Source organism: Nicotiana tomentosiformis, chromosome 2 (assembly GCF_000390325.3).
Source record: "Nicotiana tomentosiformis chromosome 2, ASM39032v3, whole genome shotgun sequence".
NCBI lineage: Eukaryota > Viridiplantae > Streptophyta > Magnoliopsida > Solanales > Solanaceae > Nicotiana > Nicotiana tomentosiformis.
In genome coordinates, this window is record NC_090813.1 from 25,148,383 (window position 1) to 25,220,471 (window position 72,089).

The window sequence follows — 72,089 nt, forward strand, 5'->3', positions numbered from 1 at the left end:
AGAATTTCAAGTTCTTCAATTTACTTTCAATGCGCCGAAATATACTTAAACTATTCGGAATGACACAAAAATTTGCGTGCAAGTCTTAAATCACTATACGGAACTATTCCCAAACTCGGAATTCCAAACGGACTTCAATTACTCAAAATTCTACTCCAAACCAAATTTAAAAAATTTTAAACCTTCAAATAGTTGATTTTTACTATTAAGCGTCAAAACGCTCCCGGGTTATCCAAAACCTGATTCGGACATATGCCCAAGTCCAAAATCATCATACAAACCTATTGGAATCGTCAAATCCCGTTTTCGGGGTCATTTTCTCAAAATGTTGACCGAAGTCAAACTTGTCCATTTAAAGCTAACTTAAGGAACCAAGTGTTCTGATTTCAACTTACACACTTCCAAATCCCGAACCAACCATCCCCGCAAGTCATAAATCATTAAAAACACATACGGGAAGTTTTATTTAGGGGAACGAGGTTCTAACAGTCAAAACGACTGGTTGGGTCGTTACATTCTCTCCCACTTAAATATACGTTCGTCCTCGAACGTGCTAAGGACTGTTCCGAGTTGTCCAAAATCACAGTTTAACACTTTGAGCACCTACCCGTGCTACCACACCCAATTGAGCACATTAGCTCAAGTCAGTCTGAAGATTCTCCCCTTTATTTAGGTGATTAAGCCTTAGAGCCCAATTCTAACATCCAGAATTCTCCACCATGCATGTTTCCAACCTACGAACACCGTATCAATCACTACACGATGCACCAATACATGGTTGCATACCTTGGTTGAATTTAGACCATACACCGCACCATTCACATGATCATAATATCATCCTCCGATAACAATAGCCGAAATTCCGTGAATCTGATGTTCACAACACACCTCATGATACATATAATTCCTGTTCCAACTCTTGAACTGCTTCCACAATGGAAGAAATGTGTAGAAATTCATAACCAACTGCTGAGCCAACAAATTGTTGAGTTTCTCCTTCAGACAAGAACCATTGCCTAATTATGGACCAAATAATGGTATTTGCTCTTTATTATACTTTATACAATCTGATCGTACTGATCCCGGATCCAATAACCTCGTCTCACTTAGTATAAGCTGCTCAGGCAATAAGCCACCTCAAACATGACAAAAAGTCTCATATGACGCCACAATGATCTAATAAGCTACGGACTCGATTGCGAAACATAAGGAAAACAGACTATGGAAAGGATTACTCAACCCACGTGACTAATTAAACAATTGAAAAGGTGTCATGAACCTTCCTCAGAAAATGGGACACAAAACACACAAAATAGAATATAGGGAACTGTACTCAACATCACACTGTTGCGGCGTACAACTCGATTCGCACAAAAAAGAATCTATAAAAAAATACTTACCGAGCTAGAATGCTCATTACTTACAAAATATCCGAACATCGGACACAAGCACGCTAAGTGCATAATACCATCCTTGGAAGGACCGACAGTGCCATACGCTACAAAACTCAAGCACAACTAAGGTGCGATATATGATCTGAATCTCGAGAGTCATCCTGCTCACATAACACCATCGCTATGCGGAACCTCAACACATAAGAAATTTATCAAGCCGTTTCGCAACTCACAAGGCACTATATAGTATTACATGAAATAACCGACGACGAAACAATATCCAACGTCTGAATACTCCTCCAAAGGGAGCAGTTATGCTGAAATGAACACATCCGGCCTGATATAGAGCCCATATTCATATTCAAATCCATCCACAGACCTCAAGCCGATTCTGATCGCATCGTACTAGGCTAATAACCTTTCAAGTTTCCATAATAAACTTTTTCCCATAATATACAAGAATAGCCATCATAACCAGAACAATACTTCCACAGTCGACAACCAAATGAACCAACCGCCCCCCAGGCATAAATTCTAGAATCAACGATATTACCACAATTTTTATACTTGGTTTCAATCTTCACTCAATCAAGTGACTACATGTCACTCTTACACAATCTTTCCGTGAGACACGCTTCCACGACCTTCCGCACCAGGTAACAAGTCTGCACATCCATGCTACCGGTTACACTAATGTTGTAAAGCATATCAAGAATCCACAAATCAATACACAAGGTCTCTTACACCTGACATCGGCCTTAGATGATGCCAAAAATAATACTATATTACTTTAAACATCTAAATCCTTTTCCTGCTCATCCGAGCTCATGACATCCTTGTCAGCACCGAACCGAAATCTTGAATCCTCAACTTTCGCATTACATGCTACTTAGTGCACTTAATCACGCAAATACGCCGGAGTACAAGAATTCCATCATAACTCCCGAACCACTAATGGGGTAAACACTTTATCATATAGAAACCTTCTACTTAACTTATTTTAAGAGAACCATTGCAACACCTAACTGAATTCCCATATCCGCAGAGAATACTGGCCTCAAGTAGTGGTCTATACCACCATAACTCTTCCGAGATTCCTCTACACATAACATGTCATAATACTTGAATTCCTCCAAATAAAATCAATTACGGCGGCCTTCAAGCCTCGCACGTACCGCCACAAATCACACATATAATTCAATGCGCTGAAGGAACTGATCATTGCCACCATCATGCCGATTCAACCATTGTTAGCAGACCCGTCCTTTTCTCAATTTATTCTCAACTTGCCTTAGAAATAATAATAGCTCCATTCATTACATCATGAACTCAAATCCGTACTCATCTCGAGTGACCTTATTTCACGAGACCACGTTATTTCAAAACCCACTAATCATCTCATATCCCTCCTTGTGTGCACTTTCACATCTTCAATTGGTACACCCATTCTGATGCTTCTTTTATGAATCCGAAGTTATTTTCTTCCGTTTCTCTATTGCTACACCACAACCTGAAGATAACGCAGAGTACTCCAAGCAACGTTTCATAATATGCTACAAAAGCTCGATACTCAACCATACTACATACTCAAGATCCTTAGACACCACACTTTAAATTTTTAAATCCACTAGGACCGTTATTGAGAGTCACTTGCTCTGACTTATTCCCAAACATGATCAATTCCAAGGCCCTGCTAGCACATGGACACTTTATCTAGGAAACATCCGACTATTTCACTTTCCTGTGCATTACATCTACACGAAGCATAAACTATGAGTCTTCCAAAAACCTGAATATGAATTAATAAGGCCAAATATGGCACACATTCCCCAAATACTTTGCTCAAATTACCACTAATGTTTTCTTTCCTTAGTTGAAATGACCCACCAATACACTGATAACCAGAAATCGCACAAATTGACACTACGCAATCCAATCATAGACGGTGGGACTCTCCCACTTAGCTTGAAGCTACAATTACAAAATTTTTGGAATCCACCGAGATTCTTTCTTCATTGTTGACATGATCCTGCACACGCAACTCGCCAAATGTTCTCGAAATCCTTCTATTAACCTTTAATAGATACTTCGAACCACTAGCCACATTTATATATTAAATCTCTTACCGGGTAGCCAGTAGAATTCTTCGCAAAAGCTTCGTCAATACCACGCAACCGCTAACCTGCTCACAGGAGATAACCCACCCGTGGAAATTACATGCCGACATATTCCAACGCCACTGCACTGGGTGCAAATACTATGAAATCAGTAGATTATCCTGATTCACCAGCTGCATCAGTCCGTTCACTCCTCGTGGACATCAGCTAAAGGTGCGACAATACATTACAATCCAAAGTCATGTTATATCCTTCTTCATATCAAGAAACTCTCTCCTGTCACACCAAATCTTCCTCAATATAGCGGCCAATATTCCACATTAAGCCCGTAGACCTAGTCACTGTCCACCATGAATCCCAAATCACTTCAAACTTTCCTCAAGCCGTATAGTTATCCTACCACCTAACCCATATGCTACTTTGCCACTCTCCCACTTTGGTCAAACCCTTCTCCTTTAAGCAACTACTCGACTTTTGTTTTCTTACACTTGGACTTCTAGGAACTTAACCACCACAAGACACCTTCCACATGTCCTTTCTCATCCTTCGCTGCCCAGTTGTTGCCTTACTAAAAATCCGTCTCTGTAGCACTTGAACCAGTAGCTCGTTACCAGCTTTAAACCCTTCTGACAATCATCCTTCTCGAGACATCAATACTAGGAATGTTGCTTCGATCGTAAATCACTGCACACCGCGATCTCTGACGATTGCTTCCCCTATACAAATTCCTAACACCCCGTCATGAAGGCGAGTTGAAGAAAACCATAACACCGGCGAACCTTAACGCATTTTACAAGGCGATGACACCACATCAAAATTGAGAATTCTACCACACTCGAAAATATCAAGCTTCGTTACTCCGTCAACCCTAAACCTGAACATTCATAGTCCGATTGCCTTTTCTCCGCTGGAATTAAAATATGGAACCTCTGAATCATGTACTGAGAAAAACCTTCTTTCAAGTCATTTACTGCCCTGACACATAGATAGGCATTCTACCATTACATAACACTATGCGATAACAACGCATGAATCGTCATAACAATCAATGCCAAATCTCAAAACCTTAGGTAGTATTGATACTGAACGGAAATGATAGAACGGACTTCCGCAAGGCGACGACAATAAAATAAATTAATTAAACAGGGAGAAGCATCCTGCACTATATCTGTAGTACCATTAAAAATTTCCTCGATCCCCAATTTATAACAAGCGCTTCACGTCGCATAAGATTGAATAGGAAGAAAATGTAGGCATAAGCCTAAAAGGAATCGAATCGCACGATGAGGAATCAAAAAGGGAAGTATTCCTATCAGCCCTGTAGCCTCTCGAAGATAAGCACAGACGTCTCCGTACCGATCCGCAAGACTCTACTAGACTTGCTCATGTCTCGTGAGACCTAAGTGAACCTAGTGCTCTGATACCATGTTGGCACGACCCAAAATCCAAAAAGGCCGTGATGGCGTCGGACACCACTGTCAGGCAAGCCAACCATAATCAATTAACTTAATTACCCATTTTAGTATTTTTGAAATAAAAATTTCTTTAATGAAATTGTAAAGATAAAGCTCATAGAGTAAATGATAAATATTTTTAGCAACTACATTTCTAAACAATTCACAACTATTCCCAAAACCCGGTGTCACAAGTGCATGAGTATTTACTAGGGAATTAAAAATAAAATACAGCATCTGTCTAGAATACAAATTAGACAGAAAAAATATAATAACCCTGAAGGAAACTCTATTGGCTGCGGATCGTAATACAAAATGCAGCTCACATACGTCCCCACAATTATTAACCACACCTCTGCGCCCACAAGGCCACTAGACATATATATACCTGTACAATAAAATGTGCAGGAAGTGCAGTATGAGTACGAAAACAACGTGTACTTAGTAAGTATCAAGCCTAATCTCGAAGAAGTAGAGACGAGATGGCCGACTTTGATACTCACTATGGATCAATAATATTAAATAATCATGAAATAGAAATATTTATGTCAACGTGATTCATAGAGTTAACAGTACTTTTATTGACCAGTAGAAATAATTAAATTCCTGCAAATGCAGTAATTCTCAATATATTAATTAAATTCCAATAAATTTCCAATTATCAATTAGTCTCATTTACAGGAATAACTATAATTCCTTAACAAGCAGGAATAATAATTCAATAAATTCTAAAGATTTTCAATTTATCAATTAGCTTCACAAGCTGCAATAAACTATTAAAGTATCGTATGATTATTATTATTAAACACGATTTCTGCCGAGGACGTACGACCCGATCCAGAGTGTCGGGTACACTGCCGAGGGACAAGCGGCACGATCCATAGATGCATCTATCCTACCGAGGCGTTAGGCCCGTTCTACAAGAAAGGAGGACATTTTCTTTTGTACCTCCGGAAAGAGAGTATATTTATTATAAGATAAATTCGTGAGGAAGAAAAAAAAAATTAACAATTAATTAATTTAAATAGAAAATCAAGCATATGAGATTTCCATCCTTTAATATCTTTATCTAACAATTCACAATATATTCATATATATCAATATATATTAATTAAATAAAGAATACAATTTATACAAGTAATTCATGCTTTGAGTCCTAAACTACCCGGACCTTAGCATTAATAGTAGCTACGCATGGACTCTCGTCACCTCGTGCGTACATAGCCCCCGCAATTAGCAACAATTATTCAATTTAATCCATATGGGGTAATTTTCCCCTCACAAGATTAGACAAGAGACTTACCTCGTCTCAAAGTCCACTTTCCAATTACCACGTCGCGTTGAATTCTCGATTCGACGCCGAAAATCCAAAACTATCCAAATATTATACAAAATAATTAATATATGCTAAATGATTCGAAATTTATCTATTAAATAAATTACCTTATCAAAAATGGTAAAATTTCTAAAATTCATCCCGGGCCCACGTGCTCGGATTCTGGAAATTTTCGGATGAAAACGTTACCCATAATCTCAAGAACTTAAATATATAATTTCTACCCAATTTCATAACTATTTTCATGGTTAAAATCTCACTTTTATAAAAATCTAGGTTTTTTTATCTAAATCTTTGATTTCTAAGATTTACTAGTTATAATCTATGTATTTAACTCAAGGGGTATGGAATTAACTTACCTTTAAATTGCTAGTTGAAACCCCCTTCTCAAAAACTCTGAAATTGCCCGGAAATGGAGAGAAAATGGAAATAAATGGACTGAGTTTTCGTCCGTTTTAAGGTTCTGCCTAGACGGATTTTTCGCACCTGCGGAAGGAGTACAACACATGTGGCTTTTGCACCTGCGGAAATTCCTCGCAGGTGCGCATTTTCCCTCTTTTCCTGGTTCCGCACCTGCGGAAGAAGAGCTCGCTTCTGCGCAAGCGCAAGTGCGCCCATTCTTTCGCACATGCGCATCCCTCCGCTTATGCGCACAAGACCTTCGCACCTGCGCGTTCGCAGGTGCGCCAAATTACTCTGCATCTGCGATGGCTGGGCAGGCTCCTCTCTTTTGCACCTGCGAGCTTGCACATGCGGTTTTCCAAGCGCATGTGTGATTATGACAGTAGCTGGGAACTTTAGTCCTTGCTCAATTTCTCAAAATTGGTCCGAGCCTCGTCCAGTTAACACTCTGGAACCCCGGGGCCCCGCCCGAACATACCAACAGGTTTGAAATCATAAAACGGACTCGCTCGAACTCTCGGAATGCGTAAAACAACATCAAATCTAAGAATCATACCCTAAACCAAATTGATTCAAACTTAAGAATTTCAAGTTCTTCAATTTACTTCAAATGCGCCGAAATATACTTAAACTACTCGGAATGATACGAAAATTTGCGTGCAAGTCTTAAATAACTATACGGAATAATTCCCAAACTCGAAATTCCAAATGGACTTCAATTACTCAAAATCCTACTCCAAACCAAATTTAAAGAATTTTAAACCTTCAAATAGTTGATTTTTACTATTAAGCGTCAAAACACTCCCGGGTTATCCAAAACCCGATTCGGACTTACGTCCAAGTCCAAAATCATCATACGAACCTATTGGAATCGTCAAATCCCGATTCCGAGGTCGTTTTCTCAAAATGTTGGCCGAAGTCAAACTTGTCCATTTAAAGCTAACTTAAGGAACCAAGTGTTCCGATTTCAACTTACACACTTCCAAATCCCGAACCAACCATCCCCGCAAGTCATAAATCATTAAATATATATACAGGAAGTTTTATTTAGGAGAACGGGGTTCTAACAGTTAAAACGACCGTTTGGGTCGTTACATTCCCATCTGGGTTTTTTAAATTCTTAATAAATTATTTTTCTTGCCGGTGAACCCGAAGTAAAATCTATTTGGTTTCTATCCATTAAAACCATTTGAAAAATCTATTTCGGATGTGGTTGGGTCAGGGTCTGAGTTAATCTTAACTATATTATCCTGACTGATTTTAATATGATTAATTCTATTATTATCTCTAATTTGTGAAGTAGATGCTTTGGATGAAAAATCTACCATCCTGTGGGATTGGTCTAGGATAGTAGAACATCCTTTGAACTGGTTTTCGAGCATATTTTTCAAAGATCTTATTAATCTCGTCCGCGATTCGTAGTCTCTTATCTTCATAACAAAATTAGTTCCTTCGTTTGCAACACTTCTTAGATAGCATGAAATGAAAATCATACATTAAATAAATAGGTTTTAAATGAAAAGTAATGGTATAACCTAAAAATTTTCATTTTTACCTACCCAATTTTCATTATGTAAAGTTCTTAATATTATTGTGTGGTTGCATGAATATGTCATTGGTCGCATACATGTGATACGCCAAAAAATATTTTGTTTTGCCGTATAAAAGGTTATTAAAGGAAAAAATTAAAGCAAAAAAATAATTTTGCTTATGATGATTTTGACCATGACAATTTATTGTGATATAATTTTCTCCGTGAAGGAGACATTTACTATATGAATGGTATGACAAAAGATCTTGTAGCATAGAAGTTGTTAAGAGCTCCGAAAAAATTAATTTGTTACTACCCGGATGAATAAAATTATTTACGATATTGATATTGTAAAGTCTCAAAAGAAACTTTTTGAGTTTCAAATGTATAAATCAAAGTGGTTGGCATATTGAGACTAAAAATGAAATGAATATTGAATATCTTTATATTTCTATAATCATAACGGGTAAATATGAAAGATTACCCGATTTTCTTTCTATTTGTACTACACAAATATAAGCATGATGATGGAATCATATGTCACAAGTAAACTAGAGGTTTACTGAAATAAATATTAGTTGGCATGACCGGTTGACCATCTCGGTTCAATTATGATGCGAAAAATTAATTGAGAATTACATTGACATATATTGAAGAAATATAAGATTCTTCAAGAATTCTCTTGTGCTGCTTATTCTAGTGATATACCAGTTAAGATTGGGGTTGAATCTCTTGATTTCTAGAATGAATAAAAGGTGATAAATATATGGGCCCAATCACCTGACGTATGGACCGTTTACTATTATATGATTTTAATAGATGCATTTATTCTATGGTCACATGTGCATTTGTTATCAACTTGCAGTTTGGCTTTTGCAAGATTGATTGCTCGAATTATTAGAGCACAGTTCCAGAATATAAATTATGACAATTTATCTTGATAATACTGGTTTAAATCTAAATTGGTTTAGCAAAAATTGTATGCCTCCAATTATAGCTAAACCATTGGTTATGAGAACAAAACTACCAAAATAAAATTTAGTATGTGATGTATTATTTAATATACAATAACACTTGTACGCATCTAGCCAAGTTATGATAAGTTCTCCCTATCACAATCAGTTCAGGGTCAGGAACCAAATAATTTTCATCTAGAAATATGAATGTGCTATGTGATTTAATTGTTCCACCACAATGCACAAAGATAAATCCCCAAATAAGGCTAGAGATATGTGTTGGTGATCCCAACAATATGGGAGAAAATGGGAAGCTGAAAAAGTAATGCATGTAATGAATTATTATGAGTACATCTAGATCCTCGTACAAGAAAATGTGAACTTGAAGTTCAAGTGATAATTTATTTGCAAAATATTGCCAGGCGTATTTGCTGACCCAAAGCTAAATGTCATATTCAACTGCTAATGCTCCAAATAAAATAAAGCTCATAATGAATAGGGTCTATGGCATGCATGAAGCATAATAGACTAATCGGTTCCAAAGATAAAACTCCTTGAAGAAAGAGAGAAACAAATGTTCAAGATGGTCATAATAAGGAGGCAAGTGCTCTGGAAGAGCACCACGACATAACACTTCATAAGACCTCATGGGAGATGCTCAGGTACCTGAAAATAATGAGACAAATAGATCTCAATAAGTTATGTCTTTATTGGGTAATAATAGAACCGATATAAAATGATCGTTGACGATTTTTTAATATAATGTAGCGCTCAATATTATTAATATTGTCGAGGATCTTGAGCTCAAATCTGTCATGAAATTTGGACAGATAAATGATTGGCCAAATGAAAAATACGCAATGAAAATTGATTTCACTTGAAAAATGTGAAGTTGGACGGATAATCCCAACACCTGAAAGTATAAAGTCAGTGGAGGTATAAATATGTTCTTGTTCCAAAAACAAAATCAAGTTGATAGACATAAACACGACTTGTGTCACAAGAAGATTTTAAATATCCTGGCATTGATTATATAGAGACATGTTCTCCTGTGGTGGATGTAGTCATTTCAGGTTTTAATCTGGCAATACATGAAAAACTTGATATGCATGTAATGGAAATCATTGAAGGATTTAAATTGTTCTAAATCATATTAAGGTTTCCAAGAAATTTATTAAATAAAGCTTCAAAAATACTTTTACGGATTGAAACAATTATGGCGCATGTGGTATAATCGTCTGAGTGAGTACCTGTTAAAAGAAAAGTACAAGAATGATTCAATTTGCCCTTGTGTCTTTATAAAAAGATCTGGATCTTGTTATAATCGCCGTGTATGTTGATGATTTAAATATCATTGGAACTCGTGGGGAGCTTCCTAAAGCAGTAGACTGTTTAAGAAAGAATTTGAAATGAAAGATCTTGGAAAAATAAAATTTTGTCTTGGTCTACAAATTGATTATATGAAAGATGGAATTTTTGTCTATCAATCAGCATACGCTGAAAAGATTTTAGAGCGATTATATATGGATAAAGCACATCCATTGAGTACCCAGATGGTTGTGAGATCACTTGATATAAATAAAGATCCATTCCGACCTCATGAAAATAATGAAGAGCTTCTTGGTCCCGAAGTATCATATCTTAGTGCAATTGGTGCACTAATGTATCTTGCTAACACTACAAGATTGGGATGTGAAAGCTCATGGATGTGAATTGATGCTCTCATCAGGCGGAGTTAATACGTGTTGTACTCTTTTTCCCTTACAAGATTTTTAACGAGGCAACCAAAAGACGTATTTCTAAACATGTGTACTCTTTTTCCTTCATTGGAATTTTTTTTCCCATAGGGTTTTTTCCTAATACGGTTTTAACGAGACACATTATCTATGGACATCCAAGGGAGAGTGTTATAAGAAAATTAAATTATTGTGTATGTCTACTTTTCTCCATTATTTCCATAACTCCCAATACTCTAATAGTTATAAAGTTATAATTGTAACTTCATAACCCCCTCCATGATCTTCCTCTCAAATGCGTAATGATATGTTCAATGACATATTTTGCAATAATAATTATTTACTTTTCATGCTTATATAAAGATCTTGTAATAGATAGAAAAATACACACAATTGAAGAAGAAATAAGAATCTCTTCCTTTTCTCTATATCTATTTCTTGTTAATATTTTACTAAATTGCTTTAATTTCATAACAAGAAACTAAAACTATTTGACAAACATATTTGACAAAAACGTTTTACGTTATTAAAAGGAAAAGGCTGAATAGGACCCACAACCGGCAACCACCCACCCCACTCCACGCAACTCCTATGAGATCATCATTGGTTTTAGTTAAAGTTAATCCCCTCCGTAATTACTGTCATAAAAATATTCGGAATTGATCCTTATGCTTTTCCTAGTAGGGTTTGGAACTGGGTTTTCACAGCTCAATCTCTGTCAAAAACATTAAACCCAATTGAGAATTGGGAATGAAAGGGTCAAACGAAGCGGATTGGGAAATGAGGCCAAGCGGTATGCTTGTTCAAAGGAGAGAAGATGATTCTGCTTCTCCTAATCCCACCACTATCACAATCAAGGTCTCTTATGCTTCTCAAGACTTCGATCTCCCTGTCCCCTATGAATTCACTTTTGGTATGAATTTTAGATCCCTTTGCTTTGTTATAGTGTATATGTCACAAACTTCTGTGCTTCTCTATGATTTAGTATGAGTTTGTGTTATTTTGGTATTGACTTATAAAGGGTTACTAGGCCAAATCCGAGCAGAGTCAAAAAAAAATAAAAATAGGTGATTCCTTTTTATTGGTCTAAGCCTTAGAGAATGGAGTTATCTGATACCTGTGATGGTGGTTGAGGTGCGCGCAAGCTGGTCGGAACACCGGTCATTTAAAAAAAAGAAAAAAAAGAAAAAAGGATTACTAGGCATGGCTAATCTGGTTGCACTAACTATGCTCCACTTGGTTTGTTTTCTCGTTGATAGGTTTCATTGATGACCTAAACTCTTATACATGTTTTTGCATCTAAGTGTACATATTCCCCACTAGTGGGATTCTACTGGGTTGTTGTTGTTGCATCTAAGTGTACATATTCTTACTTATATGCTAGTCATTGTCTGCCTAGTCGCATTGCTGCTTCCCTTATATGCAGAAGAGGGTGAGATTGACTGATTTTCGGGTTTTGATGATGCCAGATGGTTAAAAATTAAGGTAATCATCTAGTTATGGATGCTATAAGTTCAAAGTTCTCTGGCTCTGAGGAGCCTTGTAATTTTAGAGCTTGGAAAGAGGTTATCTTTTCGGTAAAGCCTCTTCATATCTATCCTTAGAGGGTTTTTCAATACAGTTGATAACTGCTTGCTACCTCCTCGTCCTTTTTCTTTCATTTTGTTTTTCAAAAATGATGGTGTTTAGGAAAGCTTGTGCCCATGTCAACTATTTCATTGGGACCTGCATTCTCCACCACGGCTTTGGCAGATTGAAAGAAGTCAACATAGACTAATTTGTAATTAGAATAGGAGCAAATGGAATGGTAGCTATCTATATTTAAAGATGAGGAGAATAGTTTATTGTGATAACCAACTGCACCATGATGCCTGCTTAAGCTCTTACCCTTTTCTTTTTTATCACCATAAATGAGAGCTTATACTACTCCAAAGTAATGTGTGTGACATTGTTATTTGTGATCTGTTTCAGCATGTGTATACCTTTCTCAACTCAAACCAATCTAGCAAAGGTAGTTTTTATTGTCAACGTAGTGAAAGTAATATTTCATTGTTGGATTTACTAAATTAACTGATTATAAATCACCATTGCATCTACTATATGTATACATGCAGTGTTATATATTGGTAACGATACTCTGTCGTTATGCTTCTAATGCCAATCAAATATGGATACAGGTGAAGTAAAAAGTGTCATTTCCCAAATAATTGGTTTGGAGCCGAAGGTGCAAAAACTTCTGTTCCGAGGAAAAGAAAAAGAAGATCATGAATACCTCCACTTGGCTGGTGTGAAAGACAATTCCAAAGTGTTAGTTATGGAGGAAAAAACAGTTGAGGACAAAAATCCCGAAGAGGTTAAGTTAACCACTGAAATATCAAGAGGAGCTGAAGCAGTTTATGAAGTGAGAAAAGAAGTGGATAAGCTCTCAGAGCAGGTTGATTCCTTTCATTCTAAGGTGACTATGACACCATGATCTCGTAATTTGAAGTTTTACTTTGGTCTTCATTACCCTAGGTCTCTGCTGTACAAACAGTTGTTTTTGGTGGTTCCAATGTTGAGGACAAGGATATTATCTGTCTGACAGAGATGCTGATGAGGCAGCTGCTGAAATTGGATGGCATTGATGCTGAAGGAGAAGGGAAAGTACAAAGAAAGATGGAGGTTTGTTTCCTAGGCAATTAAGATATTCTGGACCTGTCAAATTATTAAGTCTATCCTAGCTTGACTTTCTACTGTTGCCAATGATTTTATATGCCATTAGCTGGACTTTGAAGTGTATTTGATATCCTTCACCCGGGTAGCACTTGGTTTTGCTTCTGGTGACTTAACACTTGCGTAAAACTGAGCTGAAGAGCTTTGCTAGTCATGTGTAGAGAACCACACTGGACAGATAAAATGTCAAACCCTCAAAGTTTGGAGATCTGAGGCTGTAGGCATAATTCCCTTGGTGTTACTGCTTGCAGTATCATGCGTTTTGTCGTATATTATACTTTTACTAATCCTGTATGTTGTTTTATAGTTTATTGCATGCGATTTGATTTTTTGTATTCAAACATAACTATGTGACATAGCTTGGAAGTCTACGAAAACATACCCTGTCCCTCTAAATCTTGAAAATAATTACTCCCTCCATCCCAATTTATGTGACACCGTTTGACTAGGCACATAGTTTAAGAAAGAGATACAGACTTTAGAAACTTGTCTAAAACAAGCCTTAGATATTGTGTGGTTGTAAATCATCTTATTAAGGGTAGGTAAAATGGGAATTTTGAAGTTAAATTGTTTCAAAATATAGAAAGGTGACATTCATTTTGGGACAGACTAAAAAGGAAAGAATGCCATATAAATTGGGATGGAGGGAGTATGTTATATTTTTTGATAAGGTAATTCTTTTGAGTAAAAAAACACATCAAGAAAGAGCTGGTAATTACATTGCAAATGGCCAAATGCAAAGTATCAACATAGCAGGAAGATAGGTTGTGTAGTGAGTTGATAAAGCCTAACATGGCTTCATAATAATTACCTTCACTTTGACACCAAGATATCCATATACACTACAAGAATGCCTTTATCCCTAACAAGTTGGGGTCGACTATATGAATCCCCACTTTCTATGTCGCTCCATTAAGCTCATCGCACCTCACGTTCACTATTCTTATGTTTGCTAAACTTTCAGTGCTTATGTTCTGTCTTACTTTCACTTATCCTAAAACCCATACTCAAGAGTGCTTCTCCATAGTTCAAGCTTTTGGTTGACACTTTCGCTAGTTTTGTGAATCGACTAAACAAATTATTGACCTAGATTTGTGTTGGGCCCCAGTGGACTAGTTTATTTACCATGATATTGCTCCTAATAGATGTGGGCCCAACCTTTAAAGCAGAATCCCTATGAAAAGATGGTTGTGCCATAGGGTGCGGCAAGGAAAATGCATTCGAAGATCTGGTTTTTTTCTTCAATTGAAAAAGAAGAATGCCAAGAATGGTCCATGTTGTGTTTTATATGAAGGAAATATACTTTTTGACCGTCGTGGTATGATTCTGCGAGCCATATCTCCGCTCCCCCTTTCCTGTTGTGATAGCTGTTTTTTTGACTGCCCATCTTTATGATTTGTTAGTTAGTTATTATGTAGATAAGCATAGTCCTACATGGAATATGAGTAGTATAAGTATTGTGTATTGTTATAAATAGGGGTACATGTATTATAGTTAACATTATCAATAATATAATTTTCTCGTGTATTATTTCTCACATGGTATCTGTGCGGCAGTGAGAAAACATCTGGGAAAGAAAACCCAACCAAAAAAGCCGTCGTGCTTCAATTCCGACGACCTTTTTAGGGTTGTTTTTCGTCAAACCAATTTCCATCGGTGTTGTGCAAAAAACCAACACCACCACAAGGTTCCCCAAGCCCCGGCGACCAAACCCCAACAAACACTCCGGCAACCAACATCTCACGCACCACCACGCGCCGATCAGAGGTTTTTCTTGTTCGGCAAGATCTACTCCACGCGCAGGCGCGTGGAGCACTTTCCGGCCACTTTTTGACGAAATTTCTTTAGAACAGTTAGATCGCCTTCTAATTCCGAGCCTACCCATAATTTTATTTTTTAATTTCGAGCACTTTGAAAGTTTTTCCGGCAGCAGTGCAATGTTTTTCAGGCAAACTACAGTTGATTCTTTGTTTTAGTTGGTGCTAATTTGCTAGACCTTTTTTCTATCTAACAATGTCTTTGGGAGTTGATGCTTTTGGGTCTAAAAACACGGGTTCTGGAAGTTCCGATATTATTATTACCTCAGAACCTTTAATGGGAAGTTCAAACTATTTAGCTTGGGCTTCGTTTGTCCAATTGTGGTGTAAAGGTCAAGGTGTTCAAGATCATTTAACAAAAAAGGGTAGCGAAGGAGATGAAAAGGCCAAAGCACTTTGGGAGAAGGTCGATGCTCAGTTATGTAGTATCTTGTGGCGATCTATTGATTCCAAGTTGATGCCCTTGTTCCGTCCATTCCAGATATGTTATATAGTTTGGGAAAAGGCTCGTACTTTATACTCTAATGACATATCTCGTTTCTATAATGTGATATTGCGAATGACAAGCTTGATGAAACAAGAATTGGATATGTCTACTTACTTGGAACAAGTATAGGTAGTCATGGAAGAATTTGAGAAGTTGATGCCAGTTTCTGCTGGTATTGAAAAGTAACAAGAGCAACGATAGAAGATGTTTCTAGTTCTTACACTCGCTGGACTTCCTAATGAACTTTGATTCAGTACGTGACCAGATTTTGGCTAGTTCGACTGCCCCTACAGTTGATGAATTATTCTCTCGATTACTTCGCCTTGCTGCAGTACCAAGTCACCTAGTGATCTCATCACAAACACTTGACTCCTCGCATCCCAGACAGTGGAAAATCGGGCATCTCAAACTCAAACTATGGAGAATAGACGAGGAGGAGGTCGTTTTGAAAGATCTAGACCCAAGTATTCTTATTGTCATAAACTTGGACACACTCGTGAAGTGTGCTATTCTTTACATGGTCGACCACCCAAAAATGCTTATGTTGCTCATACCGAGACTATAGGTAGCCAGAGATTTTCTTTATCTGAAGGAGAATATAATGAGTTCCTTCAGTATCGAGCAAGTAAGCAGACATCTCCACAAGTAGCCTCGATTGCTCAGAAGTATCAGGTTGCTAGTAATTCTTTTGCTTGTGTTTCCTAGTCTAGTACTCTTGGACCATGGGTCATGGACTCAGGCGCTTCTGATCATATCTCTTGTAATAAATCTCTTTTGTCGAATATTGTGTATTCACAATCTCTTCCCATGGTTACTTTAGCCAATGGGTTTCAAACTAAAGCACAAGGAGTTGGACAAGCTAATCCCCTTTCTTTTGTCACTCTAGATTCCGTTCTTTATGTCTCCGACTGCCCTTTTAGTCTTGCATCTGTTGCTCGTTTGACTCGTGCTTTCCATTGTGGTATATATTTTATTGATGATTCTTTATTATGCAGGACCGCAGTACGGGACCGACGATTGGCACAGGGCGTGAAACAGAAGGTCTTTACTACCTTAACTCACTCAATCCCTCCAAAGCATGTCTAGTTACAGATCCTCCGGAGCTAATTCACAGACGTTTAGGACATTCAGGTTTATCCAAGCTTCAGAAGATGGTGTCTAGTTTGTCTAGTTTGTCTACATTAGATTGTGACTCGTGTCAGCTTGGGAAACATACCCGAGCCTCCTTTCTGCGTAGTGTTGAGAGTCATGCAGAGTCTGTTTTCTCTTTAGTTCATTATGATATATGGGGTCCTACTAGAGTCAGTTCAACCTTGGGATTTTGTTATTTTATTAGTTTCATTGATGATTATTCAAGATGTACTTGGCTTTTCTTAATGAAAGATCGTTTTGAGTTGTTTTCTATATTCCAGAATTTTTTTGTTGAAATTAAAAATCAATTTGGTGTTTTTATTCGCACTTTTCGCAGTGATAATACCTTAGAATATTTGTCCTATCCATTTCAGCAGTTTATACTTCTCTAAGGAATTATTCATCAGACAAGATGTCTGTATACCCCTCAGCAAAATGGGTTGCAGAGAGAAAGAATAGGCACCTCATTGAGATTGCTCGCACACTTCTCATCGAATCTCGTGCTCCGTTGCGTTTTTGGGGCGATGCAGTTCTCACAACTTGTTATTTGATTAATCGGATGCCTTCATCTCCCATAGATTTCGTATTCAGTATTGTTTCCCCAGTCACCCTTATACTCTCTTCCCCCTCTTTTTTTTGGGAGCACATATTTTGTTCATAATTCAGTCCCCGAGAAAGATAATTTAGCTCCTCGTGCTCTCAAGTGTGTCTTCCTTGATTATTCTCGTGTTTAGAAGGGATATTGTTGTTACTCACCTGATCTTCGTAGGTACCTTATGTCAGCTTACGTCATTTTTTTGAGTCTATACCTTTCTTTACCTCTTCTGACCACCTTGATATATTTGAGGTCTTACGTATACCGACCTTTGAGGAGTTTACATAGCTCCTCCTCCACCTTCAACCACAGAAGTCTTACCTATACCAACCGTTGAGGAGTCTAGTGTTGCTCCTCCTAGATCCCCAACTGTTGAGGAGTGTGTTGCCCCTCTTAGATCCCCAACCACAGGAACATCACTCTTGACTTTTCATCGCCGTCCGCGCCCAGCCGATTCACGTCTCCTACTGCGGACTTGTCTCCTAGTATGCCAATTGCATTTCGGAAACGTATACGGACCATACTTAATCCTAATCCCCATTATGTCGGTTTAAGTTATTGTCTGTCATCACCCCATTATGCTTCCATATCTTTTTTGTCCTCTGTTTCCATCCCTAAGTCTACAGGTGAAGCATTGTTTCATCTAGGATTTTTGACAGGCTATGATTGACGAGATGTCTGCTTTACATACGAATGGTACTTAGGAGCTTGCTCCTTTTCCTACAGGTAAATCTACTGTTGGTTGTCGTTGGGTTTATGCAGTCAAGGTCGGTCCGGATGGCAAGGTTGATCGACTTAAGGCCCATCTTGTTGCCAAGGGATATACTCAGATATTTGGGCTCGATTACAGTGATACATTCTCTCCCGTGGCTAAGATACTATTAGTCCACCTTTTTCTATCCATGGCTGATGTTCGCCATTGGTCTCTCTATCAGCTGGACATTAAGAATGCTTTTCTACGCGGTGACCTTGAGGATGGAGTTTATATGGAGCAACCACCTGGGTTTGTTGCTCATGGGGTCTCGTGGCATTGTATGTCGCTTGCGCCGGTCACTTTATGGTCTAAAGCAGTCTCCTTGAGCCTGGTTTGGTAAGTTCAACACAATTATTCAGGAGTTTGGCATAACTCGTAGTGAAGCTAATCACTTAGTGTTTTATCGACATTCTCCTTCAAGTCTCTGTATTTATCTAGTGGTCTATGTTGAAGATATTGTTAATTACCGGCAATGATCAGGATGGTATTACTAAATTGAAGCAACATCTCTTTCAAACTAAGGATCTGGGCTGACTAAAGTATTTTTTGGGTATTGAGGTCGCTCAGTCTAGCTCAGGTATTGTGATCTCACATCGGAAGTATGCTTTAGACATTCTTGAGGACATGGGGAGCCGCTTAGCGATCCTCTAAGATATAGGCGGTTGGTTGGTAATTTAAATTATCTCACAGTGACTAGACCTGACATTTCCTTTCCTGTGAGTGTTGTAAGTCATTTAATGGATTCTCCCTGTGATAGTCATTGAGATGCAGTTGTCTGTATTCTTCGGTATATAAAATCGGCTCCAGGTAAAGGGTTATTGTTTGAGGATTAAGGCCATGAGCAGATTGTTGGATACTCAGATGCTGATTGGGCAGGATCACTTTCTGATAGACGTTCTGCGTCTGGATATTGTGTTTTAGTTGGTGGTGTCTTGGAAGAGCAAGAAACAAAATGTAGTTGCTAGGTCTAGTACAGAAGTAGAATATCGAGCAATGGCTATGGCAACATGTGAGCTAGTTTGGATCAAATAATTGCTCAAGAAGTTGAAATTTGGTAAAATCAGCTAGATGGAACTTGTGTGCGATAATCAAGCTGCCCTTCATATTGCATCAAATCTGGTGTTCCATGAAAGAACTAAACACATTGAAATTGACTGTCACTTCGTTAGAGAAAAGATACTCAGGAGATATTAGTACAAAGTTTGTGAAGTCGAATGATCAGTTTGCAGATATTTTCACCAAGTCGCTCACTAGTCCTCGTATTAGTTATATATATAACAAGCTCGGTACATATGATTTGTATGCACCAGCTTGAGGGGGAGTGTTAGTTAGTAATAAGCATAGTCCTACATGAAATAGGAGTAGTGTATGTATTGTATATTGTTATAAATAGGGTTACTTGTATTATAGTTAACATTATCAATAATACTATTTTCCCGTGTATTATTTCTCACATGATTAAACATTCCGATGTGGTCTGGGAAGCGCTTGAAACAGAAAGGAAGGGTCCATATAGCTTCTGTGTCCACCCTTAATGTGGTGTATAAATATATGGAATCTTAGTCGTGTCCTGATAAATGAATACAAAAGTGTGGCCTGCTATTTTATGTGAAAAACTGACTGGCTATGCATGATGCAAATAAATATATGAGCCAAATCCAAATAGAGTTGAGGCGGACTGCTAATAATTAAGCCCCTTGCTACTCCTAGTTGACAGTAGTGTTAAATCTGCTAGGCCTGCTTAAGTTTTGAGAAACCGGCGTATATAATAGATGCTAGCTTTGGTATCAAATTATTCATATTTGCTTTTCTTTGAATTTTGGCAGTATAGTCCATTGACATTGTCACTTTTTCTTTGCAAACTCTGACGTGTTCATAATGACTACCTCTATGCTTGGTTATCCACGAATAAAGGAAATATTTGGTCAAGAAACAACCCTTTTCCATCTCTGATGGGCTTAGCCTCTCTACTTTAGTTCCTCAGCTTCTGAGTTGAACATCACTTTGCTGGAAAAGTCAGATTACAATCTATAGTATTCCTTGAAGCTTATTTCTTCAGTCTCCCTAGCCTCTTTATCTGCATATGATTTCCTTTGAGTTTGGCTTTGATTATTTTATTTTTAGCACGTAATTAAACTGTTTTTGTGGGCTAACTAATTTGTATTGCAGACTTAATGCATTGTTATCGAGTATTAAGGGTCTTAAACTAATTGTATATGGTAATCCTCGTTGTCTTAGTAATCTTCTATATTGATCTTTTTGTGTTTCAGAAACATTACGTTCATCTTTGAGATGGAGCACTGTTAACTGCTGCATTCATTACTTGCTTCTAGATTTAAGCTGCTGCTTGTGCCTATTTGATTTTACATGATTGCACATATTGATGTCAAGTGTTTAACTTCCTTGTTCAGGTGCGCCGTGTCCAGAGCTTGGTAGAGACAATGGATGCAGTTAAGGCAAGAAATGCCAATCCGTTTAGCAACAACAGTAATGCCGTGTCAGTGACTACTCAATGGGAGACATTTGAGTCTGGAGTTGGAAGCCTGAATGCCCCACCTCCTAGACCGTCTTCTACTGTAGTGACTGAGGACTGGGAGCAATTCGAATAGTAGTAGATGGTTCCAGTTTATTATTTAAAGAGACGAAATATGCCAGTTATTAGGCACTGCATACCACTATTATTTAGTCACCTTCATTCTATCGTTACAGTTGTAAATTTTTGTTGACTGTAAACTCATGACCAGGAAAACATAGAGGTTTAATGAAATGGTGATGGTTAATTACTTTTGTTAAAAGATTAAATAAAGTTTAGTGCCAAAGCAGATTCTTCACCTCATCTCTGGCAAACCTCTGATTGCCAAAGCAAATTTAATTGCTTCCTAACATTAGCCTTTTGATGAAGTTCAGGTATGTGGTTGATCGCTTCAGTTTTTCCTTCACCTTAATGTTTGAGATCTTCCAACCCCTTATTGTGCATATGAATAGGGTATTCAGTACATAGTGTAAGAGAATAGAAGTTACTCTTCTATCATCATTGACAAATTAAGTTGGCGTTGTTTCTTGTGGATAAGTTTGAACCAATGCCAAGCAAGTTTTGTGAAATAATAACTCCATCACTCTCAAGGTTATCTCCAACGAGGGGATGCCAATCTAGAGGTGTCAAATTGACAGGTTGAAACAATTTTAAACATGTAAAATTATCGGAGCCAATTTTGACCCGACCCATCCAAGTTTGCTTGGGTCACCACACATCTATTGGCGTGTGGTTTTCAAACAATTTCTTTATGTTCAGAACTTACAAATTATGCTCCATTTACCGTAGACAGATATTATGGTGATATTTAGTAGTTGAATTTTTTGATTGAAATTAAAAGTATAATGTTTTCTATATTGAGATTATCGGATTTTAATTGAAGGGGAGTCTTGAAGTAACGATCAAGTTATCTTTGTGTGATCTATAGGTCACGGGTTCGAGCCGTTGAACCAGTCACTGATGTTTGCATTAGGGTATGCTGCCTATATCACACCCCTTAGAGGTGCGACCATTCCCCGAATCTTGCGTGAACGCATAATACTTTGTGCACCGGGCTACCCTTTTTGTCCTTTTGAGATAGGTTCTAAACATCAACCATCATGAGAATGAGGCTTAATTTTTTTTTTCAAAGCTAAGGAATATTACTTGGGTAGGAGTGTACTGTTGGGTCCTTGCTCATCTTCATTAGCTAGAACTCTGATATTTATTACATGTCACTATTGTTTATCTGCAATTTTGAGGTTCTAGTGATTTGTTTACTACTGAATTTAAAGTCAAATTCGAAAACTATTTTCTTGTGAGAATCAGATAGGTCACTCTGCGATTCCAAATTCTAGCGAATTTTTAATTTACTAGGAAGTTGACTGTGTGCACGGCTTTATCATGGCCCAAGTCTATAGAAGGTGACATTGACCTTTTTTGGTTTTGCTTGTTCACTTGTTGGAATTCTTTTCACGTTTTAGTATATATGGTCCATTAATCTCTACGAAAAGTCACATCCTGTCCACAAAGACAGATTCATGATTTGAATTCTATTAGTTCAATCTCTAAAAAAAAATTAGTTTGAACCCATTATATCCATAACTACTATTTGTTCCTATTTTAGATAATTTTTACCCGTAAATTTATATTCCGCAGTGAAAGTATTGAATTCAGATAAACCCGCTAGATCCAATCCCGAGTCCGTTGAGATGTTTGCCACGGCATGATCGGACCAAGCTGATAGAGAAGGTTGGACCAATCGAGGGAAGGAGTGAGCCTTTCAACCGGACCGGGGTGTAGGGTTGGGGGTGAAAATGGACAATTCAAGGTGGGCCATCACACAACAAAACATGCCAAGAAACTATCTTGAAAACCTTACCTTCTTAAAGCTCCACTGATATTCTACATCCTAATGAAAATGAAGAAATAAATATACCATAAGTTTGTTAACACTTAGCACTATCTTCAGTGATGATTTATCCTTTGAATACACCCTCGTACATGGCTCCGGATGATTTTTCACAGAAAGATGACGCGATGCTATCTGCTAAGAATCATAGTTTTGCTCTCAGTGGAGAAATTATGTTGCTGGTACTTGTCATTCTTTTTACTCTTTTTCTTGTCACTGTGATTTTCTTGCTGTGTAGGAAGCGTTCAAATCATTCTTATAGCTCCAAGTCTCAGAGGTCTACACCAGACCAAACTGCTCCATCATCTTATCCCTAACACTCAAATGTCAATTCCCATTCGAGGAAAAAAACACTAGGTGATTTCCTCACATCAATCCAAGCGTTGGTGGATAGAGTTACCTGGTATCTGTTGCTGGTAGGAGTTGGCAGGTATCCCGTGAAATTAGTCGAGGTACGCGCAAGCTGGCATGAACACTACGATTATTTAAAAAAAAAAAACTTCAATGTCAATTAATTTACGCCATTTTATGCGTGATACTGTGGAGTTTGATGGAGCAAGATATATGGCTGCTACATAATTTTTTAACATTGGCATATATATATCATGAATCAGGTTCGTTATATTCTTAACTAGATGTGATACTCAACTAATTGTAGAAACTTGTTAGAATCTGTCTACTTGATGAAAATAGGGAGAGCATCTCTTTTAACACAGACGTAGAATTAGGATTAGCCTAGTGGCAAATAGATGCACAATGATTTAAACTTGATAGATCTTTACAGTTCTTATCGAACTCGTTGCACTTTTGAACGGGTGTACAAATGAAACCGACAAACCGCACCAACCTAATAATCCGAGTCAAATCAAAAAAAATAACCTGACTATGGTTTGGTTTAATTTGGTTTGGTGTTGGGAAAAAAAAACCGACCATATTTGTTTTGGTTTGGTTTTAACTAAAAAACGTCAAACCGAAACCTAACCAACCCGACATTATATGTATAGAATTAAATATATTTAATACATAAAAATATTTATGGTACTGTAGTTTATAAATATGTCTTAAGCTTTTTCATAGTTTTATCTTTTAACGTATTATTTCAAGCTTGAGCTTATAATTTTTGGATGCTCCAAAAAAATTTATAGTCCATATATGTTAGTTACTCAAATAAATCCTAAACCAAAATCAAATCAATACTAATGCTAATAAAAGATATTCAATTCAATTGTACTATAAATGAAAATAGTGTTGGATATCTATTTTTTAGTTTTTCCATGGTTTAGATAAAATGTATAACTTATTTTTCTTTTAGTGGTTAGTCATGTAAATAATAGTACTTATTAGTCATAATTTTAAATTATGTTTGTTTTCATTATGGCTTATTAATAATATTTATTTTATGAAATTTTATTATCTTTATTGTTGAATATTTTTAGTACAATACTATGACTCATCTCATATTTATGTTATTTTATTGAAAAACATCTTATATAGTTCTGTCTTACTAGGATTAAAGAAATATTTGGAGTACAAATTTTACATTTTGTGCTATGAATACTTTATGAAAAAAAACCGAAAAAAATCGAAAACCCGAAAAACCGAGATTAAAAAACCCGACTTTTATTGGTTTGGTTTGGTATTTAGATTAATAACCCGATACACTTGGTTTGGTTTGGTAATTAAAACATCCGAACCAACCCGACCTATGTATACCCCTACTTTTGAATAGTGAATTCAGAATTCAGTATTTGTTAAAATTTTAGTGATATATATATATATATATATATATATATATATATATATATATATATATGTTCTGTATCGAAAATTGTGGATGGAATTTAAGGAGAAAAACAATGAAGAATTAATCCAAACAGCTGCCCACCTCATTTTTTAAACTAAAATTAATTGGCGGATGTATACTTCATATATAATATGCTTATAACTATGTATAATATATGTATACCAACTAAAAAATAAACGGTGAATGGCTATTTGTGTAACTGGTAACAATCGTGGTGGAGATTCACTGGATTTTCGTACGGTATAATTGGGTTTAGCGAACAGTAGAAGAAAACATTTACTATTTCAAGGCATAGAACAATTGATTTTTCTAACTCTAGCATGAAACTAATGTGCTTTTCTATAATTTTGCTAGCCTTGTACTTTTGTTTGGTTTTGCTCTTAACTGTATACTATGTGCTATATTTGAGGTGCCCACTAGCATATTGCTTGGGCTGCTATTGGTTGCTTCATTTAACATGCTTCATGAATTTGAGATGCTGATTTGACAAGAATCACTGTAAGGGAGATTTTTATTTCAATTATTATGAGTACTATCAAATTAATTGTTGCGCGTGAAAAGTTTGAAATATCGTTGACATGAGGTTCAATGTTGTAATCCTAGTTATACTGAAATATAACTACATTGAATGTGAATCAACTATTTTGGAACTTTAATAATTTTGCATGGTCACTTTTATGAGCCTTCCAGGTCTAGTGATTTGCACAAATAGGACATTTCCGTGTCACCGTTGATTTTTTTGACTCCGTTTGTTTTATGAGCAGAACTTCAAATTTAACAAATCTGTTGTTCCCATGAACAATACTTTTAACTTTTAACCTTAAAGGTTTGCCCACAGGACAATAGTGGAAGACAAAAAATCAAGACAAAGGGTATTGAGTATAATTTCCATTTTCAGATCTTTGTTCGAGTTATTCAATAAAGGTTAAATGAGGCTTAGTTAAAGGAATAATTCATTAAACATCAGATATATAAAAAAATTATACATCTCTAAGTTCCAAAGCTTGGTTTATCATTTCAATTATGCAATCATATAATAATACTTACCGCTCAACGGACCGAGAAAATACTATTCAGGGAAATTGAATTTGGGACGGCTTCGCTTTGCAAAACTATATATTAAAAGTGCATTACCGGAACAAATACAGTATATATTTATCCTTTCATTAGGCTGAGAGTTCACTCCAAAAAATTGACAAAAAAACGATCAAGCTTTGCACTATCAGGAAGATCAATGAAAAAGAAGTTTGGTATCTGTTATCTTTATTTTTCCAACTGCTTATCCTAATACCTAAGCTCTATAACAACCTCATCTTCTTTAAAATGTCTTGTCCTAGTATTAGCACTACAAATGTCTTATGTATATAATAGGATGTCCCGAGAATGAATAGATGACAGCACCAGTGGTCTAGTGGTAGAATAGTACCCTGCCACGGTACAGACCCGGGTTCGATTCCCGGCTGGTGCATTCCTCTTTCTGTTTACTATTTTTGACAATGACAATAAACAGAGCTAGATAGATACGATCCCCAACTAAAAGAGACACTCAACTTTGACACATGCCAAATCTGGTTTAACCACATATTTATGTTTCGTAAGTTTGCAATTGACATTACAATTTAATCCAAATTCAAAATTATTCACACAACTGTTTCACAGAGAAGTCGTAACTACAACAACTCAAACATGCCTCAAGGCTTTACAGATAGATAACAATCTCAGTATTCATAGCAAGTTGACAACATTAGAATTTATCTACAGCGACTCCATCTCTCAAGACCTCATAAGCTTCCTTACTACGGGTTTTCTTCAAGCCAGCCGTGAAATGAAGCTTTGATTTTTCAGATGAAATAGCAGTAACTTTTACCCACATCATCACTTTTGTTTTCATTCCTTCAATGTCGGCTAGCTTTCCTTTCTCCAAGTACCCAGTAACAGCTGTGGAGAAGCGTAATACAGATGAATCCCTGTAACCAACCTCACATACTGAGGGAATATATACAGTAAGCTTCTTGGTTTCTTCATTAAACTCATAGTTGGTGGCATCACGAGGGAAGATGCCTACTGGAAGGTCATACTCCTTCAGCAGTTCTGGCAATGGCTTTTGCATTTTTCCTGCAAATCCAATGCAAAGCAGGCGATAAGTTAGCTCCTGACTATTTTGGCAAAGGAATAAGAGAGAGAGAGACAGAGAGCACTCACTGACGAGTGTCCTTAGATTATTACCAATAAAATGACAGCATCTTCAACTAAATTAATCAATGTTGTTTCTACGAGTAAATGAAGAATTCTATATGAGAAAATATTTGGGTATACTTTTTAAGAAATCAAACATTTAACTAGTAAATTAGTCGAAACATCCAGGTAAACAGCTTAGCTTCTTTTTCATTTCAAGAAAGAATTGATTTTTCCTGAGATAAAACTAGAATTTGATGTGTTCTGCATTAGTCCTATCTCTTCAATAAAGACCTCTTTTTTCCTTCTCCCCCATTTCTCATTTTGTTGATTGAAAGAGAGTTTTTTTGGGGACATTCAACATGGTTTATCACAAGCGAGTTTAATCCGCAGCCTGAATATCCACTATCCTACACATCATGAGACACACCACACAAGAAGTAAAAGGTAAACATTTTATTTCCCTGTTCCCGCGCCAGCCTAATGTTTACTAGGGGGAGGCCTGCTAGCACGCTAATATCCAGACAGCATCAGAGTTGGACGTAAAAGTTTAGAGAAGACAAAAGGAGCTAAAAGAGTAATGAGGAGGAAGACTAACCTTTAATCTTGTTCACCAGCCATTTGCTTCCTCCTTCAATACTGCTTTGCAAGGACTAATTTTAAAAAGGGGAAGAAGTCTCAGACACATGTAAAAAGAAGACGAGAAGGGATAAATTCCATGCATAGAAGCGATCTCAACAAAATCAATAAAATATAATCAAATGGTTTCTCCGAGCAAATTGCAAATTAGTAAACATATTTTACAACAACAACATACCCAGTGTAGTCCCACAAGTGGGGTCTGGAGAAGGTAGAATGTACGCAGACCTTACCCCTGCCTTTAAGAAGGCAGAAAGGCTGTTTCCGGTAGACCCTCGGCTCATGACAGGGAGAGGGGAAGTGCAATAACAAGCAAACCGATCTGACAACCGAAGTAAAAATACAAAACTATGCAGTAGGTAATGCAATCAAGAAACTAAAACAAAAGACAACAACAATTAGTAACAGAAGTCTAAGGATACAAAAAAAAACACGAAAGGCACCAACTGGTGTATCAAAATTACTGCTACAAACAAGAACAACACTCGGCCACCTAACCCTTTACCTTTATTTTCATCCTCCACATCTTCCTATTCATGGTCATGTCCTAGGTGAGCTGGAGCAACGCCATATCTTGCCTAATCACCTCTCCCCAATACTTCTTTGGCCTGCCTCTACCTCTCCGTTGGCCCTCCCATGCCAGCCTCTCACACCTCCTCACCGGAGCGTCAGTGTCTCTATTCTTCACATGCTCGAACCATCTAAGTCTCGCATCCCGCATCTTGTCCTCTACAGGGGCCACACTCACCTTGTCCCGGATAACTTCATTTCTAATTTTATCTAACCTGGTATGCCCGCACATCCACCTCAACATCCTCATTTCAGCCACCTTCATCTTCTGGACATGAGATTTCTTGACTGGCCAACGCTCTGCCCCATACAACATAGTCGGTCTGACCACCGCTCTATAGAACTTACCTTTAAGTTTTGGTAGCATATTCTTATAACACAAAATACTGGAAGCGAGCCTCCATTTTATCCATCCCGCCCCAATACGTGACATCCTCGTCAATCTCTCCATTCCTTCGTATAATAGACCCAAGGTACTTGAAACTATCTCTCCTAGGGATGACTTGTGAATCGAGCCTCATGTCTTCGTCCTCTTCCTGAGTCGCGCCACTGAACTTGCACTCCAAGTATTCTGTTTTGGTCCTGCTCAACTTGAAGCCCTTTGACTTTAAGGTCTGTCTCCATACCTCTAACCTCTCGTTAACGCCACAACGCGTCTCATCAATCAATACAATATCATCAGCAAATAACATGCACCACGTCATCTCCCCTTGAATGTGACGCGTCAGTGCATCGATAGCTCGGGCAAACAGAAATGGGTTGAGGGCTGACCCCTAATGTAGCCCCATCATAACCAGGAAGTGTTCCGAGTCCCCTCCCACTGTGCTCACCCGAGTCTTATCACCCTCGTACGTAGTAAACATATTTTGTTTTACTTGAAAAAAAAAGTAAACATATTTCTTTTGGTTAGGGCATGTATTACTTAAATAGTCTCAACTCAAAAACAAATTGACACTCATCAATATTTGAATAAAATTGGAACTTGTTTTAATTTATTACATAAATTTCAATTAATAGTTTCACCAGTGCAGGAACTTGAAGATGGATCTTGTACTTTCATCAGTAAAATGTTTTTCATACTACTAATACGCATCGTTCTGTATAATAAAAAGGAGAAGAAAAGCATATCCTAGCATTATACCTAGATTTTCAGGAAATAAGTTCCTATTCATCAGTAAAGCTTCAGCCTTTGGGATCTATGGCATGATCGGATGTTGATTGTGCACTTATTGTAATAACAAAGGAGGTCAAGACACAGAGCATGTGTTCTACCGTTTTGCATAAGAAATTTTCTTGTGCTTTGAAATCCAAGAATGCAATAATGGAAAGAAAGAGGATGTCATTCAACAAAGTTTATGCCCAAGCACTCCAACAATCTTTGTCTACAATTAAACAAGTGATGATTACAGCAAAGATACTAATCTGTCTAGCCCCGCCTTGCAACATTGAGGAGAAGAAAAATTCATGGGAAAGAATAGAGTATTGGCCCAAAACTTGATAAGTAAAACACTAACATATGGGAGGTAACAAGACTTATTAAAAGTTTGTCAAGCTGCGGTTTTTGTGTTGGACTATGAGAAAAAAATGAGATCTTTGTGGCATCACTTTGTTCATAATCTATTTCCCGCTATTTAGAGAGTCATTTCCTCATACATCCTGCTCTTGAAAGGAAAAGCAGGTTAAGGCGCTTAGCTGGATGGTTTGATTAATCCAAATATATTTTTTACGAATTTGCATTCTCAAACGTTATACACAAAAAATCTTTCATATCAAATTTTTCGTTTACTCATAGGGAACACCACTGATTCATTTCTCGAGGATGCTTCATTTTTCCGGTAATCATCTAAGGATGCTCATCAGTACGGGGAGGATGCTTCATTTTTCCGGTAATTATCTAAGGATGCCCATGAGTACAAGTCCTGACCTCCTTTTTCCTTTGCTATTATTTTGCCAAATGCCAGCATACTCAGCAGCTCATTCATCAGTCATCCCTACTCAACAATAGATTCTTAGGAAAAATGCAAAAGCCTCGTGACATTTGCCGAAGGAATACGACATTCCAGCAGGTATTTTCCCTCATGATGTCACCAACTATGTGTTTAATGAAGAAACTACGAAGCTTACTGCCTATATTCCCTCAGAGATTCGTCTGTATGTGAGATCGGATACAGGAGAACCTCATGTCACTCAAACATATCAGTAGCTAAACCATGGCTTAGATAGAAAGCTCACTTAAAGTTCAGTTCAAATGGAGTACAAAATCGAAGTAATCCCTCCATGATTAAACTCAATAAACGATGTTGCAATGTACTTATTAGAGAAACAAGCAAAGGCACTTCACTTGTAGACAAGCAACAATATGTCACAGGAAAAAAGTTACCAGCATATGTATTTCCGCCAAACCAATAAATGCATGACATATGTCTTTTAAATAAACTTTTTATCACCATGCCGTTTGCACTCATATGTATAATTATCACATTAATTTTCCATTCCTTTCTCTCTAGAGGTATGAGACTAAATTTGAAAGAATTTCCCTAAAAACAAGCTCACAAAAAAGAACAGTTTAAAAGAGAAAAACGCAATTAAGAAGAATAAACTTCTAATTAAGTATATTCAAAAGGAGGGTACATATATCACCACCAGTGACCATAAAAAGTTAATCTTTAATGGTAAATCAATCAAATCGAAAGTGCTATCTAGTGATTCCAACAAAAAGTAGTTTAAGCTACCCCGGAATTAAATCCTCGGGAAATCAGACATAAACAGAATTGGTTATTGGCGTAAACAGTAAACCCTAGTGGTGCTCAAAAACCCATAAAGTAGAGAAATGCAAATTGGGGAAAGAAGTAAATAGGGAAAAAGGGACGTACGTTAATGTCATCGCCGACGGAATTGATCTCTTTGTTGGCTTTCTGACCTATCCAATAGGAACCCAACTTGTTCAATATCTGATCCATTTATACAAGTTTGCAAAGTTAAGAAGAAAGTCTATATTGATCTCTCTGTGTCGAGAGAGTAAACAAGTCTTCTTCGTCGTCGGGTTGTTCTTCTCTCTCTCAGCTCAGCTCAAAGATAGATAGAGAAGAGAAAGGAGGGGGGTTTTGGGGAGAATATTCTTCGCCAACTATCTGTACCAAACAACAGCAATTTTTTCTTCATTTTCTACTTGCGTAATTCTTCTTAGCTGTTGTTACTAGTTTGTAAATAATTATCCATATCTATTTTACATCAAACTACCTTTAAAAATTAAAGTAAAAATATATATAACTTGACGATCACTAAATTATATATAGATGTATGTGTAGGGAAATGACACATGAAAATAATAATAATACTCTAAACAATAATATTATTTGTGAGTGAAAATACACCAATTGGCTTGAGTCGTGCTAGGCACTATCCTAAGAAACTATTTCAGCAGTGTGAAATGTCTCCCCGTGATTAAACAAGCATACCTTTATTTATTTAGATAATACAAGATTCAGCAAAATTAAATAATAAATCCAGAGAGTTTGAAAGATTGGAGAGAAGAATTAATAATAATAGGTAATGATTGTAGGAAGGAAGTAATGATTAGTTAACTATAAAGAAGGAAGAAGCAAGATGAATTCTCGGTTGAGAATTGAGTGAGTATGATGGCTAATTGTAGACCCAGCCAGTCGTTTTGAGAGTTGTAGCCCATTTCTCCAATTTACTGCTCATTTTGTGCTTTATAGCTGTTATGTGACTTGTCGGGGTAATCGGTTTAGATCCGGAGAGATTTCAGAATGAATTGAGACACTTAGTCTCAAGGTTGGAAGCTTAAGTTGAAGAGGTTGACCAAATGTTATCTTATCCGTAAATGACTCAAGAATGGAGTTTTGATGGTTCTGTTAGCTCCGTTTGGTGATTTTGGACTTAGGAGCGTGTCCGGATTATGATTTGGAAGTCTATAGTTGAATTAGGCTTAAAATGGCGAAAGTTGGAAATTTGAAAGTTTGACCGAGAGTGGACTTTATGGTTATCGGGTTCGGATTGGAGTTCCGGGAGTTGAAGTAGGTCTGTGGTGTCATTTGTGACCTTTGTGCAAAATTTGGGGTCAATCGGACGTGATTTGATAGGTTTCAACATCGTTTGTAGAAGTTGAAATTTTCTTAGTTTCAACAGGCTTGAATTGGCGTGCGATTCGTATTTTTGATGTTGTTTGAGGTGATTTGAGGGCTCGGCTAAGTTTGTATCATGTTTTAGGACTTGTAGGTGTATTTAGTTGAGGTCCCGGGGGGCTCGGATTGATTTCAGATAGTTAACAGATCAAAACGAGACTTAGTGCATTGCTGAAGGAAGGAGTTTGTTGGTGCAATCGCACCTGCGGATTTTTGATCGCAGGTGCGAGCTCGCAGAAGCTAGCATGGAAGCGCAGAAGCGGAAAAAAGGGAGAGTGCAGTGGTCACAGGTGCGAGGGAAATTCCGTACCTGCGTGATCGCAGATGCGGACAGGGGTCGCAGATGCGGACAGAGGTCGCAGATGCGCTAGTGTCCGCAGAAGCAAACTGCTTCTCGCAGAAGCGATTCTGTAGAGGGCTATCGCAGAAGCGGAGGCAGTGCAGCCTTGGAAAAACAACATAAGCGGTGGGTTTTCCACAAAAGCTGAACTGCGGATGCGGTTAAGTGTCCGCAAGAGCGAAAAGACTGGACATAACATTTAAATTCAAGGGTTCTCAATTTTTCTTCATTTTGGGCATTTCAAACTTGGTCTTAGGCGATTTTTGAGAGGATTTTCGAGGGGTTTCTTGAGGTAAGTCACTTGTGTTCATTTTTAATCAATAATCTTGTTTTCCCATTGAATTTTCCACCTAATATGTGTGTATTTAAGTTGGAATTTGGGAATTTTAGGCTATGGATTTGGAGAGTTTGATTTGGGGTTTTGAGGGGCGATTTGGTGTGGTTGGATGGGCTTTCGGGTTTTGTAACTTTTATTAGATTTTGAGACGTGGGCCCGAGGGCCGACTTTTGAGTCGACTTTTGACTTTTGATTAATAACTTAGTGTTTTTCTTATGGAATTAAATCCTTTATCTCGTGTTGATTGTATCGAACTGTTTGTGGCTAGATTCGAGGCATTTGGAGGCCGATTCACGAGGCAAGAGCGTGTTGGAGTAGGGATTTGCACGATTTGAGGTAAGTAACAGTTCTAAATTTAGTTCTGAGGGTATGAAACCCATAATATGTGTCATGTGATTAGTTTTGAGGTAAAGCACATGTTAGGTGACGGGCGTGTGGGCGTGCACCGTAGGAATTATGACCTGGTCAATTCTATGGAACTGAATAGTTGTCTCTCCTTCCCTATCTTTCAACTTAATGTACTTAGTTTTAGTCTTTCATAGACAGTATTTCTAGATTTGTGTTGTATAGACGCTCATGTACTTAGTGACACCCCGATGTTAGGAATTTTTGTATTGAGTTTTGACTTTCTATCATGTTTTGAGGTTTTGATAATTTACACCTGTGTTATTCTTATTTTTTATTTAAAAGTGTTGGAAGTATATTGAAGTGTCGGCTTGCCTAGTACCACGTTAGGCGCCATCACGACGGGCTAAGTTTTGGGTCGTGACAAGTTGGTATCAAATCCTAGGTTACATAGGTCTCACGAGTCATAAGCAGGTTTAGTAGAGTCTTGTAGATCGGTACGAAGACGTTTGTACTTATCTTCGAGAGGCTGTCAAACCCTTAGGAAACTTCACATTCTTGTATTCTTGTCATGCGAATTTGTTAATTCCGGTCACTAAATTTATGTTGTTCTATTCTCTCACAGATGGTGAGAACACGTGCTACCGGACAGGACAACCAACCACCAGTACCACCAGCTAGGGCCACGAGAGGCCGAGGTCGCGGTAGGGGACGCGGTAGGGGCAGAGGTGCAGCTCGTACAACAACTAGAGCAACACTTACTGATCCACCAGTTGCTCCAGCTCAGGAGCAGGTTCTGGATGTGGTTGAGCCAGTGGGGCCAGCTCAGGCACCAACTGTGCCCATTTTGATTACAGGCTTCAGGAGGCTTTGGCCCAAATATTGACTGTTTGCACTGGCCTTGCTCAGGTAGTTTCGGCTCAGGCCGCACCAGCCACTTCTTAGGCCAGGGGAGGTACTCATACTCCCGTCGCCCGTATTCCAGAGCAGGTAGTGCAGGGACTTCAGATACCGAGGGTAGTACCTGCCCAACCGATTACAGCTGCTCAGGCCTAGGTGGGTCCCATTATGACTAATGATGAGCAGATGAGACTAGAGAGATTTGGGAGACTCCAGCTTCCAGCATTCAGTGGGGCTGAGTCTTAGGATGCCCATGACTTTTTGGATAGATGCCAACGGATTCTTCGCACGACAGGTATTCTGGAGACCAGTTGGGTCTCATTCACAACTTTTCATTTTACTGGGGCTGCCTTCAGATGGTGGGAGGCTTATGAGAGGCACAAACCAGTCAGTGCAGGACCACTTACATGGTTTGAGTTCTCAGTTCACTTCTTGGAGAAGTTCGTGCCGCAGTATCGCAGGGAGGAGCAACTTCGTCAGGAGGGCATATCTGTGACCCAATACGAGATGAGGTTTTCAGAGTTGACTCGTCACGCAGTTTGGTTGGTTCCCACTGATAGGGAGAGGATTATGAGGTTCATTAATGGCCTCACATATCAATTGTGGTTGCTTATGACTCGGGAGAGGGTATCTGGTACTACTTTCGACGAGATGGTCGATATTGCTCGATAGAGGACATATTCGTATGTATCATCATATTTTGCTCATTATCTGAATATGCCCCGTGAGTTCTTAGTTTCATCTGTTCATGTATCTACACCATTATTGTGGACCATGTATATCGGTCGTGTGTAGTGACTATTAGGGGATTGGAGACTAGAGTTGATCTCTTTTTGCTTAGCATGGTTGATTTTGACGTGATCTTGGGTATGGATTGGTTGTCTCCATGTCATGCTGTTCTGGATTGTCACGCTAAGACCGTGACGTTAACGATGGCTGGGTTGCCAAGGATTGAGTGGAGAGGGTCTCTAGACTATGTTCCGAGCAGAGTGATTTCATATTTGAAGGCCTAGCGGATGGTTGGGAAGGGTTGTTTATCTTATTTGGCCTATGTGAGGGATGTTGGTGCTGATTCTCTGACTATTAATTCTGTTCCGGTGGTGCGATATTTTCTGGATGTGTTTCCTACAGACCTGTCGGGCATGCCATCTGACAGGGATATTGACTTTGGTATTGACTTGGTGCTAGGCACTCGGTCCATTTCTACTCCTCCATATCGTATGGCACCAATTGAGTTGAAGGAATTGAAAGAGTATCTTCAAGGACTTCTTGATAAGGGATTTATTAGGCCTAGTGTGTCACATTGGGGTGTACCGGTTCTGTTTGTGAAGAATAATGATGGTACTATGCGGATGTGCATCGACTATAGGCAGCTGAACAAAGTTACAATCAAGAATAAGAATCCTTTGCCGCGCATTGATGATCTATTTGACCAGCTTCATGGAACAAGAGTGTTCTCTAAGATTGATTTGAGGTCTAGTTCTCACCAGTTGAAGATTTGGGACTCGGATATTCTAAATACGACATTCAAGACCCGTTATGGTTATTATGAGTTCCTTGTAATGTCTTTTGGGCTGACCAACCCCCTAACAACATTCATGCATCTGATGAACTGTGTATTTCAACCTTATCTCAACTCGTTTGTCATAGTATTCGTTGATGATATCTTGGTGTTCTCACGTAGCTAGGAGGAGCATGCCCAACATTTGAGGATTGTGTTGCAGCGGTTGAGGGATGAGAAGCTTTATGGCAAGTTCTCCAAGTATGGGTTTTGGCTTAGTTCAGTGGCGTTCTTGGGGCACGTATTGTCCAGTGAGGGATTCAGTTGGATCCGAAGAAGATTGAGGCGGTTCATAGTTGGCCCAGACCGTCCTCAGCTACGGAGATTCGGAGCTTTCTCGGCTTGGTCGGTTATTATTGTCGTTTTGTGGAGGGTTTCTCGTCTATTGCATCGCCTTTGACCAAATTGACCTAGAAGGGTGCTCCTTTCGGGTGGTCGGATGAGTGTGAAGAGAGCTTTCAGAAGCTCAAAATTGCCTTGACCACAACTCCAATTCTAGTTTTTCTTTCAGCTTCAGGTTCTCATATAATGTATTGTGATGCTACTCAGATCAGTATTGGGTGTGTCTTGATGTAGGAGGGTAGAGTGATTGCTTATGCTTCGCGTTAGTTGGAGCCTCATGAGAAGAACTACCTTGTTCATGATTTGGAGTTGGCTGCTTTCGTTCATGCATTGAAAATTTGGAGGCACTATCTATATGGTGTGTCTTGTGAGGTATTTACAGATCATCGGAGTCTCCAGGACTTGTTCAAACAAAAGTATCTAAATTTGAGGCAGTGGAGATGGTTGGATATGCTAAAGGATTATGATATCACCATTCTGTATCAGCCCGAGAAGGCCAATATGGTGGCCGATGCCTTGAGTATAAAAGTGGTGAGTATAGGTAGCCTTGCATTCATTCATGTTGGTGAGAGACCTCTTGCAGTTGATGTTCAGGCCTTGGCCAACCATTTTATGAGATTAGATGTTTCGGAGCCCAGCTAGGTTCTAGCTTGTGTGGTTTTTTGGTCTTCCTTATATGATCGCATCAGACCAGTATGGTGATCCTCATTTACTTGTCCTTAAGGACACGGTTTAGCACGGTGATGCCAGAGATGTTACTATTGGGGATGATGGGGTATTGAGGATGCATGGTCGTATTTGTGTACCTAATGTGGATGGGCTACGTGAGTTGATTTTTGATGAGGCCTACAATTCGCGGTATTCCATTCATCCGGGTGTCGCGAAGATGTACCAGGACTTGAGGCAACACTATTGGTGGAGAAGAATGAAGAAGGATATAGTGAGATTTTTAGCTCGGTGCCTTAACTGTCAACAAGTGAAGTATGAGAATCAGAGACCAGGTGGGTTGCTTCAGAGGCTAGAGATTCCAGAGTGGAAATGGGAGCGGATCTCCATGGATTTTGTAGTTGGGATCCCACGGACTTCGAGGAAGTTCGATGCCATTTGAGTGATTGTGGATCGGCTGACCAAATTCGCGCGCTTCATTCGAGTTGGGACTACTTATTCTTAGAAGTGGTTGGTTGAGATTTACATATATGAGATAGTTCGTCTTTACAGTGTGCCGGTGTCCATCATTTCAGATCGGGGCACGTAGTTTACATCACTATTTTGGAGAGCGGTACAACGAGAGTTGGGCACCCAGGTTGAGTTGAGTACAACATTTCACCCTCAGATGGACGGACAGTCCGAGCGCACTATTCAGATATTGGAGGATATGCTACACGCTTGTGTCATTGACTTTGGGGGTTCTTGGGATCAGTTTCTACCACTCGCGGAGTTTGCCTACAACAATAGCTACCGGTCAAGCATTCAGATGGCTCTCTATGAGGCTTTGTATAGGAGACGATGTCAATCTCCGGTGGGTTGGTTTGATCTGGGTGAGGCTAGGCTATTGGGTACTGACTTGGTTCAGGATGCTTTGGACAAGGTTAAATTGATTCAGGATCGGCTTCGCACGACGTAGTCTAGACAGAAGAGTTACACCGATAGGAAGGTTCGTGATGTTTCTTTCATGGTTGGGGAGAAGGTACTGCTCAAGGTTTTACCCATGAAAGGTATAATGAGGTTTGGGAAGAAGGGCAAGTTGAGCCCTCGGTATATTAGGCCATTTGAGGTGCTTCACAAGATCAGAGAAGTGGCTTACAAGCTTGCCTTGCCACCTAGTTTGTCGAGTGTGCATCCAGTGTTCCATATTTATATGATCCGGAAGTATGTCGGCGATCCGTCTCATATTTTGGATTTTAGCACGGTTTAGTTGGATGGTGATTTGACTTATTATGTGGAGCCGGTGGCCATTTTGGATTGGCAGGTTCGAAAGTTGAGGTCAAAGGACATAACTTCAGTGAAGGTGCAGTGGAAAGGTCAGCCCATTGAGAAGGCTATTCGGGAGACCGAGCGAAAGATGCAGATGAGATATCCATGCCTATTTGAGACTCCAGGTACATTCTAGACCCGTTCAAGGATGAACATTTGTTTAAGAGGGGGTGATGTAATGACCCGACCGGTCATTTTGAGAGTTGTAGTCGTTCCTCCATTTATTTCTCATTTTGTACTTTATAGTTGTTATATGACTTGCCGGGGTAGTCGATTTGGATCTGGAGAGATTTCAGAATGAATTGAGACACTTAGTCTCAATGTTGGAAGCTTAAGTTGAAAAGATTGACCGTATATTGACTTATGTATAAACGACTTCGGAATGGAGTTTTTATGGTTCCGTTAGCTCTGTTGGGTGATTTTGGACTTACGAGCGTGTCCGGATTGTGATTTGGAGGTATATAGTTGAATTAGGCTTGAAATGATAAAAGTTGAAAATTTGAAAGTTTGACCGAGAGTGGACTTTGTGGTTACCGGGCTCAGATTGGAGTTTTGGGAGTTGGAATAGATCTTTGGTGTCATTTGTGACTTGTGTGCAAAATTTGGGGTCAATCAGACGTGATTTGATTGGTTTCGGTGTCGTTTGTAGAAGTTGGAATTTCCTTAGTTTCAATATGCTTGAATTGGGGTGTGATTCATGTTTTTGATGTTGTTTGAGATGATTTGAGGGTTCAACTAAGTTCGCATCTTGTTTAGGACTTGTAGGTGTGTTTGGTTGAGGTCCTGGGGGCCTCAGATTGATTTCGGATGGTTAACGGATCAAAATGAGACTTAGTGCATTGCTGAAGTAAGAAGTCTACTCGTGCAATATCAGATGCGAATTTTTGATCGCAGGTGCGAGCTCAAATAAGCGAGCATGGCAGCAAAGAAGCGGAAAAAGGAAGAGTGGGGCAGTGGCCGCATGTGCGAGGGAAATTCCGCACTTGCGTGATCTCAGATGCGGAAGGGGGTCGCAAATGCACTGGTGTTCGCAGAAGCGGACTGCTTCTCGCAGAAGCGAGTTCGCAGAAGAGAAAGGGCGAAAGTAGAAGTGGAGGCAGTGCAACCTTGGCAAAACCGCAGAAGCGGTGGGTTTTTCGCAAAAGCGGAACCGCAAATGCGGTTAAGTGCCCGCAGGAACGAAAAGACTGGACAAAACATTTAAATTCAAGGGTTCGCGAATTTTTTTCATTTTGGGAATTTCAAACTCGGTCTAAGGCGATGTTTGAGAGGAGTTTCGAGGCGTTTCTTGAGGTAAGTCACTTGTGTTCATTTTTAATCAATAATCTTGTTTCCCCATTGAATTTCCAACCTAGTTTGTGGTTATTTAAGGTGGAATTTGAGAATTTGAGGCTAGAGATTTGGAGAGTTTGATTTGGGGTTTTGGGTGGCGATTTGGTGTCGGATTTTGGTAAATTTTGTATGGTTGGACTCGTGGTTGGATGGGCTTTTGGGTTTTATAACTTTTATCGGATTTCAAGATGTGGACCCCGGGGGGCGGATTTTGAGTCGATTTTTGACTTTTGATTAATAACTTAGTATTTTTCTTATGGAATTAAATTCTTTAGCTCGTGTTGATTGTATCAACTATTTGTGGCTAGATTCGAGGCATTTGGAGGCCGATTCACGAGGAAAGAACATGTTGGAGTAGGGATTTGCACGGTTTGAGGTAAGTAACAGTTCTAAATTTGGCTCTGAGGGTATGAAACCCCCTAATATGTATCATGTGATTGGTTTTGAGGTGACGCATATGTTAGGTGATGGGCGTGTGGGCGTGCACCGTAGAAATTATGACTTGGTCAATTCCATGGAACTGAATAGTTGAAAAATCTGTTGTTATCCGTATATTCTCCATGTGTTATAGAAATTGAACTGCAAATCATGGTAGAAATCATGTTTAGACTTTGTGTTGGCACTGTAGGGACTCACAGAGGTCGTATACATGTTGAATTATCTACTAAATTATTGTTTTGTACTCAGTCACAGTTTTACTTGCATATTATTACATCTCAGTTTCTATTGTTCATTATTGATACATTATATCATTATTGTTTGGGCGAATTATCATGATTATTGAGAGCCCGAGAGACTAGAGAGGTTGATGACTGAGTGAGGCCGATGGCTTGATTGTGAGGATATTTATGGGATCGAGTTGCACGTCGCATCATGTTTTATTGATTTATGCCATGATCGGTTTGTTATAGCGCTTGGGCTGAAGGAGCACCTTCGGTGTCTGCACACCCACAGTGAGTGTAGTTGATTTATATTGAGGGGTGGATCTTCCCTAGGCATGGATCTTGCCCGAAACATTTATATTTAGGGATGGATCTTCCCTCGGCTGGATTGGCCTTATACAATACTGAGTGACTGACTGTCAGTCGATATATACATATATATTTGGGATGATATTCCCTGGGCTAGATTTGTCATATACAGTACTGCGTGATTGATTATTCTGAGAGTGTGAGTACACGAAACTTCTAATGTGGTGCATTACATACAGCATGCACATTGGCATTTAGATATAGAGAGGCCGTATTCCTCACACCATTCAGAGTTGATTTATCTTACTTGCACTGAGTTTAATTGTTGAACTTGAAAGCATGTCTATCTTTCTATGTTGTAATTTCTGTAATTGAACTATATCTATGGAGCTCGTCACTACTTTCAGTCCATTATTTAGTCTTGTTACTTACTGAGTTGGTTGTACTCACGCTACAATCTGCACTTGTGTGCAGATCCAGGTATTTCCGGACATGGTGGGTGTTGATTTCTTTGCCCAACTTGATTGTTTGGAGATTCCAAGGAAGCTGCCCGACGTTCACAGACCTTGTCTCTCCTTCCCTATCTTTCAGCTTTATGTACTTAGTTTTAGTCTTTCATAGACAGTATTTATAGACTTGTGTTGTATAGACGCTCATGTACTCAGTGACACCCCGATGTTGGGAATTTCCATATTGAGTTTTGACTTTCTATTTAGTTTTGAGGGTTTTGATGATTTACATCTGTGTTATTCTTATTTTTCATTTAAAAATGTTAGAAGTATTTTGAAGTATCGGCTTGCCTAGTATCACGTTAGGCGCCATCACGACATGCTATGTTTTGGATTGTGACACTAATCCACAACCTATTTATAGGCAATTAGGGAGGTTGCATGTATGACGAGTGTGGGGAGTCTTTTAACACATGTCCAAATATATTAGTCCACTTGGCTTTAATATTAATAAGTGTACCTAGTCTTCCATGCACGAAGACACGTGGTAGATTTGCATAGCCACTTGTCAAATCCCTTCAACCGAGGGTATTTCGAAAACAGCCTCTCACCCCATCGGGGTAGAGGTAAGGTCTGCGTACACACTATCCTCCCCCAGACCCCACTTGTGGGACTATACTGGGTCGTTGTTGTACTTGTCAAAGCCCTTCAACACTTGGCTTTAAGGCTTCATGCAAGAAGTCAACTAATATATTTCTTAGGCCATTTGGCATTAGATAGAACACTTGTAAAATAAGAGGACAGGCTATTTGAAAATTTGAAAATACACCCACATTATGTATAAAATTTAAAGATATTTTATTTGTTAATTTTGTTATTACGGCTTTAAGTTTTATTCAACTTCTCATTTCGAGCAAATAATACAATATAAGTTGTTATAATTTGAATGATAGAAAATAATTGTAAATGATTTCCTATGTTTACTATTACTAATCTTGTAATCTCCGGTCAAATGGATCATATCATTTACAATCATTCCCCACAGTACCTTTTATTTCCCTTCTTCGTTTATTTTCCCCTATAATTTCTATATTTCCCCCCCTTGATCTCTGATTCTGCCCTCAAAACAGCTATCTTGCTGACTCGCTAACTCGCTCTCATTCCTATTATATTTATTTATAGCTACAATTAAAAAAGGGGCACACTAGTTGTGATGTAGATAGTCTACCCTAATACAAATATTAAAGATTGTTTTCACGGCTTGACCCCGTGATCTATAGATTAATTAAGAAAAAAATTCTATTCTCAAAATAGTGTAACTGGTTTCAATAAATTACCTATCCTTTTATAAGGGCCGTCTAGAATTTGTACTTCATACTAATTCTATTTGGGATTTTTTCATGTTTACGTATGAATTCATAAATATTCCAGAATTTACAACAATTAAAATAATAACATATTCTACAACATAAACATAATAAATGTATAAAACATATAGCCTAAAATACGGCAATGTACCTATAAAAAAAGAATCTAATTTTGAAACGTATCCATAATTAGTCCCTTAAAATTCTCTTTTTTGTTAATTAAAGATTATTACTATAAATGCTTTAGGTTACCATGATAATATTATCTCATCACTAGGAGGCATCCTCCATAAAAATATGTTGCATCCTCCGTTAAACTAGGTTCTACATTTTGGGATTCTTTTGTTCTTTCAATTTCATTCCCAACTTTGATATACTTATCGTAGGAATATTTTCCTACTGTAGGAATTTCCTACCGTCAATTCATCACCATCAACATCATTTTAATTAGAGAAAATCATCTTCAAGAAACATGAAGAGTTATTAGGTTTAACAATTATACTTTATATAAACACATAATACACAATGTGTAATACATATATATCATAGTAATTATAAAATATATAAATATTAAGTAATACTTTTAAAATCTCACATAGAATAATTTTATTACAGTCTACCTTTAATTTATGTTATACTATATACACATATATAAGTATATAATATCATGTATAGAATATAGAATATAGAATATACTACTTGTAAAGCCACGTGAAAATTTTTCTAAAAATCGGGGTTCCGAGATGCCGGGGCAGGCGTGGAGGCTAATAATAGAAGAAATTCTTTGGATTGAATAGTGTGTGGGGAGTTGAAGGAAAATGTTGGGCAGAAATAGGCATTTCTGCGGCCCATTATGCGGCCGCAGAATCACTCTGCGGACCGCATAATGGTCGCAGAGTGAGGCAGTTTTCTGGGTCATGTTTATGTCATTTTCGCAGCCCATTATGCGACCGCATAACCATTTCGCGGGCCGTACTATGATCGCATATCCAGTTTTAGAATTTTTTGAAGGGAGGTTCTGCGGTGCATTATGCGACCGCAGAACAGGTCTGCGGGCCGCATAATGACCACAAACTGAGTCAGATTTGCCCAGTTCCGGAAGGCAATTGTGTGACCGATATGCGGACCGCATATTCATTTTGTGGTCGCATATACGACCGCATATCCGGTTCCGGGGCTTCATTTTTGGTACTTTTAAACCTGACCCTTCTTCGTTAAAACAGATACCATAGCCCATTTTGAGCAAATTTCTGATATTTTTAGAGTGAGAGAGAGTTCTTAGAATGGGGGAGAAACCTTCAACCTTTTATCCATCAATTCTTGCTCAATCATTGAGGATTAACAAAGGAAGTCTTCATCCTAAAGGTAAGAATCTTTGTCCTAGCTCTAAATTTCAAAAATTTACAAAAATGGGATAATTAGAGAGACAATTCTTGAGTGTGGGGAGTTGTTGTCTTGCATGCATGTATTCTTGCAGTGTGTGAAAAGGTTGTGAGCTAAAAATGGTAGAGAATGGGTTGGGGAATGATGTAATCTTCCACAAAAAGGGCCTTAAAACATTGATGCACACCTAGTGTTTAATAATATGCTCAAAAGAGCTAGAATCATGACCATCTTCCTAATTTGGTCCAACTTGTTATATTTCTAAAATAGATCGAAGTGTTAAGAATTTCGGAACGTTTTAGAGTTTAAAGGAAGCTGAATTGAGGTATGTTGGCTAAACCCCCTTCTTCTTAGAATCAAATCCCACGATGTTCATATAATTGGTGTAAGTCCTTGATCATTATTGAATTGGCTATTCCTAATGTGGTTATGTTGAAGGATGTATGTTCAATATTTATTCTAAATGCTTCATCGTGTCATCTTGCCATTTGAAGATGTGTTCAAAATATGAAATATGTGTTAGAAATGTTAAGACTTCATGTCAAGATCGAATAAAGGTTGTTATGCCAAATTGTATGAAAAGCCTCTATGTGCCTACGATCCCCAAATTGCTCATATGTGAATTTAATGTCTTGAATGGGAAGCCTTATTGTTGTTGATAATGATAATGATATTTGAATGTGGAAAAGGGAACTGGAACTATAAAATACGGCTTAGTGCCAAGAATGACTTTGTAATCTTGATCACTAGTGCCAATGAATCAAAAAGATATGAAAGAAGTATGATGTGAGATGATTGACTGAAAAAGGTAACGTCTTGGTTGATACGGCCTAGCCGATCGGGTCGTGATCGGACATCATGCCGCACACATGGTGGTGACTGTGCTGAAAATGATAATTAAAATTGTGATTATGGTTGATGTCTCAAGTGAGACGACCTAGCCGATCGGGTCGTGATCAGATTTCGTGTAAGAATACGGTGGTATTGTGAATTGTGGAATATCGGCACTAAATATCACCCAACCTAATAACATGAAAATTGACTTGAAAACTTATGTGATCCTTAACTTGATACTTTAATATTATCTGAAGCTCTTATTGAATTCTTGATTGTTCCTCCTTGCATTATTATTCATTCTATTGAGATGGTGTTTAGCTATACATACTAGTGCTATTCGATGATACTAACGTCCCTTTTGTCGGGGGCGCTGCATCTTTAAATGGATGCATGTGGTTACATAGCAAGTAATGTTGATCAACGATAGTGGCACTTCTTCTTCCCAGCAGACTTGATGAGCCCCACTTCATCCCGGGGTCACGTATTGTATCTTTTGTTTATATTATTATCACGTCTCAAGGTATAGCCGAGGCCTTATCGCCGGCACTATCATAGAGTCTTTTGTATCTTTTAGAGGCTCCGTAGACACTATGTGGGTTTGTACATGGGTGCTAGAAAAGTCAAACAAGTTATGTTGTGTATTTTGAGACTTAATAGTGAAGTAACTAATGAAACGATTTAGTATTGTATGCATGAACTTCCTACGGTCTAATTAATGAGATCATGTCTTTTCTTGATCATGGGTGAGTTGGGTAGAAAATATCTAACAGGCTTGCTCGGGCGGGTTCACTCGGTTGAGCGTCGGTCGCGCTCCTCGGTTTTGGGGCGTAACACTACTATATATCAGTAGTAATTGTACAGAGAAGCCAAATTAAGTGATAAAAAATATACTATAATGGAGTATGAAGAATTGCAGTGGGGTAGAGGAAGGATGGGGGGGGGGGGGGGGTGATATATGATATACGTAAAAGGGAGGAAAGATGTTAGGGACATTAAGATATACCCGAATCTTTTAATGGAGAAATTGAGAGAAAATTAATATGGATAAATACCTTTTAGGTGAGAGAGAATCTCAAGAGAGATATTAGGGATATAAAAAGTTATAAATTAAAATAAATTATATTTTATATAATTTTCTAAAAGTAATTGTAACTTATTTAATTAAGTACTAAATAAGTTGTATTACGTGTAAATTTCTCATTTATTCTATTTCTATGGTTGAGTTTTGAACACATTGAGGTTCACACAAACACAATTGTCATCAGCGTATAAATACTTATTTACAAGACAATTTCCAAAAAAACTTAGTACTTGCAAGGAGAAGGTTGCAAATGTTAATTTTCCTTTTCAAGGTATGTAATATTGTGTACTTAAGCTTGAGAGAAAGAAAAAAAAATGGATGTGAAATGTCATTTGCTTCCGTTTCTTTGAAATTGAATGGAAATGCCGTCTCTCAAAGTCATAATCTTAGTACATATTGGACCAAATAAAATTGTAGAAGGGGCAATGAATCCATTTAATTACTAGTTTTTATTTATAGAGAGGAAATCAAAAAGGGTGGTCCTCTTGTATATTCAAATCGCCGGAAGTTTGATAGTTATGGCGAAGTTTAGAGGCCGCCCACTCCTTAAAAGTGCTCCTCTTCCTAAACATGCATGCATGTTAGAAGGCTAGTAACCCACCATTCTCATTTATGCCTACTAGTCTTTTTTGACAATTAATACAACATAAAGTTGGTCAAATCAAGCAATTTAATATGTAAGAATGCAGTAAATTGTGTGATCACTTTCTTGAATAACATAAAGTCTTTTTTATATAACATACATGTTATGTATTTATTACTTTGATGCAAACATCGGTTGTTTTTAATATAATGCCCCCCATCCTCAGCAACGCGGTCACTTTCTTGAATAAGGAAGAAAACAAAGTAATATATCTAGAACGAAAAAGAATCAACAATACTCCTAACGTATTAAAAATGGTTCAAAAATATCCTCCGTTAATCTTTTGGTCCGCAAATGCCCTTAACGTTTGTTTTTGGGCTCAAACCTACTCCTATATCTAACATAAGGGCCAACAATACCCCTAACGTGTTGAAAATGGCTCAAAAATACCCTATGTTAACCTTTTGGTCCGCAAATGTCCCTAATATTTATTTTTGGGCTAAAACTTACCCCTATATCTATCAGAACTAACCTGGATATGTATATAATTAAAGGTTTTAAATAATTTCCTTTCTATCCGTTTCTTTGCTTCTCCTTTAGACTCATATAAAGAGAACATTATCATTTTTACGTTTGCAAATTAAAATTTATATTTGTTAAACTTGTTAAGATCTGCAAAATTTGAAGGGAAAAACTACACCGTATAATTTCTCCTAAAAATAATATCATGTAAAATATATATTAAAATATTAATGTATAATATACATATTTTTATATATAATCAATGTATATTTTTTATATATTTAACTAGCCAATGTAATTATTTTTAGCCGACCGTCCAAATATATAGGAGCGGGTCAGGGTCGTTGGGTATTTTAAAAGATATAAGTGAGTTTATTTAATACAAATAATATACGTGACGGGTTAAGAAAATTTCACATGGCGAAGTTAAAGTCAAAAAATTGACCAGGTTAGTTCTGTTAGATATAAGGGTAAGTTTGAGCCCAAAAACAAACGTTAGGGGCATTTGTGGACCAAAAGATTAACGAAGAGTATTTTTGAGCCATTTTCAATACGTTATGGGTATTGTTGGCCCTTCTGTTAGATATAGGGGTAAGTTTGAGCCCAAAAATAAACGTTAGGGGTATTTGCGGACCAAAAAAATTAACGGAAGATATTTTTGAACTATTTTCAATACGTTAGGAATTTTGTTGGCCCTTTTCCGTATCTAGAATGAATTGGAATGGATGTACAAGTTGACATGTTATAGAATGGTTTGCAATATATACAAGACTTATCTATTGTCAAAATATAACCATCGTCAATGTGAAAAATAAAATAACTTAATTACAACTTGCTAGCTAGTTAATTATAAGGACCATGTACCCCATTGATACGGAGTTTGACCACTTAACCACCAAACATATATAGGCCCGGATTTAATATGCAACAAATTGGCAAATGGTTTTAAATAGATTTTCAAGAATCATCCCTGCTTTTGTACATTGTATCAATTCTAATATTTTTATGGAGAATGGTCAAAGTAAACTTGGGACGGATGTAACATTATAGTTACGGATTTCAATTTAACCTGTAACTTTCGAAGAGAAGCATAAATTTATATCTAAAATTTCATTAAAATTGCAATAGATAGTAGACATGAATTCATAACTTTAAAAATATAATATAAGTTTAATACTAAAAAATTTAAAGGTTAAACCCATAAAATTTAAATATTTGATTCATACGTGAGTATACTAGTCTACATGGGGTCACGAACCCGACTAAATTAAAGAGAAATCACACGTGACTAGTGTTGTTATCCATCCCAATCCAAACAGTGTTCTAAAATCAAATGTAACATCACTATCACATATATAGTCCATGTTTGAAAACTTCTTTGGTAAATAAACCCAAAAACTTGAAGCTGTTGATCTCCAGCCTCCGGGAGAGCCTATCTAAGAAAGAACCCTGCATTTCCTGTTTGACAATGGAAGGTTGAAATTTCCAGATTCCAACAGTTTCTAATGATACTACTAGTAATTATTTCATCAAACTTTGACCAACATCTAGGGCAGCCTGGTGCACAAGGCATCCCGCATTCACGCAGAGTTTGGAGAAAAGGCACACCTCAAGGAGTGTGATATAGACAACCTACCATAATACAAATATTAATAATTGTTTTCAGGGGTCGTACCCGTAACATATAGATTACACGGAGACAACTTTGACCAAACATTTGTTAGTCCCAACAAAAAATATATATATTGACTTTTTCTTTTTGAATGCATGCCAAAGAATAATGGATAATTAATATGACATTTTTTTTAGTTAATATGAAGAGTAAACAGTCGTATAGTTGGAATTAAATGATCTAGACTCTAGAGATTATATATCAAATGAGAAAAAACAACTACTACTATAATATCCAATTAAATTATAATGTTAGCATAGATTTAGAAGACAAGGAACCATGTGAAATGGAAAAGAACTTGATTTTACAGCTATAAAACGACCATTTCGAATTTAATTTAGTATTCACCAGCAAACTACCAATGACATGATTCCATATTTTTGTTCATTTTATATGGTTTAGTCAGAATTTATAATCTTAATGCGCCTAGAGAGGATGTTACCAACTTTTGGAAAGCATATATTATTCAGATTTTTTTAGGGAAATAATGGAGTCATTCGCTAATTAAACTTTCTTTTTTTGGTTGAGAAAAATGCCTATTGCTAATATAAAATTCTTTGAGTTTGTTTGAGTCCGGAACGAAAGTGTTATTTTTTTTGGACTCAAAGCATAAAAATAGGTGAAAAAATCAATTGATGATCAATTTATATAAAACACATGAGTTGAATACGCTATACTTTAATGGCACGTTTGTCCGTTAAGGTATAGTCTCATGCGCTATATTTAAACTTTACTGACCCACCAATAATTGAGGCTATCGCGCATGCATAATACACGCTACATATATAGCATATTTATGCATGCGCTATACCCTCAATTATTGTACTCCCGAATTGGTTTTTTGCTTATTTAAGGAGTTTCATTGTTTCGTTAAAAATCCATTCAGGATCTTTTAGGTCTTCCGAAATATTTGTTTGCTTAACATATTTTACATTTTATCATAATGTCCAACAAGCAAAAAATTAGGGTTGCATTATATTGGGGGGTGAGGTTGTCGTGGAGAATAACTCAGTACGCTATAGTTGTTCTTCATAGTGTATTGCTTAGGTTCCACTTACAATGGAGTACGATAGATTGGTTTCGTTGTTATGTAAGAAAATGAGTATGAAGAAATATTCGGTTAATATTAAAGTAACCGGAAGATATCTCTATTCTGTTACTCCGCAAGGAGTTGCTTGTTATGTTGAGTTTAACTTCAAAGACGATGAAACTCTGACAGATATTTTGAGGACTCCAGATGAACACCGAAAACTTCTTATGATAAAAATGTTGGAAATGTACGTCAAGTCTGAAGATATTCGCAATATTGAGGTTTCGCACAATAGGGATAACCCTCAATCATTGGGTGGCTTTTTTGAGGCAGTTTTATCCGAATAGGTTATGTTTGAAAGAGTTTGGCCAGATCTAAACTTATCTCCACAGGCGAATGAGGAACGATGACATAATTTCTCCCCAAGTTTACATAATTCACAAACCGAGTGGTAAATTTTAATTTTCCTTTGTATTACTATATTTTTTATGTATTATATTTGTACTAATACTCATATATTCCAAAGGGGGTACCGGCCAGATATGCATTTTACAGGTTATGAACCAACAGACAGTTGGAATATGCCCAATTTTGGTATGTTGGATCATGGTGGTCCATTCGGGAGTCATCGGCAATAGGATAATGTGCATCATTGGACAAATTATGATTTGTAAGTTAAGTGATAAAGTTTATATGTAATATTTGGATGAATTTGAGAAACTCATTATTTATTGGTTGTGTAGTAAAAACGAGCAACTTGAAGGTCTTGTCCTTACTCAATTGTCCGAAGACGATATATTTAATCAGGAACTGGCAGATGCACAGAGTTAGAAAGATGGTAGTGATTATGACAACAATGCTGATGAGTCTGGAGATGACACACCCTTCCCTGATGAGGGTGATGATGATGAAAATGATGAACCTGATTTGCCGAGGGAGCATGATGCCACCAATGAGCATGCTCCATATATGCAGACTCCACCTCCTGTAAGACCAAGAGTGTACGAGTCACATGTGCCCTTTCATTTAAGGGAGATTCTGTACCTTAATCAGTTACCCAGTATGCCGGATGTGGATGCCCTCACAAGGGATCTTGACAACATTCGCACAACAATGTGGGAAGAATCTAGACCAACAGTGCTATCAAAGAATATTTTTTTTTACTGATAAAGCGCGCCTAAGCAGGGCGGCGCGAATGTACAACATAAAAGAGTGTCGTGAGATCGTGGTTCATGAGTCATCTCCGAAAGTATACAAGATTATTTGTCGTAGATTGTTTCAAGGTTGTACACGAATTCTGCGTGCAAGAAAGTTGAAAACAAATATGCGGATTGTGGGAAAATACATTGGCACTCACACTTGCGATATGGACACATTCAGTAGGAATCATTGAACTTGAATGTTGACTTGATTTCTATTGTCTTGATTCCACACATTGAATTGTCCATAAGGTACAAGATTAAAGAGTGTATAATATCTTTTCACTAGGTATATGGATGTACCATTACCAAAAGAAAAGCATTTCTCGGGCGTAAACGTGCGCTTGAGATTGTTTGTGGTAACTGCTCTACCCAAGTACATGGCTGCATTGCAACACTTTAACCCTGGGACTATTGTTGAATGGAAGCTTTAGCGGAGTCCGGGAATGCAAGAATTCATATTCAGATATGTGTTCTAGCATTTAAACAAGCCATTGATGGTTTTGTGTATTGTCAGCCAGTAATATCCATATACGGAACTCATGTCTATGGAAAGTATGATATTAAGTTGTTGATCGTCCTTGCAGTAGATGCTAATGGAAGGATTTTTCCCCTCGCATTTGCTATTTGTGCCAATAAAAGCCAAGAGACTTGGACATTGTTTTCTGAACCACTTGAAGGAGCACGTTGTTAGACAACGTTCAGGTATTTGTCTAATATCTGATCGACATAGTGTTATTTTAAGGTCTGTACAGAATTTGCGTGCATGGCAGGAACTGTATGCCTACTACTGTTACTGTGTTAGGCACTTGAAGGCCAACCTCCAGAGGGCTCATCCGAACAAGAACTTACATGATTTAATGTGGATGGCTGCAATAGATCACCAAGAGTGTAAATTCAGGAGGCGAATGGAATTGATTAGGCAGGAAGACCTAGAAGCCTATCGTTGGTTGATGCAACATGAGCTTGACAAGTGGACTTTGCATAAGGATCATGGTAGAAAATGGGGAATTTTGACTGCAAATGTGTCAGAGTCTTTCAACGGGTTGTTGAACTCTGCACGTGGATTGCATGTCACTGCCATGATGCGGATGTCATTCAAGCAGATGGCAGAGGGGTTTGTTGAAAGATCCAGAGGTACATCGTCATTAATGGAAATGGGTGTTGAATTTATGACACAACCAATAAAATGATTTGAGAAATATAGGAAGCGAGCACAGTGGCATATATTTTTGCAGCATTGCAGCGCGTGAAATATTTTTGAAGTTCGCACTGGTCTGCATCAAAACCGCGATAATAATACCCAAACCATCAATGAATCTAGAAGATTATGTTCGTGTGGGAAATGGTCGATCTATCACTTTCCATGCACACATGTCATGAAGTGCTTTCAACATACATGTTTTGCGGCGACGAGGTACGTTGATAAAGAATATAATGTTGCTGCATACATAAACACCTATAGTGGCCACCTCTAACCAGCGGGTGCTGAGCATTATTGTCCACCGGAACCATTTAAAATGGTGTGTAACAAGGATTATGTGCGTCAATGACAAGTGCAAAACAGAACGCGATACGGAACCAAATGGATATTGGTGATACCGTTTATGCGCGTAAAAGTGGCATATGTTCCCAAACAGGACACGATCATCGTAAATGTCTTTCAGCTGGTTTGGGAAGCGATGGTAATTCATCTCCAGGTGGCAGTTCATCCAATGTGCCCAATTATCAAGGATAAACTTAGTGTTTTGTTGCAGTATTTTTGTTGTACTAAATGTCTGTAAAGGTTCAGTTTGCAATATTTCTAAAATAAAATTATGTTTCGAATAGGGTTAAATCTAATTAACATTTAGCATTGAAGATTCTATACAAGAATTTAAAATATTCCAGGGAAATAAATAACAATTTTTATTCGCCATTATCGTCACTGTATGGCACTATTTCATTATCATTGTCTTCACCTGCTTCATCAACATCTTGTACGCATCCGTCCGGACCGAGGGCATCGTAATCTAGGCCCCAATTGACACACATTTCTCGTATTTCATCGCTATCATCAATAAGGCCACTTGCTTGATTTATACAACAATATGGGACTCCTACGTCCAACATTTGCAGTAGAAACTTAGGTAGTCCCTCCCACTTGACAATTATTGGAAAAATAGGATAATCAATGTCTCTATGCAATTTTTCACTTTCTAATAAATCCCAATACCGATCCTCAATTACTTGCAGGTAGTTAAGATCATCTAGTGCATGATGAAAGGCTAGTGCCTTTTCTATCTCTAAAATCTCTTTCATCAAATGCCGAATTACTTCTGGTTCATCTTTGTGTATGTTTGTTTGGAATGTTACAGGCAGTACTTGTGGCACAACTAGCCCATGCCAGTGTTATAGTACTTCATAATCACACCTTTTTTGCGTAAAAGGGAACCCATTGTAGTTTTTCGCCCCGAATTCGCATACCTTCAGGCTTTGTAGAATGCGCTTCGCCCTAAAAAATGTGCCCTGCAACTTTGAGTTCAATGTGTATATTGACAGGCTTATTTTCCAAGAGACGTAGAACACCATACCACTTGTCATCAACCAAATCAGTATAACAATATGTATTATGTGTATTATCATGTCGACCTAAAAAAAGTCATCGACCTGAAAAATCTGCACTCACTTCTACCCTAAAGAATTATTAGCATGCAAAATGTAGGGCATAACCAATATGCATTATGTGTATTGTCATGTCGACCTTAAAAAGCTGTCGGCCTAAAAATTTGCACCCACTTGTACCCTAAAGAATCATTAGCACGCGATACATAGTGCATCACCAATATGTGTTATGTAACCTAAAATCACCCTTAGTTGTCCATAAAAATCCCGCATATTTTAGCTATTATTTGCGTTATAACCAAACGAAGAAAACAATTTTCCATTATTTTTTATTTTCGAGCATTACGACATGTCTGGATGCAATGACGTACCAAGGTATTAGTATGGCAAACATGCGATTTTGAATCCATGTTGGTCAAATTGCAATCTAGGGCGCATACGTTGGATGTGTAAACAAGTTACAACAATAACAACAACAACATACCCAGTCTTATCCCACACCGTTGAATGTGTAAACAAGTTGTAAGTTATTATTATTGAAATTTATGTTTGTTAATAGTTTTTATATAACATGTTAATTAATAGTCTTTTGTTATCATCCCCATTGGTAGGACGAAAAGCAATGTGGTTTTGAAGAATGGTATGATGAACCCATTAACCAGGAATACTACAAATCATCTTTGCTAAACATTTGGAATTTGACCGGTAAGTACAAACTCCAGATCTTGAAACTGCAAGAATAGCTTACTACAGTGAAGGAGAAACTAAAAGAGGCAGAAGAAGAAAATAATCGGTTGGAAGAAAAATTTAAGTGGTTGAAGCATAGAATAATGGGCGATAGTGACTAAACAAACACATGGATGCGTTAAGTGTAGTTTTTATTTTTATGTTGTACGTGTCATGTATTATATTTAATCGTTAACGAATTTAAATTTATGTTAAGTTGTCTTTTTTTTTTTTGTTCTACTGTTAAACTAATAAATAAGTCGAAAAATAAAAAAACATATGCGCAAATTATGTAAAACATCAATAATTTTGCTATTATATATTTAATGTCATTTATACAACTCAGAATACATATCAATGAGTCCCACAACCTGTATGCTTTAAAGCATTTGTTGGCCTGAGGCGCATCCCATCCTGCCCAACTACGCTATTAGAATCATCCTCATCACGTCGCCTCTTTATCAGAGGATGCGCTGCAATATGATCATCAGTAAGACTGGCAGACTCGGTAGAAGCGGTCGTTGGGCCATCAGTAACCTAAAAAATAATAAGATATTTTAGTATATGAAATATAGAATACTAACATACGTGTTAGCAAAAAAAATGTGATGGTCATACCATGGTCTCAGGGGGCTCCTGAAAAAGATCATCCATCTCCGGCAAGTTATTATCGCACAATATGGCCTCCGTGACGGGTGATGACGAAATCGTTAAAAAAATATAAACACTTTAGATATTACTGACTAATATATAAGGTAAAAACAAATTGAAATAATAGTAATACAAACAAACCTGCATCTGAGTAGCCAAATAATACTCTATCGGAACATCGAGGTGCACTGGAGTAGATGAAGGATGTGACGTCTCTCCCCGATGTGATGTCTCCCACTATGCACCTCTCGTATCAGACGATCAATAGCAACCTTTGATGGCTCTGGACGATCAGGAAAATATTGATCCCTCTACTGTTGCATAATGGTCGTGCCCGCGAACAACATTGGAGCTGACGGGGTCACCTGTGAAGTCCCTGGTGACAGCTGAAGACTGAATGTCGGCATATCATGAAGAGCATCATGTGGCTCAGGGTAGTCACCCTACTGATCATCTCTAATATCCTCCACGATGCCTCAATGCCCCCTTGCTGGGGACCTCGTCCCGCCAACCACCACGACCACATGGGCCATCCCTTCCTCTCTAGCCACGCCTGCCACATTTACCACATTCAGGGGCCACTTGTGGCCCATAATGGTACTCCTCATACGGCACATAAGCAACCTCGTATCCTAAGCTCCCATCCTCCCCGGCACGTCTCAATGTGTCAGCAGCAAGATTAGTAACCCGATGGACAAACCCGTGCACAACTACCGCTCCTCGCCTGTATGTTGTAGCATCTCCAGCCCCAACTGGTAGAACTGGTGTAAGCCAATTGCCTGCATAGAATATAAAATATTAATTACATAAGGATAATGTACATTATAAGTAAGTATAACAAATAACATACCAGTGCTCTCATGACTCCCAGCGTATGGAATGTACCGACCACCAGTGCGATGAACGGGATTCTATAACTCTGGGATACCAACCCATGTACTTATGCTCACCGTCCAAACGGTCAGGTGGGCGGTGTGGCGGAATCAGGCCATACCTCTGGTCCCAATCCTTTATCTGGGCCTCTAGCCATGCCAAGTATGTCCGGTCGACCTTACAACGATCATCCCGCTGGTAATGTGTAGAATGCTAATTGGACGGAATTGGTGCAACCTGAGGTCGACCAAACTGGCGAAGGACTCGCTCGGTAGGATGATGATTGACTATATCGAGACATATCAGTGGGACGGAAGAGCTCCACATAACTCGACCGCGAGAGCAATAATCTGGCAATCTAGCTATGAGCATGTCTGTATGGCCTCCATACGAACAATTTATTAAACACAAGAATCGTGAGTAAACGCAACACATATCAAGCCAGACCAAGTAAACTTAAATATATATGTACCTGAGCGTCTTAAAGTAAATCCAACAAATCCCTGTAATAAGGGAGATGATGTCGAGCCTCAACCTCGCGGTCGTGGCCTCGCCTATCAACCCACCTCCTAACTAGTGGGAGAAATAATGAAGGTGGTGCATCCGGAGCTATCAGTGGCAGAGGTGGCTGGAACTACTAGAACCGCTCCCAGAACCAAACCTAATACAGATTGTGGGCGTAAACTTTAAGGCATTTTTTACTATGTATGTTATAATCATGAAAAGAATTGACTATGTTTTCACCTAAAGCAGCGATATAAAACAAGCAACGTCTTTCTGGGTGCCTGTTGCACCCCTCTTTCCCGCGAAATCGAGTCTCTCTGGGTGCCTATCGCACCCCTCTTTTAAAAGGAAGGGTTACTAAAAGAGAGAGTCGCCACCTAACAGATTAAGGTGCGTTAGGGCACCTATTCTAAATGACTCGGGTTTACTAGTTTGTGTCACCAAAGATCGGGTAAGGGCTCAAATTACCTCTAAGAGAAGGTGTTAGGCACTCCTCGAGGTCCACAACGGTGGGTCCCAGCCGAACTCAAATCATGTGAATTAGTCTAAGAGAAAAGAAATAATTGACAAATGAAATAAATGATTTATTTTAAAACAGAAATGGGGGGTCCTAAGTTTTTTAGCCTAAAGGATCACCCCGTGCAACATAAATAATACTTCATAACTCCCTCAAGACGGGGTATTACTCATATTATTCAGCGGGCATAGATTATCATCTCCTGCCTCCTGCTACCCGATTACCATCTTTAAGTTGTTTACCTAAAGCGCTCTAGTCAATTCTAAGTCGTACTCTACGCGTACACTACCCGTCCCATGCCTAGGGTCCAGGAGGCATTTGGACCTCTATTTCAGGGTGGTATTAGACCTTAACTTAGGTTGCTCAAAAGGAAAAAACTAGGCGACATACAAAAACAGTTATGACTAACAATGAAGGTCTTAACACAGGCTAACACAAATGTGAGGCATCCACTACAGGGATTCAGGACAAAGTAAGTAAACATGTTCATGAGCATTCAGGAGTCAATTCACTCACTGAATAAACCTTAAGAAGGTTCAGATTAATCAAGCTAGGAGTAGATAACTTCAAAACTGGTAGCATTAAGAGCAGTTAAATGCTAAAGAGACTAAAAGCATATAAAGTTGACAGAACGATGCCTAAACATAACTCAGAAGCATATTAAACCATGGATTCAGAAGTAAGAACACATACAAATCAGAGACACGTAAGGATGAAATTGCACAAGTCAAGTGACTTACTAGTTAAGCGAAAATGCATAAAATAACAGAAGTCCACAATATTCTGAATAGCAAGATCTCATAACTAAATTTCCTTGGCTTTCAGTCGGCCAAAATCAGAGTATAGAATGCAATATCAGAGTAAAGCTTTAGATCTAGTGAGGCTATAGTGAGTAAAAAGTGTCCTCTAAAGGGAATGGGTGAAGGGTTTATATAGTGTAGAAATCGAACACATAGACATGGTAAACAAATTATTCAGATGCAAACAAGATAGAAAGAAAATATTTCGGAATCAATTAGAAGCGATTTTAGAGCATAAATTAGAGATTCAGTAAATCAATAGGGAAACACACAAATAATACCAAAAATACCAAAATCGTTCAGAGTCATATTTAAGAGCAAAGAATAAAGTAAAAAATAGGAAAAGATAAGGAAAAAGAGTATTCAAAAACAGAAAAGGAAAAATATCAAGTAAGAATCGGTAAGAAACAAAGGGGAATTCAAACCCTAGTTGGCAGAAGTCGAAGATTGGCCAAAATCTCGGCTAATCGGACCCATATAACCATGGTTGTGAAGCATATGGATGAGATACATGTCCAGATTCAAGTAGTCAAGAGGAAATGGTCGAAATCTGAGGTGTAGTACTTTCCATGTTTAGGCAAGTACTAAGAGGTAACATAGAATCGTAGGAGATGGTGGTATAATACACAAAAGGTAAGAAACTCATGGAAAAATCCATGATTGAGGCAGATTCGGAGAGGTTTTTTTAGAGGAGGCGGGTTAGGGTTTTCAGAGAGGAGAGAATAGAGAGGCGGCGGGTTTGGACTGGGTTGGGTCATTTAGGATTGGGATGGGGTTATTGGGCCAAGTTCTGGGTAGTCAGGTCCGAAATTAGGAGAAATTTAGGGCTAGATTTTAAATACCCAATTATAATCAAATATATAATTTATAAAAGTAATAAATAAATAAAATAAAATATCATTTGTACATGAAAATGATTAAAAACAATTATTTAACATTATAAAAATATAAAAATTTATTTTTTGTATAAATAATGCAATTATATGTACATATGGGCTATTATTGCAAAATATGCAATTTAGCCCTGAAAAATGCAAATGTAATTATACGAAGTGCACTGAAAATATTTAAAACCTCATATTGGTATAAATGATAAGTTTAGATTATTAAATCATCATAAAAATAATTAGGAGGGTAATTATTGGATATTTATATAATAAAATACAGAAATAAATTGATTTAAAGTCTTTAAAAATCATGGAAGATTATAAAAAATACTTGTGTATGCTTGTAAATTGAATGATGATGCATATGCACTATTTTGATAATATATATTTGGAAAAATATGAGGGAAAATTGGGCATCAACAGTTGCCCCTCTTTACCCGGGAAGGATGAAAGAGTTGTCGGGTAAAGAAATGATGACCGATTTTGACCGAATGGGGTGATTTGAAAAGATATTGGACGAACCCTGGCCTCTGAGCTGCCTACATATCCCTGTTTTTACAGGAATCATGCCATGTGTAGGTCTGGATCCAACAGTGGAATAAACCGTTGGAGTTATTGTAAGAATGGACAAGATATTCTGGATAGGAAAATATCGGGATTGGGAATGGATGTGTCTGATATATTTGAACGGGTATGGTGATTGGTTACGTTTGAAATAATTGAAGGATATGAACGTTGAATGGAAAGTAGAGCGAAGATTGCTCCCGTTAAGAGAACAGTTACTTCCCGGATCACCTGCAAACTCAAAACACGGGCTATGCACAATATATATTGATTATTGCAAGAATTTAAACATGATGCAAATTCCTTATGGACCATGGAGATCATCTTTGGACGGTGAGGATGATGTCCTTAGACCATGACGTCCCGGGCCATGAGTTTTGAGATAGGGGATTCACATGCGATGAAATGATGTTCTGGGGCTATAAAGATGATGCCTTCGGACTGTGACGCCCTCAAAAGATTTGGCTATGTATCAGCCCATGAGATGAAAATACATGATGCTTGAGATAAGACAAGACAGAGCTTAGTCTTGTGTAAGGTCGGAGGCAGAGCTCATCCTCGAGAGAAGAGAATGATGCAAGGTTTTTGGAATAGAGCAACATTTGTGGTCATGCAAGGGGAGACAATGCTTAGTCTTGTGGGAGGGGAGGCAGAGCTTAGCCTTATATAGTTGAGAGGCAGGGCTTATCCTCATGCAATATTTGAGACAATGTTTAGTCTCATGCAATGGGAAGGCAAAGCTTAGCCTTATGCAATTTAGGAGGCAAGGCTTAGCCTCATGCAAAGATTTGAGACAATGCTTAGTCTCATGAAATGGGAAGGCACAGCTTAGCCTTATGCAATTAATGTGGCATGGTTAGCCTCATGCAAAGATTTGAGACAATGCTTAGTCTCATGAAATGGGAAGGCAGAGCTTAGACTTATGCAATTAAGGAGGCAGGGATTAGCCTCATGCAAGGTTGAGACAATGCTTAGTCTCATGCAATGTAAGGCAATGCTTTGTCTTATGCAGTTGAGGTGGCAGGTAGCCTCATACAGGATGGAGACAATGCTTAGTCTCATGCAAATGGAAGGCAATGCTTAGCCTTATGTAGTTGAGGAGGCAGGGCTTAGCCTCATGCAAGATGGAGACGATGCTTGATCTCATGCAAGGGGAAGGCAATGCTTAGCCTTATGTAGTTGAGGAGGCAGGGCTTAGCCTCATGCAAGATGTGATACAATGCTTAGTCTCATGCATCGAATAAATAATAAGTGATAGCAGATTATTTCTTAGCTGTGGATGAGTTCGGTAGCCTTGTTGTTGTGAAGACAGTGACTCTAAGGTGCGCACGTACTGGCGACTATCTCTTGTTCCTGCATTCAAAAACAAATCGTGAGTTTTTTGGGGGAGGTTGGTTCGTGCCTTTGTCTACTTGCTTTGCTCTATTCCGCATTGAAATCTTATCTGAGTTACCATGGGTAGCATCTGGCTAAGAATAAAGTTTTCAAAAAATATATGCATGTATAGTTATTGAAAACATAGTAATGTGCAATTTAAAAATTGATTAGATGAACCAATAACTACGACATTGTGACCTTCTTGCCATAGAATTTTGAGGGTCCTCCTCAAAATTCTGCCCCAGTTACCTAGACGAATCTCTGGATGTTCCGCATACAATGTCGTTGGCTGAACTTGCTTTGGAATTTTGAGGGTCCTCCTCAAAATTCTGCCCTAGTTTCTGATTATGGGGAAAATAGAAATTTTATTGTATTGTGACCGAACCCACAGGGTTTCCTACGTATCTCATCTTAAATAAGAATCGGGACAAGCGTAGTTCAATTACATCATATGAAGAAATGCAAAAAGTTTCAACATAGTATCTTTTAACTGCGTCTGAATTAATAGACTTTGGCCAAATTTCTCCATTCATCTCTGCGAGTATGAGTGCTCCCCCTGTTAGTACCCTGTGAACCATATAAGGACCTTGCCAGTTGGGTGAGAATTTTCCTTTGGCTTCATCCTGATGTGGAAAGATCCGTTTCAGCACCAGCTGCCCTGATGTGAATTGTCTAGGTTTGACCCTTGTGTTGAAAGTTGTGGACATTCTGTTCTGATAAAGCTGACCATGACACACCACATTCATCAATGTGAGCTAACTGCTCGTAGCGACTTCTTATCCATTCCGCATCACTAAGCTCCGCTTCTTGTATAATTCTCAAGGAAGGAATTTCTACCTCGGCGGGGATGACGACTTCAGTACCGTAGACCAATAGGTAAGGAGTTGCCTCGGTTGACGTGCAGACTATGGTACGGTATCCCAATAAGGCAAATGGTAACTTCTCGTGCCATTGCTTGTGATTCTCTACCATCTTCCTTAGTATCTTCTTAATGTTCTTGTTGGTGGCTTCCACAGCTCCATTCATTTGGGGTCGGTATGCTGTGGAGTTTTTGTGCTTGATCTTTAAGGTTTCACACATGGGTTTCATTAGATCACTGTTGATATTGGCGGCATTGTCAATGATGATGGATTCTGGAACCCCGAATCGACAAACAATGTGGTCTCTAACAAAATCTGCGATGAGTTTCTTGGTTACAGCTTTGTAAGATGCAGCTTCAACCCACTTTGTGAAATAGTCGATGGTCACTAGAATGAACTTGTGCCCGTTTGAAGCGGTGGGCTCGATTGGTCCAATGACATCCATTCCCCAGGCAGCAAAAGGCCAAGGTGCGCTGGTTGCATTAAGTTCATTTGGAGGTACCCGTATCATATCTGTGTGTATCTGGCACTGATGACATTTCTGGACATACCAGATGCAGTCTATTTCCATAGTCATCCAAAAGTATCCGGCTATGAGTATCTTCTTGGCTAGGATGAAACCATTCATATGTGGGCCGAAGGTTCCAGAGTGTCTCTCTTCGAGTAATTTGGAAGCTTCCTTGGCGTCAACACACCGTACTAATCCTAAGTTTGGAGTCCTTCTGTACATAATCCCTCCACTTTGAAAGAAATTGTTGGAAAATCTTCGGAGCGTGCATTTTTTAGTATGATTTGCATGCTCCGGGTACTCTCCTTTTTCCAAGTACTCCTTGATATCATGGAACCATAGATTCCCGTCTGCTTCTTCTTCAACATGAGCGCAGTTAGCCGGCTGATTATGAATCACTACCGGAATGGGGTCGATGAAATTCTTATCCGGATGCTGTATCATGGAGGAAAAAGTGGCCAATGCATCTGCGAACACATTCTGGATTCTTGGGACATGTCTAAACTCTATCTTCGTGAACCTATTCATCATCTATTGCACATGATATAGATATGGTAATATCTTGGTATTTTTTGTAGCCTATTCTCCCTGCACCTAATGTACCAGCAGATCTGAATTGCCAATTACCAGCAATTCTTGGATATTCATGTCAACGGCCAAATTGAGCTCCAATATACAAGCCTCATATTCTGCCATATTATTGGTGCACGGAAATATGAGTTTCGCGCATACCAGATAATGTTGACCTATTTCTGACACCAAAATGGCTCCAATACCCACTCTTTGAAGTTTGCGGCTCTATCGAAAAATATTCTCCACCCGTCGTAGGCTTCAGCAATATCTTCTCCTACGAATGATACTTCTTCATCAGGAAAATATGTTTTTAGTGGTTCATATTCTCCTCCTACAGGATTTTCCGCAAGATGATCCGTTAATGCTTGTCCCTTAACTGCCTTCTGAGTCACATAGACAATGTCGAATTCACTCAACAATATCTGCCATTTTGCCAGCTTTTCCATGTAGACATGGGTTTCTGGAAGATGTACTTCATAGGGTCCATCCTTGATATGAGATATGTGGTATAGGCACAAAATTAGTGCCTCAGTTTCTGGGCTATCCAAGTCAAAGCACAACAGGTGCGTTCCAGCAAAGAATACCGTGCTTCGTAGGGTGTGAACTTCTTACTCAAATAGTATATGGCATATTCTTTCCTTACCGTCTCGTAGTGTTGTCCCAAGACACAACCGAAAGCCCCATCTAATACAGAGGGATAGAGTAGCAGTGGTCTACCAGGATCTGGCGGGACCAGGACTGGCGGTGTAGACAAATATTCTTTGTTTTTGTCAAAAGCTTTCTGGCAGTCTTCAGTCCAATTGGTTGCGGCATCCTTCTTTAACATTTTGCAAATCGGCTCACAGATCACGGTTAATTGTGCTATGAAGCGGCTGATGTAATTAAGACATCCAAAGAAGCTCATCACGTCTTTCTTGTTCTTTGGAGGCGGCAAATCCTGGATAGTCTTGACCCTTGATTGGTCTAACTCAATTCCTCGGCGGCTGACGATGAACCATAATAACTTTCCTGCGGGGACCCCGAAGGCATATTTTGCGGGATTCAATTTCAAATTGTACCCCGAAGTCTGCTATGTGATCTGTACTCTTCTTGGATTTGATGATGATGTCATCCACATATACCTCTATCTCCTTGTGTATCATGTCGTGGAAAATAGTTGTCATGGCCCTCATATAAGTAGCCCCAACATTCTTCAGATGGAATGACATCATTTTATAGTAGTATACCCCTCATGGTGTGATGAAAGCTATCTTTTCGGCATCCTCTTCATCTATCCAGATCTGATGATATCCCGCGAAGCAATCCACAAAGGATTGGAGTTCATACTTGGCACAATTGTCAATTAGTATGTGTATGTTGGGTAACGGGAAATCATCTTTGAGGCTTGCTCTGTTTAGGTCCCGATAATCGACGCATACTCTGACTTTCCCATCCTTCTTTGGAATTGGCACAATGTTAGCCAACCAAGTTGGATATTCAACCAGTTTGAGAACCTTAGCTTTGATCTGTTAGGTGATTTATTGTTTGATTTTCAAACTCATATCTGGCTTGAACTTTCTGAGCTTCTGCTTTACTGCCAGACACATTGGGTTGGTAGGTAGTTTATGAGCCACTATGGACGTGTTCAAACCGGTCATATCATCATAGGACCATGCAAAGATATCCTCATATTCCTTTAGGAAACGAGTGTATTCTTCTTTCTCTGATAGTGACAAGTGAATGCTTATACGTGTTTCCTTGACTGTTTCGGAGTCTCCTAGATTAAATGTTTCAGTCTCATCCAAATTGGACTTAGGCTTGTTTTCAAAGTTTTCCACTTCTCTGACAATTTCCTCGGGCATTATATCCTCTTACAGATCCTCTGAATCATTATCCTTATGTTGCATTGTCTCATTACATGTCACAATAGTAAGATCATCAGGGTATGTAATAATAATGTTGTAGAGAAAAAAATGAAAATAATAATAATAAATACTAAAAAAAGTAATGTATTTAGATAAATCTTGAAAACGTCAAACAAGTGCGGCTCGATGACCCGAGCAAAACAAAACATGCTTAAAACAAAATGCTGAAAACGTCTTAAATGCTCATAAATATTGCTTTTAAAATAAATGTTGCTAATTGCCAGGCTACCCAGGAACTCGATGGGCCCTTGATGGTGCAGCATTCCAGTTCTTGAGAACATCTCCTTTCTCCACAGTCTGAATAATGAGGCCTTCCTCCTCCTCCTCCTCGATTATCGCACTGCAATCCATGTCTCCATCATCCAGAAACAGATTCCTTATACCGGCTAGAACTTCATCTTCTTCGGACTCCCACATCATGTCAGCTTGATGAAATGACTGGCTCAAATGTGGTACTGGTTGCTCTAGAGGGTAATAAGGACCACGCCATGGTGGCGACCAATTCGGATACTCGTGCCAGGTGTATTCATACCCCAAGCCCAACAGTTGTGTCGTGACGCTTTAGCTGTATTGGTTTAGTGATCCCCTGGAGGTTTTTGCCGAGATCTTTGCATTCTCATACCTCGCCCATGCCAATATGCCTTCTATCTTACTGCTCCACCATTTGTCCTTTTAAATTGCGTTGACATGCTCGATGCGATGGTATGTTTCTCCACCCAACTTCCTTCTATTCCTGATGACCGGAACAATTTGACTAGTGTAAATGGGATTATTTCCGTCCCCATGGATGATCACTTCCTGATGGTTCCACTCAAACTTCACGACCTGATGTAGAGTAGAAAGTACGGCCCCAGCGACATGTATCCATGGTCGTCCCAACAATAGGTTGTAGGTAGCAGATATGTCCAACACTTGAAACTCAACATCAATCCAGGTTGGGACCATCTGTAGGCTGAGGTTGGTCTCCCCAATTGTGGCCCTTTGAGACTCATCAAATGCTTTCACATTCATACTTCCTACTCGTATCTCGTGCAGGCCTTTACCCAGTATTTTCAGAGTAGTTAGTGGACATATGTTAAGACTCAAACCCCCATCTATCAGGACTCTGGCAATGAACTTATCCTCAAATTTCACTATGATATGCAGTGCCCTGTTGTGACTTAGTCCTTCTGGTGGTAGCTCGTCTTCATGAAAAGTGATCTTGTGGATTTCCAACACTTGTCCTACCATATTGGCCATTTCTCCACTGGTAATATTTTTGGGTACACATGCCTCATTCAACACCTTCATCAACGCATTCCTGTGTGCCTCAGAATTGTGTAGTAGTGATATAATGGATATCTGAGCAGGGGTTTTGTTGAAATGATCAACCAAATAATACTCCCTTGCTTGCACCTTTCTCCAAAGATCATCCCGGCCGACTTCAATGATGGGCTGCTTGGAAACGGCTTCTTTACTTGTTCCCCCCAAATGCTCGGGCGTGTAAACCCTACCGGTTCTGCTCATACCTTTTGCTGCACCAGTTTCTTCCATTTTCCCCTTTCCTTTCCTTCTTGCCTCTGCAACATAATCTCATGGTATGGCTTTAGACTTATAAGATGGTGTAGGTGCTACCGCCACCGTGAAGGTGTGGTCACTTCTACTTCAAACGGAGCAGGTGTAGCTACATGTGTTGTTACTTCCACCCTGCACAGGGTCGGTGTGGCTACGTCAACTGGTGGTTGTATCTGTACCATGATAGGTGTGAGAGTGACTGGAGATATTTCAGGATTATCCCCTTATCGAATGAGTCCAATTGACCCCTTTGAGTCCCATTCTTCATCGGTCTCTATCATGTTTACCCCTCCGCCCCTGTGATCTGGGAGAGGATTGTTACGGACATTGGGTGCAACCTCCTTTGCCTGTATAACTTTGGTGTCAATTAGTGTTTGAATCTTATCCTTCAAAGTATGACACTCGTAAATAGTATGACCTTTCATGCCTGAGTGATAGGCACATGTCTTATTTGGATTGACCCATTGAGAAGAGTTTTCCATGGCAACAACGAAAATAAGGGTGACCGATCCAGCAGCTTTCAGTTTCTCACATAACTGATCCATAGGTTCAGCAATAGGGGTGTATTGTCTGGGCGGACTGCAGTCAAACTTTGGTCTAGGTTTCTGATAGTTTTGGCGGACTGGCAGGGAGTGATAGTATGTTGGCTGGGTGTTATAAGTATGGTAGGCAGTGGCGGGTTATGGATATCTGGGAGGTAATGGCTGATATGTGGTGGAGGTGTTTGGTATGTAAGAGGAGATCTTGAACCTTGGTCTACCATCACGGCCCCTACTTCTTTCTTCTTGGATATACCCCCTAACTACAAAGCTTTATTCGTAGCCTGTAATGGCTCAAAATTAGTTACCATTCCGCTCTTGATCACTTCTTCAATCCTTTCACCCAATTTGATGATGTCGGAGAATTTGTGATTCTCGATAACCATTAACATTTCGTAGTATTGTGGATCCTGGGCCCGGACGAAGAACTTCTTCATCTGATCTTCTTCCAATGCCGGCCTTACTTTCGTAGCTTCCGATCTCCATCGAGTAGCATACTCACAGAAAATCTCTGTTGGCTTCTTCTTGAGATTCTGGATATAGAAGACATCTGGCAAATTTTCCGTATTAAACCTGAACCGATCCGTAAAATCTGATGCCATGCTTACCCAGCTAACCCACTTCTTTGGATTGTGGCTGATGTACCATGATAGGGCGTCTCCAGTAAGGCTTCTCATGAACAGTTTCATGTGAATCCTTTTGTCTTTTTGAACTCCTACGAGCTTGTCACAGTATGTCCTTAGATGCACATTTGGGTCACCTGTTCTGTCAAACATCTCGAACTTGGGAGGTTTGTAACCCTCCGACAGTTCTACGTTTGGCTGAATACAGAAATCTTCATAGTTCAAATCCTCAATGCTTTTACCCCCTTCAACACCCTGGACTCGGCTTGTGAGCTTCTTAAGCTCCTCTGCCATATTCTTGATGAGCAGGTCCTTCTCGGAGGATTCTGGTGTGTATGGGGTTTGTTGAGTGGGGTGAGGTAGAGTTTCTACGTAAATGGGGTTACTTTGGTGGATACCGGGGATTTGAGTGTAGTAATGATCATTGGTTGAATTCTGCGGATCGGGGGTATGTTGCGGTGTATTTTGAGGAATATGGTAGGTAGTAGTCTGTGGATACTGAGTCGAAAGATGTTGGTGTTGAGGAGGAGTTGGCACTGGTGGAGGGTTAGGATTTTGAGGAGGTGTGGCGTATTGATGTGGTGCGGGAGGATTTTGTGGATGTTGGTTTGGTGTGTTTTGATGAGGTGCTGGGTTTTGGGCATTCTGTTGGTTAATATCCGGGACGTTTAAGGTGAGGGAGAGGTTTGCCAAGTTGCGGACCTGCTCAAGTTCCCCTTATAATTCCAGTATTTTCTGCTCCAACTGTAGAACCAAATCATTCTGTGCAGGAGTACTCTGACCATCTAAAGTTTCAACATTTTTAGCATGCGCAGCGTTATCTTTCCCGATAACACTCATGTCATCCATCTTAGCCTTTCCCTTACTTTTAGGATCACTTGGAGGTGGAGGAGGTGGAGGGCCTCTAGATCTGGTATGATACGCTGATGATGCCAGTATGCAAGAATCAACCTCAGGGGATGGGAATAAACAAAATAAAGAAAAGCAAAAAGGTAAACAAGTCAGTAGGAGATTTTGGAAGGATATTTGTAGTATTTAAACATGTATTGCGGAATTATAAATTGGCGTCCTAATTTTGGGGACCTCATTGTGCCTGAGGTAGGCCTAGAGACATATAGATTTGGAGAAACTTAATACCGATAACTGCCTCATTTCATTAATGTAATAAATATATCAAACCTCTAAAATGACAATAATTGAAAGACTTGCTAGTGGCATTTGCCTTATTACAATCAATTTCTAAAATGATTCTAGAAAAGCAAATAAACAACAATTCTATTCTATTTGGTCCCAAAGGGACCCTCTCCAAGCTTGTCCTTCTTTGCCCCATCGATCAGATTCCCCAGGTCGCGCATGTCCAGCAGCAGATATGCCCTTGCTAGGTGTCTTCCTTTGTTTCCCTCTGCATTCTAACAATCCACGATCCTTTTCCTCATCTTCCCTTCAAGTTCCATCAGACCCTGCTCTAAGCACTCCAACCTCTCTGTTGATATTGTAGCAACTTCCCTCCATTCATTGATTGGTTACATGTCTATCTTGTGTTGTTCCAAATATCTGACTTCAGACTCAAGTATTCTCTTGCGCAACCTCTTGTATTTTACTTGTGCTTCAACAACATCGTCTATGACCCTGTTTTCTCGATCGATCCCTGGCTCGACTTCTCCTGCTATGTCATCATCTAACCATGATAGGTAGAAATACACATGACCGGCGTGGTATCGATCTGGTTCGATGGTATCCTTTTCCACAATAATCTTCAGATGCCACATGTGTTGGGCCTCACACTTGAATGGAATGGCACCACCCTGAAAGTCTGCTTTGTAGTGAACCATCTTTGAAACTCGCGGTATGACTTATTTTCTCCCAGCCTATCTCATGACCCTAATAGGAGCATAAGGATAGATACCCCTCAACTCGATCAGCACTAAGTGAGGAACATCCCTGGACCTGATGATGAACTCGCTAGTAGGGAACCACTCGAACATCCAATGGACCTTGTCATCACTCAAATTGCTAAAGAAGTGTACCCAATCCACGGCGTGCTCCGGTTGTGCAATCCTGTCTGGGATGAAAGTCATTCTTTTTGGATGGTGAAAGGCTATGTGCTCATTCCATGGTCGCTGCGGAAATTCCTGATGGTACTGTCCTCTTTGAAGATGCTCCAACAACCACATTTGCAGTAACAAATTACAACCCTCAAAATGTCTGAATCCCTTCTTACAACGCTCCAAAGCTCGGTATATCTTTGCCACGATCATTGGAAAAATAGTGTAAGTCTGTCCCTCAATTCCTTCCATTAAGGTCTTGGTAACCACAGCCAAACGAGTGCGAATCCTATCTCCTTGAATTGGAAATACTATCATACCCAGTAAACAGATGATGAACACAAAAACCCGATGATGAGTCTAGCCCAGGGAAGTGATGGCAAACTCATCATGATAGTTACAGTAGGATGTATTGTGCCCATAATGCGCGTAGAGGATGTCGAAAGGTATGTTGGACTTCTTCAGGCAGACTAACTCGTCATTCTTTCTAAGACCCATCATTTTCAGAAATCCCCTAGAAGTATGATTTTTTGGTACCAGCAGACCAGGGCAATCCCAGGGTAGCCCGGCAAAACCTCCTATTTCCTCAAGAAGGGGAGTCATCTCTATGTTACCAAAACAGAAAACATCCCTCTTTTCATCCCAGAACATAGTATCGGCCTCGATCAGTACATTGTTTGGCCGAATGTCCAGCAAAGAAGGTAAATTTCCCAGAATTCTTTTCACATGGTTTTTGTCGCTTGGCGAGAGATTTTCCCACCAGTCTAGCAACAGAGGTGAGAGACTTCGGACCATGCCGAACCTGGGACTTTGTGCCTCATTTCTACAAAATAAATAAAGTTAGCCCTCTCCCTCTTCGGACTTGACTACTTACACATTAATGATTAGCATATCGGCATGTTTTCTCCAAATAATGCACATATCATGATTGTGCCTGTTGGGATTATGGAAATCCCGATGGGTTTTGGACAAGGCTTGCCTTAGAGAGTTATTATGCGGAGAACATTCTAACCCGTACTAGGTTCAAACATGATGCATGCTCAGTTAACATCAAAGTGGGATTTTCTATAAGAGTCTAGATTGGTACCCTCAAGTGGACAACATGAGAGGGAAAGGTACGGAACCGTCGACTGCACTGCTGATCGATTAGTTTTACCGCAAATAAGCCTTTCCAAATTTAAAAGGGTGATATAAGAAGAGCGCGGACACTCATCAAGTGTTGCTATGGTATTAATTGCTCGCGAGTGGAATATGATGTAGAGCATGTAATTATGTAAAGATAAAATAACATGTTGTCAAGTATTTTGCAAGGTAAAAGTGATAAATGCAGTATTTAATAAATTTAAAGACAGAAAAGAAAGAAAAACAAAGAAAGAGTTAGTCTGTATAATGGAAAAATTGTAAAGAGATAAAAAGGGGTAGGGATTGGGAAAGACATAAAGATTGAAGCCAGCGAACAAGGTTAAACAAAAAGTTGCATGTAAATTCATGTAAAAAGGAAAATAGGGAAGGAGGTGTGCATGTAGCAAGTAAACGGTGAATTTGAGCAAAAAATAATAAAGACATGCTTATCGAGGAAGACTAATTCACACAGACCAAGTTCATTATGGTAAGAGCCTAAGGATATCCCCAGTAGAGTCTCCATGTTGTCGCGCCCATCTTTCTCGCAAAATCGGGTTTCGACATTGACAACTCTTTTAAAAGGAAGGGTTACTAAAAGAGAGAGTCACCACCTAACGGATTAAGGTACATTAGGGCACCTATTGTAAATGACTCGGGTTTACTAGTTTGTGTCACCAAATATCAGGTAATGCTGCCGCGCCCCTCTTTCTCACGAAATTGGGTTTCGACATTGACAACTCATTAAAAGGAAGGGTTACTAAAAGAGAGAGTCGTCACCTAACGGATTAAGGTGCGTTAGGGCACCTATTGCAAATGACTCGGGTTTACTAGTTTGCGTCACCAAAGATCATGTAAGGGCTCAAATTACCCCGAGGAGAAGGTGTTAGGCACTCCTCGAGGTCTACAACGGTGGGTCCCAGACGAACTCAAATCATGTGCATTAGTCTAAGAGAAAAGAAACAATTGACAAGTGAAATAAACAATTTATTTTAAAATAGAAATGGGGGGTCCTAAGTTTTTTAGCCTAAATGATCACCCCATGTAACATAAATAATACTTTGTAACTCCACAAGATGGGGTGTTACTCATATTATTCAGTGGGCACAGACTATCATCTCCTGCTACCCGATTACTATCTTTAAGTTGTTTACCTAAAGCGCTCTAGTCAATTCTAGGTCGTACTCTACGCGTGCACTACCCCTCCCATGCCTAGGGTTCAGGAGGCATTTGGACCTCTATTTCAGGGTGGTTCTAGACCTTAACTTAGGTTGCTCAAAAGGAGAAAATTAGGCGACATACAAAAACAGTTAGGACTTTCAAATAGAAACAAGTATGGGCTCAAGTTACCCTCCGCATTTAGACATCAAATGCACGCCAAACTGATTAGCATTGACAATTGCAGATTTTAATAAGTTAAGGTTGCAGAACCCTATAGGCAGGATCTCTATGTGACATTGAATTTGATGAGCAGACATTTTATACGTAAAAGCCTTTTCTCTTAATACAATTTCTAAAATTGACATAATTGCCTACTGATTGCAGGTATAAGGGATTAAAACTTATAGGCATGATGTCTAGGTGATTCACGCAGTAACTAACAATGGTAATCACAGGAATATGTTCAGAATTGCTTAATCGAGTCCTATAGGCATGGTTTCTAGAATGGTCATTAGCACAGTGTTGAAAACTCTTAATGAAACGAGCAGAGGGATAATTAAAACGAATTCAGACTCTATATGCGTGATTTCTAGAATTAAAACTGATTTTATATCCTATAGGCATGATTTGTATAATTAAAAAACTGATTTTAGATCCTATAGGCATGGCATCTAATTTGTAGATTAAACCGTAGGTAAATAGAATCCTATGCACACATTGAGATATTAATCATTCAATATCCTATAAGCATGGTTTCTAACAGGTAAAAGCAGAATACATTTGAACCAAATAAAGAACCTATAGGCAGGATTTCTAACGCACATTTGAGCAAAGTAATGAACTTATAAGCATGATTTCTACCCATTTCAATAGAAGTGTAAGATAAAACCCATTTCCCAATTTCACTTATACCCCAAAATATTATTACAAGAATTATTACAGACCAGAATGAATGGAATAAATTACAAAGTAGAATAACTATAGGGAACCTACAGCAGGCCCAAAGATATACCCAGCCAAGCCAAGCCTTCATTCTCATGGCTCATAACAGCCCAAAATTACATCTTCATGGACATAAGGCAGCCAGGAATTAAGTGATTCACCATGTGGGCATAAAACAGAGTTGAGCATATAGAACCAAGACCCTAGTGTGTCAGAATTCCCAAGGGCTTCAATAACCCAGGACAGTGCTCACACTAGGGAGGTTAACAGAGATAATTCAGAGGAGAGACTAGGGACCAGGTCCTAGTGTGTCGGAGTTCAAGAGGGTCTCAAATGAACCCTGAGCAGTGCTCA

General features: G+C 38.7%; 3 protein-coding genes and 1 non-coding gene across 6 annotated transcripts; 2 read left to right on the plus strand and 2 right to left on the minus strand.

Moving 5' to 3' along the window:
* The first annotated feature begins 11,490 nt into the window (after positions 1-11,490).
* On the plus strand, positions 11,491-21,205 carry LOC104121301 (BAG family molecular chaperone regulator 4). 3 transcript variants are annotated; one of them, XM_018766578.3, is made up of 6 exons: positions 11,546-11,839; positions 13,104-13,360; positions 13,441-13,587; positions 16,938-16,983; positions 20,592-20,641; positions 20,834-21,205. In XM_018766578.3, exons 1-5 carry the CDS (start codon positions 11,677-11,679, stop codon positions 20,630-20,632), a joined length of 654 nt encoding a protein of 217 aa, XP_018622094.1. In that variant the 5' UTR covers positions 11,546-11,676; the 3' UTR covers positions 20,633-20,641; positions 20,834-21,205. The 3 variants fall into 3 exon arrangements, with proteins under 3 accessions (XP_009631556.1, XP_018622094.1, XP_033508746.1); XM_033652855.2 differs by lacking the exon at positions 20,592-20,641 and having other exon boundaries at positions 20,834-21,069; XM_009633261.4 differs by lacking the exons at positions 16,938-16,983; positions 20,592-20,641 and having other exon boundaries at positions 11,491-11,839.
* A 4,842-nt stretch (positions 21,206-26,047) lies between these two features.
* TRNAG-GCC (transfer RNA glycine (anticodon GCC)) lies at positions 26,048-26,118 on the plus strand. Its single transcript has one exon. It is a non-coding gene; the product is annotated as a tRNA-Gly (tRNA).
* Positions 26,119-26,217: 99 nt separating this feature from the next.
* Positions 26,218-31,192, minus strand: LOC104121300 (uncharacterized protein At5g01610-like). The gene is made up of 3 exons (XM_009633260.4): positions 30,908-31,192; positions 27,424-27,478; positions 26,218-26,765 (listed from the first exon to the last, which is right to left on the minus strand). Exons 1-3 carry the CDS (start codon positions 30,992-30,994, stop codon positions 26,395-26,397), a joined length of 513 nt encoding a protein of 170 aa, XP_009631555.1. The 5' UTR covers positions 30,995-31,192; the 3' UTR covers positions 26,218-26,394.
* Positions 31,193-66,108: 34,916 nt separating this feature from the next.
* LOC117273664 (uncharacterized) lies at positions 66,109-66,762 on the minus strand. The gene has a single exon (XM_070192997.1). It carries the CDS (start codon positions 66,760-66,762, stop codon positions 66,109-66,111), a length of 654 nt encoding a protein of 217 aa, XP_070049098.1.
* Between the last annotated feature and the right edge of the window lie 5,327 nt (positions 66,763-72,089).

Coding starts and splice junctions, on each gene's coding strand:
- LOC104121301 (XM_009633261.4), top strand. CDS start 11,677: ATGAAAGGGTCAAACGAAGCGGATTGGGAAATGAGGCCAAGCGGTATG. Junction 11,840..13,103: donor CCCCTATGAATTCACTTTTG/GTATGAATTTTA, acceptor ATATGGATACAG/GTGAAGTAAAAAGTGTCATT. Junction 13,361..13,440: donor TGGATAAGCTCTCAGAGCAG/GTTGATTCCTTT, acceptor TCATTACCCTAG/GTCTCTGCTGTACAAACAGT.
- LOC104121300 (XM_009633260.4), bottom strand. CDS start 30,994: ATGGATCAGATATTGAACAAGTTGGGTTCCTATTGGATAGGTCAGAAA. Junction 27,479..30,907: donor CCGTCGGCGATGACATTAAC/GTACGTCCCTTT, acceptor TTTTAAAATTAG/TCCTTGCAAAGCAGTATTGA. Junction 26,766..27,423: donor GCTGGTGAACAAGATTAAAG/GTTAGTCTTCCT, acceptor TTGGATTTGCAG/GAAAAATGCAAAAGCCATTG.
- LOC117273664 (XM_070192997.1), bottom strand. CDS start 66,762: ATGGCAGAGGAGCTTAAGAAGCTCACAAGCCGAGTCCAGGGTGTTGAA.